This window comes from Diplotaxodon limnothrissa, linkage group LG1 (genome assembly GCF_057381915.1).
Source record: "Diplotaxodon limnothrissa isolate DT_005_m linkage group LG1, D_limnothrissa_male_GT1.1, whole genome shotgun sequence".
NCBI lineage: Eukaryota > Metazoa > Chordata > Actinopteri > Cichliformes > Cichlidae > Diplotaxodon > Diplotaxodon limnothrissa.
This window is the reverse complement of record NC_140596.1, coordinates 30,613,221-30,685,004: the sequence shown is the minus strand read 5'-3', so window position 1 is coordinate 30,685,004 and position 71,784 is coordinate 30,613,221. Positions and strand designations below refer to the sequence as shown.

At 42.7% G+C, this 71,784-nt stretch overlaps 3 protein-coding genes and 1 pseudogene across 3 annotated transcripts; 1 reads left to right on the top strand and 3 right to left on the bottom strand.

Moving 5' to 3' along the window:
• Positions 1 to 19,363: 19,363 nt before the first annotated feature.
• Positions 19,364 to 21,716, bottom strand: LOC146640016 (serine/threonine-protein kinase pim-2-like). Its single transcript, XM_085357102.1, has 9 exons — positions 21,656 to 21,716; positions 21,030 to 21,266; positions 20,779 to 20,904; positions 20,561 to 20,655; positions 20,375 to 20,422; positions 20,072 to 20,290; positions 19,802 to 19,982; positions 19,545 to 19,715; positions 19,364 to 19,471 (listed from the first exon to the last, which is right to left on the bottom strand). The coding sequence occupies exons 1-9, from the start codon at positions 21,714 to 21,716 to the stop codon at positions 19,380 to 19,382; spliced, it is 1,230 nt and encodes a 409-aa protein (XP_085213228.1). The 3' UTR covers positions 19,364 to 19,379.
• A 4,805-nt stretch (positions 21,717 to 26,521) lies between these two features.
• Positions 26,522 to 31,627, top strand: LOC146640015 (uncharacterized; annotated as a pseudogene).
• A 2,056-nt stretch (positions 31,628 to 33,683) lies between these two features.
• LOC146640014 (serine/threonine-protein kinase pim-2-like) lies at positions 33,684 to 36,042 on the bottom strand. The gene is made up of 9 exons (XM_085357113.1): positions 35,982 to 36,042; positions 35,356 to 35,592; positions 35,105 to 35,230; positions 34,887 to 34,981; positions 34,701 to 34,748; positions 34,398 to 34,616; positions 34,128 to 34,308; positions 33,871 to 34,041; positions 33,684 to 33,797 (listed from the first exon to the last, which is right to left on the bottom strand). The coding sequence occupies exons 1-9, from the start codon at positions 36,040 to 36,042 to the stop codon at positions 33,706 to 33,708; spliced, it is 1,230 nt and encodes a 409-aa protein (XP_085213239.1). The 3' UTR covers positions 33,684 to 33,705.
• Positions 36,043 to 44,658: 8,616 nt separating this feature from the next.
• On the bottom strand, positions 44,659 to 47,015 carry LOC146640013 (serine/threonine-protein kinase pim-2-like). The gene is made up of 9 exons (XM_085357110.1): positions 46,955 to 47,015; positions 46,329 to 46,565; positions 46,078 to 46,203; positions 45,860 to 45,954; positions 45,674 to 45,721; positions 45,371 to 45,589; positions 45,101 to 45,281; positions 44,844 to 45,014; positions 44,659 to 44,770 (listed from the first exon to the last, which is right to left on the bottom strand). The coding sequence occupies exons 1-9, from the start codon at positions 47,013 to 47,015 to the stop codon at positions 44,679 to 44,681; spliced, it is 1,230 nt and encodes a 409-aa protein (XP_085213236.1). The 3' UTR covers positions 44,659 to 44,678.
• Between the last annotated feature and the right edge of the window lie 24,769 nt (positions 47,016 to 71,784).

The window sequence follows — 71,784 nt, the reverse complement described above, 5'->3', positions numbered from 1 at the left end:
TGGAAGATAGTGCCAAAAGATGAAACCACCTCAGTGTCAGCATTTTAATTTGATCTGCCATGTGCACATATGTCTTTAAAGTCTGCGGGGAGTCTCTCAGCCATTGATGTGCTTCGCCAATGGTCTGCAGTCGCACAGGTTAGCACTGCAGGCTAATCTGTAGTGAGTCTGTCCCAAAAGCCTGCGCCAAGTTGATGGCAGGATGAGTGATCTCCTCTCCTCTGATCCCCGGCCCTCGGATGCCCAATGTGTGCCAACTATTCAGCTCCTTTGTAGTTGGTGCCAACATGCCCAGACGGGTAGAGGAGGAGCGCAGAGACCCAAGCAGGATTTGAAAAGCAGTAGTGCTCTACTCCTAGATATTAGGAAGTGGGCACAGCGATCTCAGCAGAGCCAAATGTTTTGGGGCAGCAGCCATCCTGTGTATTGGTCTAACACTAGCACACTGGCAGATCATCTGAACATTCAGAAGTTTCAGAAATGAGTGTGATGTTGCACTGCCTCGTTGATGGAGACAAAATTGAGTGCAACGTGACCACCCCTGTACCCTTAATGACGAGTTTGGACTAGAGATGGCACGATACCACTTTTTTATGTCCGATACCGATACCGATATCATAAATTTGGATATCTGCCGATACCGATATGAATCCGATATAATGTTTTTTAATCAACAAAACTGTTTTTTAAATATCTTGCTGCATTTTGTATAAGTTCATACTCAAGTTTAAAACAACAACTACACTAAAGCTATTCTGTTATACCTGTATGCAAAAAAAAATATTTCATAGTTCAGCAATACTGATCAATCTAATAAACTTAAACCTGCACCATCCTCCCTATTCTGGTATTTTAAAGAGTACTTAGCATAAATATTAAGCAACCTAACTAATAGGGTTCCAACTCCCAGCAACAACAAAAATAAATAAATAAAAAATAGGGAACCACCCCTCACGCTCCACCTCATGATGCTTAATCGACGTAATCAACCTTAATTTGATGCAGTGTGAAAAAAAATGCACAGAAATCAATTATTTTTCAAGAAATATTAAATAGATTCAACATCTTTCTTCAACAAAATTGCAGACTGCACAGATGGTACCTTCCCAAAGGAAAAAGTACTATAGCTTACTAGGGTATATATATTAGACGTAATAGTTACTATATACAGTAATTGACTTCTATTCATTTTACATCAAATTAAAACTTTGGGTGTCAGATAATTATTTATTAAAAGCTAGACATTTTAAATGAGAATAAGAAAGAAAAGTATGTCTTTGTGCCCCCTTTTCCCTGTTAATGCCCTATCGGCCCCCCTGGCTAAACTTTGCTAGATCCGCCCCTGCACAGCTACCAGCGTCAGCTACGTAGAAAAAGATCCTCGAGTAGAAAGTAATATTAAATACATTCTAACAACAGCTGATCAAGCTTAAACGTGCTGCTGTTGTTCAGCCGCTGGTTTCCTCTTTCTGGTGCAAAGTGGGCCAAAAGCAAACTAGAGACACGGACTCGCGACAGAAAAGCCGATCAGCTGATCGTTAAGCAGTTTCATGATTGAAGTAGCAGCAGGAGAGGCAGTCGCTTGTTAAGCTTAACGCAGGAATGCTTTACAAACATTCAGAGATGGACTTACACACTTGCTTTACTTCTCTCGGGGATAACTTTGTCGGAGATGAAATGCCGGGTTGCTAGCGAAGCTCCAAATGCTATCCAGACCACCTACAGGTCCCGCATGCCACAGCCGCTCTATCACGTGATGCATACTGCTCCGACGTGCTAACGTTCTGAGGTGAGTTACGGCGTGTTGCACGTTTTGTGAGGTGCTTTCGTGATATTTAATGGATCGGATTACATTTTTTATTTTTCTCCGATATCCGATCCAGTAATTTAGGTCAGTATCGGACCGATACCGATACGTAATATCGGATCGGTCCATCTCTAGTTTGGACACCTCAGTATCCTTCAATAAAGATCTGGTTTGATGACCATTAGAATAGTTTCTGTGTTTTTCCAGGGGTAGCTGCACAGGCAGAGACCATCCTCACTAACTTCTGTTGCAAACCCATTTTTTGTATATACAGGCAGAAATATGACAGAAACAACTCAGTGCTGAAAAGAGCTTCAAGGTTAACTCATCATACACTTTCGAGGGGCAGAGTTAAATGAATTCAACAGAGACCTTGTCGTCCTTGTATTTCTTCTCATAGCAACAAATGAAATCACACTGTAGAGAAAGAGCAATTCCATACAAGTCATCCAGATCAGTCAGTATTTGCGAAAACAGATGAAAAGCTGAACTGCAGTTATAGGTAATAGTATTCTTGCATATACAATGACTGTAGTTGAACAATCGCCAGAAGAAATCTGGGTCAGATCGGAGTTTCTGTTTCCGACTGAGGTGCAGATGCATAGATGTTCACTGGAGTTCTGCATCTCACCTGGTTTGTTGTCGTTATTTTTTGATTCAGCAGCCAACCAAATGGGCTCTGATTTAAAGGACCCTTATGGGCACGCATCAATACCCGACTGGCGACCGACCTGCTGTCATGAGGAAAATTGTCTATTTTCTTTCCTGTGAAAACATTTCTATAAAAACCTCTGCACAGAAATGAACCTAACTACATTTTTTAGAGTGAGTCACGGCCATGAAACACAACATCTCAAACATCCATTCAGTGTCAGAACAATTCCACCATTAGAGCCCCGTGAAGAGCCCTTGAAAGCGCTACACCGACGATGGAGTTCTCGCTCCTCCTTTCCTCTCCACTCTCCACAGCCTGCCCACATTAACTCTCCAGCCCATTCAGCTGTGATTAGAAAAGCCTCTCAGCTTCTAGAGTTTGCAATCATTTGACCATAATGAATTCCAATCACTCCCTCCTCCTACCCTCTGCTCCCACTTGTACTCGAGAAGTTATAAAAAGGAGAGTGCCGAATGGAGAGACAAAGAGGCCGTGCAGTCCAAGGGATAGCAAAAGAATCACACGCAGAGAATTGAGCCTGAAAAAAATGTCTGAAAGTAAAATTCAAAAATAGCTCTAACAAAAATATTCTATGGATTTCATGGATAGTAATGGGGAACAAAAAATACGACTCAAAATAACTGTAATGACAAGCCAGTCTACAGCTATTTATTGGTAAAAATATAGTACTTAAGAGATGAACCACATGTATGTGTGTGTGTGTGTGTGTGTATATATATATATATATATATATATATATATATATATATATATATATCTTAACTCAAAAGCACAGTTTTTAAATTTAATGTTGCTGAAACAACAAAGTAATAAAATAATTAATCTATCTGATCGAGAAATCACTCATCTTTGGAAAAGAGAGTTTATTACAGAGAAATGGCTCTTTCCAAAATAAAAGCTGTACTATACGCTTCTTCTGGGCTATATTCTCAGCAGCATATTAAACATATCAGGTCCCCATAAGGAGAATCATGTGCTAACGGCTGTCTAAATGACTCGGGTAAAGTTTGTACCATGCGTGCTTGTTGTTTTTGTCTGCTTCCACTTGTCTTTGCACTAGGATGATGTCGGAGTAAATGTGCAGTCATATTCGTTGTGTTCCCACTAGTGCTGTCAGCGTTAATCTCGTTGAAATGACGTTAACGCCACAACGCGGCAAATCTCCGTTAACGAGCGACCCCGGATCGCCCCGGGCGTAGAGCTGGACGGTCAACACGTTAACGAGCTAACTGCGCTAACACACTAGTTCCCACCAATGTAATTGAGCATTGCGTGGCACATCCAACATACTGTTTTACTTTAGTCCATGACGCGCTTACCTTCAGGGTAGAGCTGGGCGATATGAGATTTTTTCATATCACGATATGTTTTTTTCATTTCAGGCGATAACGATATCTATCACGATATAAGCCAAATAACTATATTTGTAAGATTTAAATGTGCCGTTGCTCACAAGTAAAATGTGAAATAATCAGCAGCTTGTTTTTATTTAAATATTTATTTCCCATAATAAGTTCAACAGGGTAGATGTACTTAAGGAACATGAGACTTTTTCAGATAAATAAAGGCAAATATTGCAAACTACACAAAACGCAGCCGCTAAAGCGTTTAAGTTTCAAAATAGAACAAATGAAACAGACTAAATTGTCAATTCCACTTAGAAACAAAATATTAATTCTAAAAAAAAATCTTAGTTTGTTTTACAGAAGAACAGACAAAACTGACTAACTTTTGTCAATATCAAATAAACTGAGAACTAAAAGGAAATTCTCAATCTCTCCTTGTTGTATAGCTGAGCTTTTCAAACAGTTTTAACAGTTACTTTAGTCTGACAAAAGCCGAATGACGAATTAGCGCTTCCAGTCAGAGACTGAGGCTACGTCCACACGTACACGGGTATTTTTGAAAACGGAGATTTTCCGTTTTCGTTTTAAAAAATAATCCCGTCCACACATAAAGGCAGAAATGAAGGAAAACGCTGCTATGAACATGCCAAAGCAGCAGGTGGCGCTAGATTCCTAACCGTGCAGAAATGTTGGCCAATCAGAAGTCTAGAAGCCTCGGTGGGAAAAAGTAAACAAAGCTGGGGCATAGAAGCAGAACAGAGTCGTATGTGTGGACGGACAGTAACTGTGTGTATATGTAAGCATTTAAACACTGCAGAGAGTAGAATTAACAGTAACAGTATTGTAGAAATTCATTTCACCGAAACAATAACGTGGCGCACAGTGTGACGCATGCACCAGTTTATTGTATTTCCAGACTTGCTTTCGGCATAATTTACAGTGCACGCTACTCTGTTTTTTGTCAGACTTGAAATAGCCGAAATACCTTCACACTACGGAACTTCTTTGGCTCTTCCGTTCGACAATCTCTCCGGCATTGGAACCATCATCTGTTTTCTCTTCGGTCACGCTCGGTTGATTTTTCTAGTCGGCACACTCATTTCCTCCATTACCCGCTGGCTGCTTCCCAAACAAACACACGTGCGGCTTGGCACTTGTGCTGTACGTAACAAGTCACGCGACGTGACGCTGCGGCTGTGATTGGTTCGGCTCTGCGCTACTGAATTTGGATTGGCTGACTTTTTTTTTTTTTTTTTTTAAGAGGACAAGAGCGGCGAGGTCTATCGCGATAGCTTAATTTCTCTATCGAGTAAAAGTTATATCGCGATACATATCGTTATCGTTCTATCGCCCAGCTCTACTTCAGGGTCATACGTCACATGAAAACCAAAATAGTTCCAAACGCCAGATCTGAATGAGGGTGGGGGAGGTTCAATTTGCCATGTTGCAATGACAGCTTAACTTCTGTCTCGCTAGCTTGCCCTGCGCTCAGTGAATCTGCGTTCGACTACTCCGCCTAGGCTGCACTGTCGAGCGCAGATCCACTGAGCGCTCAACACAGACAGCATTGTCAGAAGGAAAGCTGATAAAATAAATTAAAAATGTTGTATTGTTCGATACATATGCGTACCGAACCGAAAGCACTGATACGAGTATCGTTGCACCCCTAATATATATATATATATATATATATATATATATATATATATATATATATATATGCATGTAGAAATCTGGAGGAGGCGGGATTACTCTGTCGTAGCTTCGAATATCAACATTTCCTGTCCTTGTCATTGTTTAAATTCTACACACATTTTAATAAGACAATAAAAAGCTCCATTGTTGTCAGACATTAGCCAATGGTTTTTAGGTTGTACTTTGCAAAGGCGTTCCTGCTTTTGCTCCTCACATGTGCTGTTTACACGCATGTAACTAAAGCCTGCTTAAATGTGATTAGTCACCATGAATCGGAGTACCAACGTCAAACAGAAAGCTTTTACTGCCAGAAATCTTCTCATATGTGTGTTTATAGAGTTTACTGCCCCAGTAATGGAGCAACATTACTTTCAAATGAGGCTGAAAGTTATTTGGAATGATAATATCGAGAAGCCTCGCTCAATTCTTTATTAATGAGGTAATGCTTCACCCTTAGAGGGACAAAAAATAAATATATAGCTGAAGCATGTAGCGGTTTTAGATGCAAGTCATGTGAGGACTTAGAGCAGATCCTTGCTTGGATAATAATTGCTTTAAAGCCATTTAATAAGCTGTAGGATATATTGTTTTAACTCAGCAGTGTTTTATGTTTTATTGGCTTTGTAACAATCTGAGAAAAACATTTTTCATTTTTAAATAACCCTTACTTTTATTTAGCAAAGACCTTTTTCCCAAAAAGGGGAGGTGTGAATGTGTTGGAGTCTCCTTGTTGTTCTCTTTGGCTCTTTTGTCACAGTGTCACAGTGATGATGCTGACAGTGCTGTGGTAATGACCTTTCACCATTGCCATGCCAACTTTCCCAGGTCCCTCTGGCCAGCAGTGTCCCTGTCACCTATAATCAGCACCACAGTCTGGCCACCGAGCTGACTTGCGAGTACGACCAGTGGAGACACAGAAACAAGCCTAGAGACTCGTGCAATTTGTCCCTGAATAGAGGTGAGCGGGCCGTGAGCACCACTTCATTCAGTGGATTAATGCTGGCTAATGGAAATTAGGCATGTAATAATATTCACACTATTACACGATTAAATGTGGCATTGGCTCCCCCTTTTTTTGGTCAATTAAGATGACAGCCATTTCAGCTGGACCAAACAGGCCGGGAATAAACAAGAGACCAAGACATTACAAAGGATGGGAACGGATGATCTGTCGGTAATTACATTAATAACTGTATGAGGGCTCATTCTGATTAGCCTGTGTACATGAAGGTTTGATACCGTCCAGTACTGTTGTGGTTTAAGTGAAAGGAACAACAAAGGCCTGTAAGCGTACCAGACGTCACTGGAATATATAAATCAGAGTGTTGGTAATGTAGCGTTGGCAATCTCACATAGTGACAATAAGACAAACCACAGTCGGCCTGAGTGTCTGTGATAGTGAGGGTGATGGGGAGAGGACTAGGTCAGTCACTTACTAACCCAGTCACTGTTACTGTGGGGAGCTTTCTGGCTCAGCCATAACCGGCACTGCTTGTGAACTCTATGAGGCCCAGCTTTGAGGACGATTGACTTCTAACTCTCACGCTCGCTTTCATGGAGAGCCCAGTCCAGGTTCACTCTGGTGGAAGATGATGGAGGTATTGAGCCATGTATATGTCTGCCTGATATCTTAAGAGAAGATGACACACATCAAAAACTGTGTGTGTGTGTGTGTGTGTGTGTGATGTCTGACTGAGGCTGACAGTTAAACCCATGTCCTCAGGGGGGGTGGCTTGTTGATGACGATTGCTGACATGTAAACACAGCAGCCAAAAACAAACACATTGGTTCAGTGTTGCAGAAATGCACAACATGCATTTGTGCAGGCAGAGCTAGAAGTGAGCAGGGCTGAGTTCAAGCAAGGATAGAGTAATGTGATTGATGTTTGAGTAATTAGATTGCAACCTTGCATGATGTGCTTCCTAAAGTTAAAATGTGCATTTGTTTCGTCACTGCTTTGGATGCGCATACAACAGTTGAATATGTGAACATTCGTCTTGTGCTGTGTACTTTACGTTAACAGAAGCAGTGCCTCAGATTCGTAGGCAGAGCTTGAGGGAATTCCTTTAAGCGTTTGTTCGGCTGAAAAATCAGCTGTCCTGGATTTGAGCTGATCAGATTGTATTATTTAAAGCTTCAGCTAGTGACCAGTGACAGCAGCAGGAGGAATTCACTTCAGTTTTGTGATGATAGATTTCTTTTGCCTCACATTGGGCAGAATCACAAGCCCAAACTCTGGCAGCCAATCCACGTGGGTGTGATTTACTCATTTTTCAGATTTTTGTGACATGAGGCACAAATACATTCCTGGCAGCTGAACTTAAATAGTGGCTAGAGCAGGAGGAATACATTATATTGCATTTGGCAAATTAAGTGTAAGCTTGTTGAGTAGGGTTGACTTTGAATATTGATCAGACGCATCATTTACACTTAAGTGAGTTTATATCATAGTGTTTCACTGTACATTAGCTGCTTTTTCAGTCCAGTCCTTGGACCTGAACATTTTTAGATGAGTATTTTTTGTTTGCTAAGCTGCTTAACACATACATAGTATTCTTTAGATCAGGGGTGGCCAACTCCAGGCCTCGAGAACCGGTGTCCTGCAGGTTCTAGATGTGTCCTTGATCCAACACAGCTCATTTAAATGGCTAAATTACCTCCTCAACATTTCTTGAAGTTCTCCAGAGGCCTGGTAATGAACTAATCATTTGATTCAGGTGTGTTGACCCAGGGTGATGTCTAAAACCTACAGGATATTGGCTCTCAAGGCTTGGAGTGGGCCACCCCTGCTTTAGCTGAATATACAAGAATGCCGAAGGTAACACAGTTTGACAGGTATTAGATAGAATTTCTGCACCAGCAAAGTGATTACTAAAGAGCTATTAGCTGAAAAATTGGCATATCTCAGTATGGTGTCCAATGAGGACAATAGGACTAAAAACTGCAGCAAATGACAGTATCTGAAAGTCATGTCCTTAAGAAATATGGAAGCAATCGACCTGACACAGGACCTGAGAGATGCATCTGATCCTTCAATTGATCCATCTACTGTTCGCTGAGGCCTTGTCCATTGTCTCAGTGCAAGGGTGGCTGTCAAGAAGCCATTCTTCAGGGAGGGAAATGGCGTGACAAGGATGCCAAGTTCTACAAGAACTGGACTGAAAATCAGTGGCAGCAGGTATTATGGAGTGATGAAATTTGTATTCATATATTTGTTAATACATATGGAGGACGTCAGGAGAGAGGTACAACAGTGATCATTGGAGAACTATTCCTGGAGAGTACTTAAAGAAATGACAAAAAAGCTGTCTGAAAGAGTCCAACCTGTGCTGAAGAATAAAGATGGTCATACCAAATACTGACTTTCAAGCTACAAGAGTTGAACACTTGTATATTGCTTTTCTATTGGTTTTGCACATGTTTAAGAAATTACTATGGCGATGTCCCAATTTCTAAACAAAATATGAAGAAATCAGGGGTGACTCAAAAATCTTGAATGAATTACAAAACACTTCACAAACAGCTCAAAACAGCTCTTTAGTGTGGTAACTGAAAAACAAATCATTAGATGGCGTGTTGGTAAAATCTAGATAAGTGCGCCCCAGGAGTAAAATGATTGGAATTATCCTTTAAGGCATATTTCTGTCTGAGATAAATGGATCTTTGAAGAACACATCAAGTGGAGTAAAACCTACAGCATATGGCAAAAGCCGAGCAGCCTGGGAAAAATATAAGAGAACGATGGATCTGAGTAAACATGGAAACAATCTGTTACTCCTGCTCGTATGATGCACTGTGTGCATCCTCTCTTTTCTGCATAAACATTGTGTAATTGGGAAGATGGTCTGATAATGGCTGAGTAGCAGGGACACGTCTCAGGTACTTGAGAGATTTCCATTTTGTTAGTGTGTTTATTTTGTATAGTCTGTGCATGTGCTGTGTGTGTGTGCGAGTGAGTCATTGGTTGCTTGGCAGCACTGGTGCTGGGTTCATTACCCTCCTAACGACAGACTGATAGAGGTGCCTTAAGAGGCTGTCCTTTCTCTCGCTCTCCTTCTGTTTCTCTTCTCCCTGCTTTCATCTTCGAGACACATCTCCTGCTGATTGCCATCTCTGTGACTTCGCAATACCAATATTGAGAGAGAAAGAGGAGCGAGACGCTGCTGGCCACCTATGCTTGATTCAGCCTCACCTTATTTTTCATTCCTGCTCTGGCCGCCTGTTTATGCTCAGAAAATTCATGTTTCCACAGGGAAGCCGCACGTTCTCCATCAAACCTGAAACTAGTCTCATCCTAAACACTGCGCGCAAACACATTTAAATAGCGCTGCACTAACAAAGCAATACACATTCCTATCCGCATTCGGTGTGTGCACTTTAATGCGTGCCACATTGCACGTGCATGCACACAAAAAGTGTGTCAATACCCGTGTCAAAATCCAGTTCAGACCAAGAGCTCTGTCTGTTTTGTGTCTTCTGTCATTTTACATGAAAAGAAGTGGTACGGGAACAAAAGGGCCTGGCAAGCCACCCCGCGCTGCTACTCACAGATAACATTCACTTATTAATTTGTTCCCATTATAAAAACAGCCAGATTGTACATTTAAAGCCCATGGCAGCCCATGTCAGATGCTTCTATTCATTTTACAGAGAAATGAGGGGGCTGAAATGCCCACCGCTTGGAGAATTTACCAGAGAATTAACCGTGATGGTGGTGGAGAAAGGCAAAATGAGGAAAAGAAACAGGCATTTCTTCAGTGTGCACTCAGAGCTTTTTATTTCTAATTAACCATCTGCCCATATTTCTCAGACTACAGTCCAGAATTGTTTATAACAGGAATAAAGACAACGATTAAGAGAAGGCAGTTACCATTTGCTACTTCATGCCTTCAGCATTTTTTCCTTCTATTCTATACGATCTTTTGTTTAACTCCGGTGTGGTTGGCACCAGGAATGGAAACGTCCGCCATGAACAAAATAAGCACATCTTTTAAACATATTTGGCAAAAGTCCTAACCATCTAAACCGAGCTGGATCGATTTAATGTCCGAAGCTGAGACTACTCAACAACATCAAACTCGTGTGTGAATGTTGTGTCCAAGTGTTAGCGCTCGAGTGCCTGTGCTGTGACTTGTGTGCTCCTTGGAAATAATCTGCTCTGCCCTCCCCAGCATTGCTAGTTATGCCTTTGGCATAATATTTCTGGAGCTACTTGTAATGATGTTTCATTGGAGGCCTTCTGGCTCTGCTCCATTTGTTTCAGCCCATTTTGCTCTCACATGAACACACACTCACGCACACAAACAGAATGCATTGTCTTTGTAACCATTCACGCACACTCATATGTGTGATATCCTTTCTTCCCCTCCCTCGCTCTTGCTATCTGCCTTTTCTCATTCCATTAGTAAGGGATTTTCAAGGCCCTGGCAGCGAAAGCCCATTTTCTCCATTTTCCCCCGGTGGCCTCATCATCAGAATTCAGCCGTACAGCCTCAAGCTAATGTTTTTAATTCAATCCCAGCAATCCATATCCAAGCACCCATTCCTTTTCCTTCCTACTCTTTTCCAGTGGGGAGGAGGGAGGCTTGAGAAAGGGCATGTACATGTTTTTATGTATCCGTGTGCACGTGTGTGCGTGCACGCGCATAAATGGGACCCCTCTTTGACCTCAGGGCTCACATCTGGCAACCCTCGATAAGAACAGTCAAGTGCACACACATGCCCCAAAGAAATGAATCAAATGTGCGTGTACGCGCACTCGCAGACAGACTTTTTCTCTTTTCTGCAAATGCACAAAACGAAAAATGTTTGCGAGAAAAATAAAAAATACAGAAAATCAGCAAAACAGAAAGATCCATGACCCGTGGCGAAGAGCGCTGGACAACCGAGGCAAAAACGAAGTATTTACATCAGCTTGCTTTCTCTCCCTTTGTGCTAGAGGCGAGTCAATGTGCCAACTATTTGTACATAACAGAACACAAATGGCTGTAGCCTTCACTTTATGCCTGCTGAAGTAGGGAACTGTCTGGCGGAGGTAGCCGGCGAGAAGAGGGGTGAGGGAAGGCAAGGTAATAGGGTGCATAAACAAGGAAAAAGTGCGCGAGCATGTGTGCATGCAGGGGATTGAATCATGCTCCGGTGCCTATGGAACCCAATCGTGTGTGGAGTGTGTTGTTTATGAATTAATAAAGGCAACGTTTCAAGCAAAGCAGAGATGATGGTGGTAGAAAGAGAGAGAGGATACCGGAGAAGCAAGATGGGATGAGAGGAATAAAAAGAGAATGTTAACAAAAATGAGATGAGGGGAGGACAAACAGAGGAAAGGGCGAACAAGAGACACTGTTGTGTTTTCGCCAGCAAATAAATTGGCAAGCTAGCAGTCAAAGAGAAACCTAGCCTACACAGCACCTGTACCACACACGCGCGCACAAGCACACACATGCACATATATATACACTACATATACGCACCCTGTCGGTCCAGATGACTATCATTACCCAGGTAAATACATCTGGCCTTGGGTGGTGGGCGCACTCTCATCGTTTCTCTCTCTGGTGATGTGATTTTTCTCCCTAACCTTTTTCATGCTCCACCTCCTGCCCATTACTTTGCTCCCCCACCCCGTATGAGGCGCACACTTTGCAGGAATACATGGCAGAGCGAGATGGAGAGAAAGATGGAGGTGCAGAGATTCACCTGCCTCATCAAGTAACCAATTATTTAGACATGATTGCGTTTGCATTGTGCTGTACCAAAAGGCACTTAGAAAGGTCAGTGCTTCTGGATGTGTTTCTGTTTTATGGTCTTTAATACACAGACACACACGCACACACATACTACATGCATATCCACTAAGATGACCTACACTTCCCCTCCGCCTGTCCTCCTGTCCCCTCAGTTGTCTTTTTGTTTATTTAAACTGTGGATTTTTTCTCTCTCGTCTTTCTTCTTTGACAGCCGCTCTCTCACTCAAGCTCTCTCCCAGGGGTCTGTTTCACAGATGAGTCCCCTAGTTACAGCATCACTCATTGATTTAAGAACTGCCAAGGGCATTGATCTGAAACATGCTCCAAGGTGCAGAAAAAGTCATTTCTGCTTGCTAGACTGCTAATGACATGATGAAATGCGCCCTGCCGTCCCAGCACATACACAGAGACACCCCATGAATCACTTGCTAACGTGCTTACTAAATGTTTACAGACTGAATGAGTTTTGTCACACTTAATAAACAACAGGGATTTTCCTTATATCCTTATTTCTGTAGTTACTGACTGAACATGCAGTGTGTAACATGTGTTTACATGTTAAATTTAAAGAGACAGTTTAAATAAAATCACAAGCTTGTAATGACCCAAATACAGTAAGCACTCACAGGGTTGTAGTTTGACAGTATATACAGTGGGGCAAAAAAGTATTTAGTCAGCCACCGATTGTGCAAGTTCCCCCACTTAAAATGATGACAGAGGTCAGTAATTTGCACCAGAGGTACACTTCAACTGTGAGAGACAGAATGTGGAAAAAAAATCCATGAATCCACATGGTAGGATTTGTAAAGAATTTATTCGTAAATCAGGGTGGAAAATAAGTATTTGGTCACCTCAAACAAGGAAAATCTCTGGCTCTCACAGACCTGTAACGTCTTCTGTAAGAAGCTTTTCTGTCCCCCACTCGTTACCTGTATGAATGGCACCTGTTTGAACTCATCATCTGTATAAAAGACACCTGTCCACAGCCTCAAACAGTCAGACTCCAAACTCCGCCATGGCCAAGACCAAAGAGCTTTGGAAGGACACCAGGAAAAGTATTGTAGACCTGCACCAGACTGGGAAGAGTGAATCTACAATAGGCAAGCAGCTTGGTGTGAAAAAATCAACTGTGGGAGCAATCATCAGAAAATGGAAGACATACAAGACCACTGATAATCTCCCTCGATCTGGGGCTCCACGCAAGATCTCATCCCGTGGGGTCAAAATGATCATGAGAACGGTGAGCAAAGATCCCAGAACCACACGGGGGGACCTGGTGAATGACCTGCAGAGAGCTGGGACCAAAGTGACAAAGGTCACCATCAGTAACACACTACAACGGCAGGGAATCAAATCCCGCAGTGCCAGACGTGTTCCGCTGCTGAAGCCAGTGCATGTCCAGGCCCGTCTGAAGTTTGCCAGAGAGCACATGGATGATACAGCAGAGGATTGGGAGAATGTCATGTGGTCAGATGAAACCAAAGTAGAACTTTTTGGTATAAACTCAACTCGTCGTGTTTGGAGGAAGAAGAATACTGAGTTGCATCCCAAGAACACCATACCTACTGTGAAGCATGGGGGTGGAAACATCATGCTATGGGGCTGTTTTTCTGCCAAGGGGACAGGACGACTGATCCGTGTTAAGGACAGAATGAATGGGGCCATGTATCGTGAGATTTTGAGCCAAAACCTCCTTCCATCAGTGAGAACTTTGAAGATGAAACGAGGCTGGGTCTTCCAACATGACAATGATCCAAAACACACCGCCCGGGCAACAAAGGAGTGGCTCCGTAAGAAGCATTTGAAAGTCCTGGAGTGGCCTAGCCAGTCTCCAGACCTCAACCCCATAGAAAATCTGTGGCGGGAGTTGAAAGTCCGTGTTGCTCGGCGACAGCCCCAAAACATCACTGCTCTCGAGAAGATCTGCATGGAGGAATGGGCCAAAATACCAGCTACTGTGTGTGCAAACCTGGTAAAGACCTATAGTAAACGTTTGACCTCTGTTATTGCCAACAAAGGTTGTGTTACAAAGTATTGAGTTGTATTTTTGTTATTGACCAAATACTTATTTACGAATAAATTCTTTACAAATCCTACCATGTGGATTCATGGATTTTTTTTTCACATTCTGTCTCTCACAGTTGAAGTGTACCTCTGGTGCAAATTACTGACCTCTGTCATCATTTTAGGTGGGGGAACTTGCACAATCGGTGGCTGACTAAATACTTTTTTGCCCCACTGTAGTTTGAAATTATTTCATTGTGCCATTTTTATCAAATTGATTAGTTTTAATTATGTGTGTTGGGAAAACATCTTGAGCCACCTTCAATTTCTTTATATTTTGCTTGAGAAATGTTGCAGCTATTTACTGAAATACAAACATACATGAAAATACAGTACATAAGGAAAAAATACCAATCCAGTGCTTTCCACATAGTTTTCCATGGTGGATCAAAATCTGACTGTACTTTTTTGTGTTAATATTTTCATCATTTGCAACACCATCTGCATTTTATAAATGGCTGTAGACACTTGCTACAGTAATTTCAACCAATAATGCAAAACGTTTGGATTCCTTACTCCATCAGGCCTGTTTTCACTGATTCTTTCAGTGACAGTTCTTGTGTAATTTGGGCAACTTCGGCCTTTTCTTAATTTTTGCCTCCCTGAAGAATCCACTGACACCATTTCTGATGAGGCTTCAGTGAACAGTAGATGGATCAACTGAAGGGGCCAGATCACAGGTCCTGTGTCAGGTCTGTGCTGGATTTTTTTCACCATATTTCTTAATATGGAGATCCAGGCTCGGCTGGAGGAGGAGAGGGCCAGACTGGAGCTTGAGCGGTAACAATGGATTTCTAACTCTTATTATGGCCCTTTATTATTTTATTTGTGATGGAGATCTGATATATCCATGAGAAGTATTAACATTTTCAGTTGCTTCTTCCCTTTTTCCCCTCCTTCAGGTTGCTGCAGGCTGAAGATGAAAAGAGGAAACATTTCCAGCTCCTCCAGGAGCAGCAACGTACAGTGGGGCAAAAAAGTATGCCTCATCATAAGAGGCATAACTGATCTCACCGTAGTCCCATGAAGACTCAAGATGAGTGTTTTCATGACTGCCATCTTGGTGTTTTGAAATCAGGCATGATGAATGAAGGGAAGAACTGTCTGTTAAGGTTCTTGAAGAGCGTTTCACCTCTCATTCAAGAAGCTTCTTCAGTTCTCTGAAGAAATTGTGAACTGAAGAAGCTTCTCAGATGAGAGGTGAAACATCTTCAAGAAACTTAAAGAAGTCCAGATGCTTTTCTTTCCAAGCTCCTTAGACTGTAGTTAAACTTCACACACTGGACTTGTCAGTCACACATCCTTCGCCAGTAGGCATTCCCAGAATGATCTTTCCCCCTCTGACGCTTAGAATGACCAAATATGTGCAAAATGGACAATTCAACATGCCACCATGTCGGTCTTTTATTAAATATGACATGGAACAAATGACTGAGCCATTAAATTTGTCACAAAGGTGTTCACCTAATTCCAGGCAAATGGAATAGACTTCTATGGGACCATAAGTCTTTTTGCACTTTGACATTTGTTTTACTTTTCAGATCTGTAACCTATAACTTTTATACTGTATGTGCTTTGATCATAGGAGTCTACGGGGACTTACTTACTTTTAGCACGTTTAGCAGTTGATGTTGGCTTCTTTTTTCAGTACTGGAGCTTCCTGCTCATTGAAGACTTTTCTAAAAGGAAATGCTTAATGCAAAATGGCGTTTTAAGGGCTTGGATTAATGTCAATTCCAGCAAATATTCTTTCTTATATTAAAAGAACATGGATCTCTGTCAGTGATAACTTCTGACTTTATAACTCAAATTTTAAGAGAGAGCTTCACTGCTAAGCTCTCATCTGTGTGGGTGTCACGGTTCGCTTGAGGACTCACAAGCAGGACTCAGAGGCACAGTCAGTATTTATTACAGTTCCACCAGGTGTATATACAAACAGTGCAGGGGATAGTGCTATATACAAAGCGGTGACAGGGAAAAGGCTCCGGGGAAATCCAGGTAGGGAAAAGCCACTTGCTCCTCTTCTGACTCTCTCTCCAAACACTCACACAAAAAGGGAATCCGCTCGGGGAATGCAGAGTCGGGTCCAGGGGATCTATGTACAGAAGGAAACACATGTTAGAGGTTTTGCACAGGGAAGCAAAAGAGAACTTGCTGCACTGGCACGAGTCACACACAACGGTCCAGCGATGAGTAGAAGCCACTCCCTGGCTTAAATGCTGGCTGCACTGATGAGGCCCAGGTGTTTCCTCTTCAGAGGGGCGTGGGCCGAGGGCGTGAACCCACCATGAGTTCCGCCCTGGCGAGAGAGCGAGAGACAGAGAGCAAGAGAGAGAGAGAACACTACTAGTCAGCGGCCTGCTGATCCCCTGGCCGTGACAGTGGGGTTCAAATCCCTTATTCAGATTAAGATTTTATGTGACATTACATTGGCAAAAATTAAATTTACTTGAATAATGTGAGTATTGGAGTAAGTACTTGAGTAATTTTTGAATAACTTTAATTTTGTAATGTGCATATTTTATGAAAAATGATGTTTCAATACTTTAATCTACTGAATAAGTAAGAATTAGACTTAATAATCTTTTTACTTCAAAAAGGGAAATTGTGTACAATCTTTTATTCTCCAAAATGCACATAATAAAAATGTTTTGGGGAATGTATATGCTTTTTAAGAACCAATTGCTTCTTACCTGATGCATGCTATAACTTGCAGCAAAACTGAACTAAAATTTGTTAACAAGCTTACCAAATAAGAAATGTTTTGTGAATTTTCTTTGCAGAGCGACTATCAAAGCCCACATGCCCTAAAAAGGAGGGCGCGCTGGCCAGTAATGAGTTCATCACTAAGTTTAAGATAAGAGTTGATCAGAATAGAGGCGATGATGAAAGTCTGGAGCATCAGTTGGAGGCTGCCAACCTGTCTGATGAATCGTTCGAGGCCCAGACAGAAGTCAACGGACAAACATGATCACAGACATTTTAAAAACACGAGTTGAGAGTTAAGGGGGAAAAATATTGTAATAAGTATATATTTGAATTGCACACTAAGATATAAAGTGATGGCAGCGAGCACAGTGTTGCAGGATTGAATTAAAAACACATCTGACTAAGACCAACTGAAATTTAGAGTTGTGTATAATAAAGTTTATTCATGATTAATAAAACACATCTGTAATATTTTTCTTTCGCTTTTGTCCATTTGAATCTCGCTACAGCTTAAATAAAAGAAAAGAATATGTTTTGAATAAATTAAACTCTATTCTCTTTTTTTTCTTTCTTTTTTTCTTGGTGGGTTTTATTTTGCAATCAAACGCAACATTACACAATTATATAGTATAGTAAGAAATATCCTTTAACTTAATTTAGTATTTGTTTTTTAATTTTTGTTTTTATTGTTTCCCCTTCAGTTTTGTGCTTAAAACATGTTCTAATCTGACATATTATGCAGTAAATTATTTTTGCAATAACTTAACAGGCCATTGTGGGAGCCAACATTCACTTATCAAAGACATATTTGTATATTCTGTGGGCTGCTTTATGGTTGTGTCATTTAGAAACATAAGCCACAACAGACTTCCACCGGAGAGTACTTAAAAATGTATTTTTATGTAAAGATATTTTAATTAACTACTATATTAAGAGAGAACCTATTGTTACATGGATTAATTGTACAAACTGTAGAGAAATAAGTTTAAGCGTGCAACTTTTTATTCATTTTTAACTGTATTAATGTTTTTATGTTGATACAGCCGCCTCATATCTGTTTCCTGAGTGTTTTTTAAACCATGTACTCCATCTATGAGTAAGAACGTGAATGAATTCCTTTCCAAATTTGTAGTTCTTTTTTCCAACTGTTTTTAGTATATATGTAACATTTCTTTACACACAAGTGCTGGTATTCTTTTGCACCAAGACGTTAAAGAAATGCTAAGAAAAAATGAAAATACTACGTTGCAACCTGTGTGTGTGTGTGTGTATATATATCTGTATCTATATAGGTATAGATATATATGTGTATTCGTACCCTTTTTTCATCATCTAGTTTCCTGTGCCAGATCTTCTACTGATCCACTGAGGCAGACATGTAAAAAAACATGAACTAAAGCATATTTCTGTATATAAACAGGACTTTAAATCTTTATCAACAGCTACTTTAGAGGAAATTCTTCAATAAACTGCAACCAAAGGCTCAACTCAGAGGACAAAACCCAACCTGTTATAAATAGTGTGACAGCAAACTTTCTCTTGTGTAAAGTTACAAATAGGAGTAATTATCCACAGGAGCTTTTATACATAATGAAGTTATAATTTGTCCTGTAGAAATTGTACATTTAAGCTATATAGTTCCCTCTGTGATAACTCTGTTTTGAATGCCTCTTATTAACTTTTATGCTTTTACAACCCACTATGAGCAAACACTCAGCAACAGTGGGAAGGAAAAACTCCCTTCTTGAAGGAAAAAACCTCTGGTAGAACCAGGAAATCTGTCTAAACTAGTTGGGGGTTAGAGCAACAGATGCAAGTCTTCAGATCATTTGCAGTGTGACTGTCTTTGTGCACACTTTGACCTGATTCAGTTTTCTTATTTGTCAAAATGCACCATGGGTAATAAAAAACAAAACAAAAACAAAACAAAATAGTAACGAAGGAGAATCCTCAGCAAAGATGAATTAAACAAGTTTTATTTTGATCAAATTTTTCTTTAAGTAAAACACATCTTTATTTGATGACATTAAAGTCATCAAATAAAGACAGTTTTGATGGAGCTCCTGACCCAGCCCAAGCTCTCTATGAAGACGAGGAAAAACTCCCCAGGGGGCCAGATCGATGGGAAGAAACCTCGGGAAAGCCCATTCAAAGATAGATCCCCTTTCCTGGGATGGCTGGGGGGGTTACAGGAGCTCCAAAAAAGCTAAATTTTTATTTATTTATTTTTTAAGATTGACCCATCCTATCTATTCCTGTCCAACAGAAAAAAGAAAGGAAGTTACCACAATGTATCACACTTGCATGATAAGGTGTGAATTGTGTGTTTGTGTGTGTTATCTTAGCCAGGGGTGAAGCTGGAGCTCCTCCAGTGTTGGGCGCTTCTCCGGGACTGTAGTTAAACATGCCTCCAAGAAATTCCGGCATCCTTGAAAGAAAGAAAAGATCAAAAAGATGAAGATGATAGTTCTAGTGAATCTGGAAGTGTGAAGTTTTCTTACCTGCGGACAGACGCTTTTTGATGCTCAGTTTCTTTGCGAGGAACCTCTCGGTACTAAAGTCCCGTGCATGAAGCACTTCATACAACACCACTCCCATTTGCCACACCGTGGTGGGTCCACACCTGTAGCAGCTCCTCCTGTACCACTCGGGAGGGGTGTGAAGAGGCGTGCCTAACAAACAGACACAATTACAATTTCTTCTAAAACAAAAGACACAAATTGTTACATCTGTGAAAAGCAGGAGCAGAATATGTTACCATAGAAGATGCGATACAGAGATCGCTGTTTAACAAAGCAGCTCAGTCCAAAGTCGATGATGCGAACTCGAGGCACATCTGAGCCGGTCTCAATCAGAATGTTTTCTCCCTTGATGTCCCGATGAAAGATGTGTTTATCCTCAAGTTCCTTTACAGCATCAACTAGTTGCTTCAGAATGACCTGGAAAAGATGAAAAACACAATAATGAGTTAATGCTTTTCTGCCTTGATTGAACGCTGTACAGTCCAAGGCTCTCCCAGTCAACCTACCTTGGCCTTGTCCTCTGGTAAAGTTCTTCCTTTTTCTGCTTTGTATTTTTGCAGGTCCACAGCAGGGACAGGTCTCTCCAGCACCAGGATCAGCTCTTTGCCAATGTCGAACCACTCCAGCAAGGACACAGGTGCTGATATTCCCACTGACCCTTCTGCTTCACCTGCAAGTTTAAGCATAATGGCCACTTCCACCGAGAGCTTCTTCCCGCTTTCATCCTGAAATGTTACAACAAAGTGGATGATGAGGAACGCCGCATTCAATCCAGTAATGTAAAACTGATTCAAGTGTTGGATGCTTACCGCCACTTTGCAGTAGACTTTATTTTTGGGAATGTGTTTGATGGCAACCTAAAAGACACAGAGCATTGGTGAGCATTTCCTCAGTATGACATAATGAAAGGTGGAAACACAGCAGACGTTTCAGTTTACGATATTATCCATTATCTGCGTTACTGCCTGTCTTACTACCATCATCTGAACACTTACTGGAAAACGATCTTCTATCCGGTAGCCCGCAAACACTGCTCCACAGCCTCCTTCTCCGAGCTGGTGCTCCTCCACATATCTGGCTTGGAATTCACCTGAACAGACAAAACAGCAAATCTTGTTTTATTACAGCTGTGACACAAATTACTCTCCTCTGTAGCCTAAATGTTCCTTTTGCCCTTCCCCTGAATATAAAACCCAAGCTGCTTGCTACTTACGTTTTTGGTCTGCCACTGATTTTTTGCCCTGGTCCACATTCCTTCTTTTTTTCTTGGGTGACTCTCTGTTGTCTCCCGTGGCCTTTCTTTTGCCATTTTTTGCGCACACCTGTTTGTTGTTCAAGTCTGGAGATGTGGAAAACACCAAAAGCACATCAGCTCACTGGATGATAGACACAAACACTAAACACCAATATCTTAAACCTAGCAACCACACTTTATCTACCCCCTTATTCAACTAATTAGCCTACCTTTACCAGAGTCCAACGAGGAGGATGCTTGCTCCTTGTCACCGCTCATATGATCAAGCAGTTTAGCCCTCTTTGCTTTCTTTGTTGTGCCCTCTTCATCTTGCACAACCTTGCGTTTCACTCCTTTGACCACATCTGAGCTGGTGGAAGGACCAGCCTGGTCAGCGACCCTCCTCCTTTTTATTGGGGTCTTCTTTTCAGGACTGGCCTTTCTTTTAGCAGTCCTGCTCTTACAATCTATAAACGACAACAACACAGTGGTGAAAAAGAGTCCCCGACATCAGGACTGGAAGTAGTTTGATGGCAAAGAATTTGAAATTGCTTTTGCTTAAATTATCACAAGTTTATTCTTGGGATAAAAAAAACTGACCAGTGCGAATTGATACTAGGTTCACTAAGTCTTAGATCTTGATGACACTTGTTGGTCTGTTTTTACTGTTGAGTCCAAGAATAAACTTATTACCTTATTTTACCAAAAGACCGGTAACCTTTCTTTGATTAGACATCTTGTATTAAAGCTATTTTCAATCAAACATATGATTCAATTGCTCTAAAAATGATTCACACAGTGTCAACAGTTCTAGGATTTGTATTTTACCAGGATTTTATTTTATTATTTTACTTACCTTGATCTCCTGAATCTTTCTTATCGCCTGGAGTGGTCATTTTTCTTGTTTCCTCTTTCATTGTAATTTCGGAGACCCTTTAAAATCGAAAATGTAAACCGTAATGAGTTAATACTGACTTAATATTCCTTCAAATGTGCACCTTTCAAATGCTTGACTTTTCTAACTGAATTCTGTAAGTGAGCTTTATAAGTAAACTGGAAACTACGGCAACACAACATAGAATCTTGCCTTTCAGTGACTTCACTGACTGCCAGCAGTTCAAAGTAGTTTACAGAAAAACACTGGCAGACAAAGCCATAATATTTCATATGATTCAATCATTTCATATCAATTAAACAGTTTCTTTCATTTTCTTTCATCATTTGTATAAAGACCTCATGTATGGATGACAGTATGAAGATTTGTGGTTGACCACACACTAATAAACACAGTGTCAGCTACATTGTCATCTGATTTAAAGTATTTATTATGTACATTTAACTGTCATGGTACTGAGTCTGTGACCCAGTGTTTTGTGTTTGTTCATTTATATTCATTGATTATTCTTATGTATGTTTTTGGTTCTCTTTATTGTTTTCTTCTTGTGTTACATTCTTAGGCTTTAGGTTTCTGTTACTTTGCCTTGCCCCTGTGTCCCACGTGTCATGTCTAGTCACTCTTAATGCCAGTAGGCATTCCCAGAATGATCTTTCCCCCTCTGACGCTTAGAATGACCAAATATGTGCAAAATGGACAATTCAACATGCCACCATGTCGGTCTTTTATTAAATATGACATGAAACAAATGACTGAGCCATTAAATTTGTCACAAAGGTGTTCACCTAATTCCAGGCAAATGGAATAGACTTCTATGGGACCATAAGTCTTTTTGCACTTTGACATTTGTTTTACTTTTCAGATCTGTAACCTATAACTTTTATACTGTATGTGCTTTGATCATAGGAGTCTACGGGGACTTACTTACTTTTAGCACGTTTAGCAGTTGATGTTGGCTTCTTTTTCAGTACAAATTCAAATTCAAATTTTATTTGTCACGTACACAGTCATACACAGTACGATATGTAGTGAAATGCTTGGACAACTGCTCGTGACCTAAAGAAAACAAAAAAGGAAAAGGCTATGAAAAAGATAGGAAATAAATATGAAAAATTAAAAAGGGTAAATTTAAATAGGAAGGAATAAAATATAAATTAAGGTTAAAAATGAAATAACTGTACAACACAAATTAGAATGAAGGGTAAATTTAACTGGGACACACGCTCCTGCACACCAAATCTGGAACTTCTGTCCATCATGTGTCGTCCTTTTTATCTACCTCGGGAATTTACATCGGTCATTGTAAGTGCCGTTTATATTCCACCACAAGCGGACACGGTCACCGCCTTATGCGAGCTGCATGAGGCACTCACACAGCACCAGACACAACACCGGGACGCTGCGCTTATTGTGACGGGGGACTTTAATAGCGCCAACCTCAAACGCGCAGCGCCGAAGTTTTATCAACACATCACCTGCCCCACCAGGGGTGAAAGGACACTGGACCACTGCTACACTACGGTCAAGGACGGCTACAAGGCACAATCCCGCCCCCCGTTTGGCAAATCTGATCACGCCGCCATCTTCCTCATGCCAAAATACAAACAAAGGCTGAAACAGGAAGTTCCGGTTCAGAGGAAGGTCGCGCGCTGGACGGATCAATCGGTGGCCGCGTTACAGGACGCACTCGATGACGCAGACTGGGGCATGTTCAGAAACAGCTCCGACGATGACGTCAACGTGTTTACGGAAGCGGTTGTGGGATTCATCGGGAAACTAGCGGATGATACCGTGGAGACAAAGACTATCACAACGTTTCCCAACCAGAAGCCGTGGGTGGATAAAACCATCCGCGACGCTCTGAGATCCCGCACCGCTGCCTACAACACGGGACTCATGACGGGGGACATGGACCCGTACAAAGCCGCGTCATATAACGTGCGGAGGGCGGTGAAAGAGGCGAAGCAGCGCTACGGGAGGAAACTAGAGTCACAACTCCAACAGAGTGACTCTAGGAGCCTGTGGCGGGGACTAAGGACAATAACGGACTATAAAGCACCAACAACCGGTATGACGAACGCGGCCGTGACTCTGGCAGACGAGCTGAACACTTTCTATGCTCGCTTCGAGGCTGCAGCTAAGGTCTCCAACAATGCTAGTGTTAGCGGCGCTAACGGCTGCAGACAGGAAGATACTGCCAGCACCGGAAACGTGCTCGTCATCTCCGAGCATGAAGTAAGGAGAGCCTTCAAGAGAGTGAACACCAGGAAAGCAGCAGGACCAGACGGCATCCCAGGTCGTATCCTAAGAGACTGCGCATACCAGCTAGCTCCTGTGTTCACTGAGATATTCAACATCTCTTTATCTCAGTCGGTGATCCCCACATGCTTCAAAGAGTCCATCATTGTTCCTGTCCCGAAGAAACCCCACCCTGCTTCTCTCAATGACTATCGCCCTGTAGCCCTCACCTCAGTAGTGATGAAGTGCTTTGAACGCCTGGTCAGAGACTTCATCATTTCTTCACTACCAGACACACTGGACCCACTACAGTTCGCTTACCGTCCAAATCGTTCCACAGACGATGCCATCTCTCATCTCCTCCACACATCACTCACTCACTTGGACACTAGAAGGGGGAATTATGTTAAAATGCTCTTCATAGACTACAGCTCTGCATTTAACACCATAATTCCCTCCACACTCACCACCAAGCTGGAGCATCTGGGACTCAGCTCATCTATGTGTCAGTGGATCTCCAACTTCCTAACTGGCAGACCACAGGCAGTAAGGATGGGCGGACATGTCTCAGCCTCCACCACTCTCAGCACTGGAGCCCCCCAGGGGTGTGTTCTGAGCCCCCTGCTGTACTCTTTGTACACATATGACTGTGTGGCCACTACCAGCTCCACCACCATCATCAAGTTTGCTGACGACACCGTCGTGATGGGCCTGATCTCTGATAACAACGAGACGGCCTACCTGAAGGAGATTAGGAATCTGGAGAACTGGTGCCAGAGGAACAACCTCCTTCTAAACGTCAGTAAGACTTCAGCACTAAGCAGGAGAGGAACTACCAGACCCCCGTCATCAACGAGTGCCCAGTGGAGAGAGTGGACAGCTTCAAATACCTCGGAGTTCACATCACGCAGGACCTGTCATGGTCCTGTCACATCAACACCGTGGTGAAAAAGGCCCGACAGCGTCTCTACCACCTCAGACGCTTGAGAGACTTCCAACTGCCCTCCAAGGTGCTCAGGAACTTTTACTCGTGCACCATAGAGAGCATCCTGGCGGGAAACATCTTAACCTGGTTCGGGAACAGCACCATGCAGGACAGACGAGCTCTACAGAGGGTTGTGCGGTCAGCTGAGCGCACCATCCGCTCCGAGCTCCCTGACCTGCACTCAATCTACAGCAGGCGGTGCTGGACCAAGGCCAGGAAGATCGTGAAGGACCTCAGCCATCCCAACAACAGACTGTTCTCTCTGTTGAGGTCAGGAAAGCGATTCCGCTCCCTGAAGACCAACACAGAGAGACTGAGGAGGAGCTTCTTCCCGCAGGCGATACGGTCTCTCAATCACACCACCACACAGTACTGACCCACACATATAGTTCTTACACACACACTGGACTTTCTGGACTTTGGTTTTGCACAACACTGGTCACTATATTCTTCATTTCCGGTTAATACTTGTACAGCTGCTGTTATTGTGTATATATTTATTTATATTTAGATTTCTTCATACATTCTTATATAGTTCTATATTGTGTATTGTGTATTTTGTTGTACAGTTATTTTATTTTCAACTTTAATTTATATATTTATCTTTATCTTATTCTTCCCAGTTAAATTTACCCTTCATTCTAATTTGTGTTGCACAGTTATTTCATTTTTAACCTTAATTTATATTCTATTCCTTCCTAGTTAAATTTACCCTTTTTAATTTTTCATATTTATTTCCTATCTTATTCATAGCCTTTTCCTTTTTTGTTCTCTAGGTCACGAGCAGTTGTCCAAGCATTTCACTACATATCGTACTGTGTATGACTGTGTACGTGACAAATAAAATTTGAATTTGAATTTGAATTTGAATTTGGGAAAGAATAAGATAAAATATATAAATTAAAGTTGAAAATAAAATAACTGTACAACAAAATACACAATATTGTCAGGGTCCTGGGCGACCCAGGATCCCTGGGCAGTCATGGACCTGTGTATTATTATTATTATGTATTTTTGGTGTCGTTTCTCCTTCTCTGTGCGTGTACATATGTGTGTTTCTCTGTGCTGTGTTAGTCTGTGTCCCACTCATATGTTTAGGCGAGGTATGGGTGTGTATGTCTGCGGGTGTGCCTGGAGGATGGAGCTCGGCCACCTGCAGGCCTGAGGGGTGTGGCCCTGCGGAGGGACTGGCCACACCCGAAGCCACACACCTGCCGCTGATCAGGGCTCGTCGGGGGAGCTACTTAAGAGAGTCTTGGAGCTCCCACCGACGTGGGATCATTGCATGAGACTCCACGTTAGTCACCCTGTCTAAGTTTAGTCAGAAAGTGTATGCCTGCCATTTCTGAGTGTCCTGACAGCTGCGCTATTGTTTCCCGCAGGAAGAGCGTGGAAGGCACGGAGAGCAGCGAGCACCGGGGGGTGCTGACACGGGAGCAGAGAGCACACGGACTATTCACGGGAGACACGACACGGGAGTCTGGGAGAACACGGGGATTTATTGTTACGTTGTTTTCACTCTGTAAATAAACACTGTTTGTACATAGAGCACCGCGCCTGGGTCCTCCTTCCCCACATCCCCACGGTCTGCCCCAGATCGTGACAGAATGATCCCGCCTCTAATGGACCCAGTGGTCTCCGAGGAGAGGCTCAGGAGGGAAGTTATGGACGAAGTGTACCACCTATGTGAGGTGTGGTGGGAGAAGCCAGCGGAAGGTTTGCGTCGCGCCGTGGAGAGGCGGCTGCAGGAGATGCTTTTTAAATTCCCCTGGCTGGTGGACTCCCTTAATGCGGTGGTCCTGGACTTCCTACTTTCCACCCTCCACCTCCACTCTCCTCCTCAGGCTGCCCACCAGCTCGGACAGCTGGTGGATTCACTGCCTGAGACGCCGGCCCCAACGCCGACACGGAAACGACGTTCGCGCCGCCAGCGTTCCTCACCGCAGCCACATCCACGGTCATCTCAAGAGCCGGCTGTGGTGAGTAGTACGGACAATTTTCCATTTCCCTCACCATCTGTGTTTGTGTCTGCAGTGGACGAGCTGACAGCGCAGGTAACATCACCTCGGTCAGAGGTCTTCACACCACTCGCTGCTTCACCATCTGCGGTTGTGGCGCTGTCGTCATCTCATCCGCATGCAGTCATCCCTCAGCCATCTTCTCCACCAGCGGCAGCCTCCATTCCACTACCCACTCCAGCAGCCCTGTCCGGAGGGGGCGACCTCACACGCGTCCAACGCCTGATGGACTGGGTAACTCACACCACCAACGCAAGGGCAAGAGTGGTGGGGTTAAATGCCATCGAGGCAATCCTGGAGGGAGACCCCTAACTCGGCCAGCTCAAGGGAGTTTCCGCCTGCCTTTGCACCCTGCGTAAAGCCCGGGGGGTAGTGCAAGCTCGGGAAACCTCAGACTTCGTCCAGCTGCAGCAGGAGCTCAGCATGCCCGAGCAGGAGCTCAGTGAGCCGGAGGAGCCCGCACCGCCAGCTGAGGAGCTCAGCGAGCCGGAGGAGCTCGGCATGCCCGAGCAGGAGCTCAGTGAGCCGGAGGAGCCCGCATCGCCAGCTGTGGAGCTCAGCATGCCCGAGCAGGAGCTCAGCGAGCCGGAGGAGCCCGCACCGCCAGCTGAGGAGCTCAGCGAGCCGGAGGAGCTCGGCATGCCCGAGCAGGAGCTCAGCGAGCCGGAGGAGCCCGCACCGCCAGCTGAGCAGCTCAGCGAGCCGGAGGAGCTCAGCGAGCCGGAGGAGCTCAGCATGCCCGAGCAGGAGCTCAGCGAGCCGGAGGAGCTCAGCGAGCCGGAGGAGCTCAGCGAGCCGGAGGAGCTCAGCATGCCCGAGCAGGAGCTCAGCATGCCCGAGCAGCTCAGCGAGCAGGAGCAGCTCAGCGAGCAGGAGCAGCTCAGCGAACCACCAGCAGAGGAGCTCGGCGAGCGGAAGGAACAACCGGCGCTGCCAGCAGCCGAGGAGGAGCTCTCGCTGCCAGCAGCCGAGGAGGGACCCGCTCAGCCGGAGCCGGAGATCAGCGGACTGGAGGGACCTCCACGTCTAGCGCGGCCTCCTCGCCATCTACGTCCGGTGCGTCCACGTCAGCGATCGGCGCGTCATGGACCTGGTGCCACGCCTCGCTGTTGCTCACCGGAGCAGCGCCGCCGCCACCGGACCCGTGGCAGGCCACCAGAACCGTTCCGCCGCCACCGGACCCGTGGCAGGCCGCCGGAGGAGCAGCGCCGCCGCCACCGGACCCGTGGCAGGCCGCCAGAACCGTTCCGCCGCCACCGGACCCGTGGCAGGCCCCCTGAACTGTTTTGCTGCTGCTGCCGGACCCGGGGCCGTCCGCCGGAGCTGCTACGTCGCCGCCGTTGGGCTCGAGGTAGGCCCCCTGAACTCTTTTGTTATGTTGATGGGCCGCCTGAGACTGTTTTGTGGCGTTTTTTCTTTTTGTTGCTCCGCTGCGAGATGCGCGGTCGGACTCTGGGACTGTGACCTTGGGGGGGTTGTTTTCTTTGGGGGTTTTTGCTTGTTTTGGTTCTGCCCTCCGTCCTGGACCTCCCGCCGCCCGCCCTGGGTTGGTTGTACTGTTTTTGGTTTGTGTTTTTGGGTCGTCGGGAGCCGACCCTTAGAGGGGGGGTACTGTCAGGGTCCTGGGACTGGGCGACCCAGGATCCCTGGGCAGTCATGGACCTGTGTATTATTATTATTATGTATTTTTGGTGTCGTTTCTCCTTCTCTGTGCGTGTACATATGTGTGTTTCTCTGTGCTGTGTTAGTCTGTGTCCCACTCATATGTTTAGGCGAGGTATGGGTGTGTATGTCTGCGGGTGTGCCTGGAGGATGGAGCTCGGCCACCTGCAGGCCTGAGGGGTGTGGCCCTGCGGAGGGACTGGCCACACCCGAAGCCACACACCTGCCGCTGATCAGGGCTCGTCGGGGGAGCTACTTAAGAGAGTCTTGGAGCTCCCACCGACGCGGGATCATTGCATGAGACTCCACGTTAGTCACCCTGTCTAAGTTTAGTCAGAAAGTGTATGCCTGCCATTTCTGAGTGTCCTGACAGCTGCGCTATTGTTTCCCGCAGGAAGAGCGTGGAAGGCACAGAGAGCAGCGAGCACCGGGGGGTGCTGACACGGGAGCAGAGAGCACACGGACTATTCACGGGAGACACGACACGGGAGTCTGGGAGAACACGGGGATTTATTGTTACGTTGTTTTCACTCTGTAAATAAACACTGTTTGTACATAGAGCACCGCGCCTGGGTCCTCCTTCCCCACATCCCCACGGTCTGCCCCAGATCGTGACAAATATAGAACTATATAAGAATGTATGAAGAAATATAAATAAATAAATAAATATATATATATATACACACAATAACAGCAGCTGTACAAGTATTAACCGGAAATGAAGAATGTAGTGACCAGTGACCAGGAAGATGGCGGCGTGATCAGATTTGCCAAACGGGGGGCGGGATTGTGCCTTGTAGCCGTCCTTGACCGTAGTGTAGCAGTGGTCCAGTGTCCTTTCACCCCTGGTGGGGCAGGTGATGTGTTGATAAAACTTCGGCGCTGCGCGTTTGAGGTTGGCGCTATTAAAGTCCCCCGTCACAATAAGCGCAGCGTCCCGGTGTTGTGTCTGGTGCTGTGTGAGTGCCTCATGCAGCTCGCATAAGGCGGTGACCGTGTCCGCTTGTGGTGGAATATAAACGGCACTTACAATGACCGATGTAAATTCCCGAGGTAGATAAAAAGGACGACACATGATGGACAGAAGTTCCAGATTTGGTGTGCAGGAGCGTGTGAGAGGAACAACGTTCGCACTGTTGCACCAGTTGTTGTTCACCATTAAACACACGCCGCCTCCCCTTGACTTCCCCGAGTCCCGTGTCCTGTCCATGCGGTGAACCGAGAAGAACTCTGCCGGCTGGATGGCGTGGTCCGGCACCGCTGGGTTCAGCCATGTCTCGGTGAAGCAGAGGAGATTGCAGTCCCGAATGTCTCTCTGGAACTTTACCCTGGCCCTGAGGTCGTCAAGCTTGTTCTCCAGTGACTGGACGTTGGCGAGCAGGATGCTAGGCAGAGGTGTGCGGTGTGCACGAGCTCTCAGCCTGTTCCTGACGCCGGCTCGCTTCCCTCTAGGCCGCCGCCGCTTCCCTTTGTTCTCCCTCAAGATCTCACTCGGCCAGCTCGGATCCGGAGTTAAAAACTTCGAATTGTGAGTACATTGTATACCAATAGAAACAAGAGTGTCACTGTCATACCTAATGTACCCAATGGTGATGATTTTGCCGATTTAGAAACGCTGAAAACTAACTTAAAAAACAAAGACAAAGAAAAAGTGGTCGGAGCAGTCGTGACGGCAGCCGACCTCACCGGCGCCAGTACTGGAGCTTCCTGCTCATTGAAGACTTTTCTAAAAGGAAATGCTTAATCCAAAATGGCGTTTTAAGGGCTTGGATTAATGTCAATTCCAGCAAATATTCTTTCTTATGTTAAAAGAACATGGATCTCTGTCCGTGATAACTTCTGACTTTATAACTCAAATTTTAAGAGAGAGCTTCACTGCTAAGCTCTCATCTGTGTGGGTGTCACGGTTCGCTTGAGGACTCACAAGCAGGACTCAGAGGCACAGTCAGTATTTATTACAGTTCCACCAGGTGTATATACAAACAGTGCAGGGGATAGTGCTATATACAAAGCGGTGACAGGGAAACGGCTCCGGGGAAATCCAGGTAGGGAAAAGCCACTTGCTCCTCTTCTGACTCTCTCTCCAAACACTCACACAAAAAGGGAATCCGCTCGGGGAATGCAGAGTCGGGTCCAGGGGATCTATGTACAGAAGGAAACACACGTTAGAGGTTTTGCACAGGGAAGCAAAAGAGAACTTGCTCAGAGCCGGGCTGCACTGGCACGAGTCACACACAACGGTCCAGCGATGAGTAGAAGCCACTCCCTGGCTTAAATGCTGGCTGCACTGATGAGGCCCAGGTGTTTCCTCTTCAGAGGGGCGTGGGCCGAGGGCGTGAACCCACCATGAGTTCCGCCCTGGCGAGAGAGCGAGAGACAGAGAGCAAGAGAGAGAGAGAACACTACTAGTCAGCGGCCTGCTGATCCCCTGGCCGTGACAGTGGGGTTCAAATCCCTTATTCAGATTAAGATTTTATGTGACATTACATTGGCAAAAATTAAATTTACTTGAATAATGTGAGTATTGGAGTAAGTACTTGAGTAATTTTTGAATAACTTTAATTTTGTAATGTGCATATTTTATGAATAATGATGTTTCAATACTTTAATCTACTGAATAAGTAAGAATTAGACTTAATAATCTTTTTACTTCAAAAAGGGAAATTGTGTACAATCTTTTATTCTCCAAAATGCACATAATAAAAATGTTTTGGGGAATGTATATGCTTTTTAAGAACCAATTGCTTCTTACCTGATGCATGCTATAACTTGCAGCAAAACTGAACTAAAATTTGTTAACAAGCTTACCAAATAAGAAATGTTTTGTGAATTTTCTTTGCAGAGCGACTATCAAAGCCCACATGCCCTAAAAAGGAGGGCGCGCTGGCCAGTAATGAGTTCATCACTAAGTTTAAGATAAGAGTTGATCAGAATAGAGGCGATGATGAAAGTCTGGAGCATCAGTTGGAGGCTGCCAACCTGTCTGATGAATCGTTCGAGGCCCAGACAGAAGTCAACGGACAAACATGATCACAGACATTTTAAAAACACGAGTTGAGAGTTAAGGGGGAAAAATATTGTAATAAGTATATATTTGAATTGCACACTAAGATATAAAGTGATGGCAGCGAGCACAGTGTTGCAGGATTGAATTAAAAACACATCTGACTAAGACCAACTGAAATTTAGAGTTGTGTATAATAAAGTTTATTCTTGATTAATAAAACAAATCTGTAATATTTTTCTTTCTCTTTTGTCCATTTGAATCTCGCTACAGCTTAAATAAAAGAAAAGAATATGTTTTGAATAAATTAAACTCTATTCTCTTTTTTTTCTTTCTTTTTTTCTTGGTGGGTTTTCTTTTGCAATCAAACGCAACATTACACAATTATATAGTATAGTAAGAAATATCCTTTAACTTAATTTAGTATTTGTTTTTTAATTTTTGTTTTTATTGTTTCCCCTTCAGTTTTGTGCTTAAAACATGTTCTAATCTGACATATTATGCAGTAAATTATTTTTGCAATAACTTAACAGGCCATTGTGGGAGCCAACATTCACTTATCAAAGACATATTTGTATATTCTGTGGGCTGCTTTATGGTTGTGTCATTTAGAAACATAAGCCACAACAGACTTCCACCGGAGAGTACTTAAAAATGTATTTTTATGTAAAGATATTTTAATTAACTACTATATTAAGAGAGAACCTATTGTTACATGGATTAATTGTACAAACTGTAGAGAAATAAGTTTAAGCGTGCAACTTTTTATTCATTTTTAACTGTATTAATGTTTTTATGTTGATACAGCCGCCTCATATCTGTTTCCTGAGTGTTTTTTAAACCATGTACTCCATCTATGAGTAAGAACGTGAATGAATTCCTTTCCAAATTTGTAGTTCTTTTTTCCAACTGTTTTTAGTATATATGTAACATTTCTTTACACACAAATGCTGGTATTCTTTTGCACCAAGACGTTAAAGAAATGCTAAGAAAAAATGAAAATACTACGTTGCAACCTGTGTGTGTGTGTGTGTATATATCTGTATCTATATAGGTATAGATATATATGTGTATTCGTACCCTTTTTTCATCATCTAGTTTCCTGTGCCAGATCTTCTACTGATCCACTGAGGCAGACATGTAAAAAAACATGAACTAAAGCATATTTCTGTATATAAACAGGACTTTAAATCTTTATCAACAGCTACTTTAGAGGAAATTCTTCAATAAACTGCAACCAAAGGCTCAACTCAGAGGACAAAACCCAACCTGTTATAAATAGTGTGACAGCAAACTTTCTCTTGTGTAAAGTTACAAATAGGAGTAATTATCCACAGGAGCTTTTATACATAATGAAGTTATAATTCGTCCTGTAGAAATTGTACATTTAAGCTATATAGTTCCCTCTGTGATAACTCTGTTTTGAATGCCTCTTATTAACTTTTATGCTTTTACAACCCACTATGAGCAAACACTCAGCAACAGTGGGAAGGAAAAACTCCCTTCTTGAAGGAAAAAACCTCTGGTAGAACCAGGAAATCTGTCTAAACTAGTTGGGGGTTAGAGCAACAGATGCAAGTCTTCAGATCATTTGCAGTGTGACTGTCTTTGTGCACACTTTGACCTGATTCAGTTTTCTTATTTGTCAAAATGCACCATGGGTAATAAAAAACAAAACAAAAACAAAAACAAAACAAAATAGTAACGAAGGAGAATCCTCAGCAAAGATGAATTAAACAAGTTTTATTTTGATCAAATTTTTCTTTAAGTAAAACACATCTTTATTTGATGACATTAAAGTCATCAAATAAAGACAGTTTTGATGGAGCTCCTGACCCAGCCCAAGCTCTCTATGAAGACGAGGAAAAACTCCCCAGGGGGCCAGATCGATGGGAAGAAACCTCGGGAAAGCCCATTCAAAGAGAGATCCCCTTTCCTGGGATGGCTGGGGGGGTTACAGGAGCTCCAAAAAAGCTCAATTTTTATTTATTTATTTTTTAAGATTGACCCATCCTATCTATTCCTGTCCAACAGAAAAAAGAAAGGAAGTTACCACAATGTATCACACTTGCATGATAAGGTGTGAATTGTGTGTTTGTGTGTGTTATCTTAGCCAGGGGTGAAGCTGGAGCTCCTCCAGTGTTGGGCGCTTCTCCGGGACTGTAGTTAAACATGCCTCCAAGAAATTCCGGCATCCTTGAAAGAAAGAAAAGATCAAAAAGATGAAGATGATAGTTCTAGTGAATCTGGAAGTGTGAAGTTTTCTTACCTGCGGACAGACGCTTTTTGATGCTCAGTTTCTTTGCGAGGAACCTCTCGGTACTAAAGTCCCGTGCATGAAGCGCTTCATACAACACCACTCCCATTTGCCACACCGTGGTGGGTCCACACCTGTAGCAGCTCCTCCTGTACCACTCGGGAGGGGTGTGAAGAGGCGTGCCTAACAAACAGACACAATTACAATTTCTTCTAAAACAAAAGACACAAATTGTTACATCTGTGAAAAGCAGGAGCAGAATATGTTACCATAGAAGATGCGATACAGAGATCGCTGTTTAACAAAGCAGCTCAGTCCAAAGTCGATGATGCGAACTCGAGGCACATCTGAGCCGGTCTCAATCAGAATGTTTTCTCCCTTGATGTCCCGATGAAAGATGTGTTTATCCTCAAGTTCCTTTACAGCATCAACTAGTTGCTTCAGAATGACCTGGAAAAGATGAAAAACACAATAATGAGTTAATGCTTTTCTGCCTTGATTGAACGCTGTACAGTCCAAGGCTCTCCCAGTCAACCTACCTTGGCCTTGTGCTCTGGTAAAGTTCTTCCTTTTTCTGCTTTGTATTTTTGCAGGTCCACAGCAGGGACAGGTCTCTCCAGCACCAGGATCAGCTCTTTGCCAATGTCGAACCACTCCAGCAAGGACACAGGTGCTGATATTCCCACTGACCCTTCTGCTTCACCTGCAAGTTTAAGCATAATGGCCACTTCCACCGAGAGCTTCTTCCCGCTTTCATCCTGAAATGTTACAACAAAGTGGATGATGAGGAACGCCGCATTCAATCCAGTAATGTAAAACTGATTCAAGTGTTGGATGCTTACCGCCACTTTGCAGTAGACTTTATTTTTGGGAATGTGTTTGATGGCAACCTAAAAGACACAGAGCATTGGTGAGCATTTCCTCAGTATGACATAATGAAAGGTGGAAACACAGCAGACGTTTCAGTTTACGATATTATCCATTATCTGCGTTACTGCCTGTCTTACTACCATCATCTGAACACTTACTGGAAAACGATCTTCTATCCGGTAGCCCGCAAACACTGCTCCACAGCCTCCTTCTCCGAGCTGGTGCTCCTCCACATATCTGGCTTGGAATTCACCTGAACAGACAAAACAGCAAATCTTGTTTTATTACAGCTGTGACACAAATTACTCTCCTCTGTAGCCTAAATGTTCCTTTTGCCCTTCCCCTGAATATAAAACCCAAGCTGCTTGCTACTTACGTTTTTGGTCTGCCACTGATTTTTTGCCCTGGTCCACATTCCTTCTTTTTTTCTTGGGTGACTCTCTGTTGTCTCCCGTGGCCTTTCTTTTGCCATTTTTTGCGCACACCTGTTTGTTGTTCAAGTCTGGAGATGTGGAAAACACCAAAAGCACATCAGCTCACTGGATGATAGACACAAACACTAAACACCAATATCTTAAACCTAGCAACCACACTTAATCTACCCCCTTATTCAACTAATTAGCCTACCTTTACCAGAGTCCAACGAGGAGGATGCTTGCTCCTTGTCACCGCTCATATGATCAAGCAGTTTAGCCCTCTTTGCTTTCTTTGTTGTGCCCTCTTCATCTTGCACAACCTTGCGTTTCACTCCTTTGACCACATCTGAGCTGGTGGAAGGACCAGCCTGGTCAGCGACCCTCCTCCTTTTTATTGGGGTCTTCTTTTCAGGACTGGCCTTTCTTTTAGCAGTCCTGCTCTTACAATCTATAAACGACAACAACACAGTGGTGAAAAAGAGTCCCCGACATCAGGACTGGAAGTAGTTTGATGGCAAAGAATTTGAAATTGCTTTTGCTTAAATTATCACAAGTTTATTCTTGGGATAAAAAAAACTGACCAGTGCGAATTGATACTAGGTTCACTAAGTCTTAGATCTTGATGACACTTGTTGGTCTGTTTTTACTGTTGAGTCCAAGAATAAACTTATTACCTTATTTTACCAAAAGACCGGTAACCTTTCTTTGATTAGACATCTTGTATTAAAGCTATTTTCAATCAAACATATGATTCAATTGCTCTAAAAATGATTCACACAGTGTCAACAGTTCTAGGATTTGTATTTTACCAGGATTTTATTTTATTATTTTACTTACCTTGATCTCCTGAATCTTTCTTATCGCCTGGAGTGGTCATTTTTCTTGTTTCCTCTTTCATTGTAATTTCGGAGACCCTTTAAAATCGAAAATGTAAACCGTAATGAGTTAATACTGACTTAATATTCCTTCAAATGTGCACCTTTCAAATGCTTGACTTTTCTAACTGAATTCTGTAAGTGAGCTTTATAAGTAAACTGGAAACTACGGCAACACAACATAGAATCTTGCCTTTCAGTGACTTCACTGACTGCCAGCAGTTCAAAGTAGTTTACAGAAAAACACTGGCAGACAAAGCCATAATATTTCATATGATTCAATCATTTCATATCAATTAAACAGTTTCTTTCATTTTCTTTCATCATTTGTATAAAGACCTCATGTATGGATGACAGTATGAAGATTTGTGGTTGACCACACACTAATAAACACAGTGTCAGCTACATTGTCATCTGATTTAAAGTATTTATTATGTACATTTAACTGTCATGGTACTGAGTCTGTGACCCAGTGTTTTGTGTTTGTTCATTTATATTCATTGATTATTCTTATGTATGTTTTTGGTTCTCTTTATTGTTTTCTTCTTGTGTTACATTCTTAGGCTTTAGGTTTCTGTTACTTTGCCTTGCCCCTGTGTCCCACGTGTCATGTCTAGTCACTCTTAATGCCAGTAGGCATTCCCAGAATGATCTTTCCCCCTCTGACGCTTAGAATGACCAAATATGTGCAAAATGGACAATTCAACATGCCACCATGTTGGTCTTTTATTAAATATGACATGAAACAAATGACTGAGCCATTAAATTTGTCACAAAGGTGTTCACCTAATTCCCGGCAAATGGAATAGACTTCTATGGGACCATAAGTCTTTTTGCACTTTGACATTTGTTTTACTTTTCAGATCTGTAACCTATAACTTTTATACTGTATGTGCTTTGATCATAGGAGTCTACGGGGACTTACTTACTTTTAGCACGTTTAGCAGTTGATGTTGGCTTCTTTTTCAGTACAAATTCAAATTCAAATTTTATTTGTCACGTACACAGTCATACACAGTACGATATGTAGTGAAATGCTTGGACAACTGCTCGTGACCTAAAGAAAACAAAAAAGGAAAAGGCTATGAAAAAGATAGGAAATAAATATGAAAAATTAAAAAGGGTAAATTTAACTAGGAAGGAATAAAATATAAATTAAGGTTAAAAATGAAATAACTGTACAACACAAATTAGAATGAAGGGTAAATTTAACTGGGACACACGCTCCTGCACACCAAATCTGGAACTACTGTCCATCATGTGTCGTCCTTTTTATCTACCTCGGGAATTAACATCGGTCATTGTAAGTGCCGTTTATATTCCACCACAAGCGGACACGGTCACCGCCTTATGCGAGCTGCATGAGGCACTCACACAGCACCAGACACAACACCGGGACGCTGCGCTTATTGTGACGGGGGACTTTAATAGCGCCAACCTCAAACGCGCAGCGCCGAAGTTTTATCAACACATCACCTGCCCCACCAGGGGTGAAAGGAAACTGGACCACTGCTACACTACGGTCAAGGACGGCTACAAGGCACAATCCCGCCCCCCGTTTGGCAAATCTGATCACGCCGCCATCTTCCTCATGCCAAAATACAAACAAAGGCTGAAACAGGAAGTTCCGGTTCAGAGGAAGGTCGCGCGCTGGACGGATCAATCGGTGGCCGCGTTACAGGACGCACTCGATGACGCAGACTGGGGCATGTTCAGAAACAGCTCCGACGATGACGTCAACGTGTTTACGGAAGCGGTTGTGGGATTCATCGGGAAACTAGCGGATGATACCGTGGAGACAAAGACTATCACAACGTTTCCCAACCAGAAGCCGTGGGTGGATAAAACCATCCGCAACGCTCTGAGATCCCGCACCGCTGCCTACAACACGGGACTCATGACGGGGGACATGGACCCGTACAAAGCCGCGTCATATAACGTGCGGAGGGCGGTGAAAGAGGCGAAGCAGCGCTACGGGAGGAAACTAGAGTCACAACTCCAACAGAGTGACTCTAGGAGCCTGTGGCGGGGACTAAGGACAATAACGGACTATAAAGCACCAACAACCGGTATGACGAACGCGGCCGTGACTCTGGCAGACGAGCTGAACACTTTCTATGCTCGCTTCGAGGCTGCAGCTAAGGTCTCCAACAATGCTAGTGTTAGCGGCGCTAACGGCTGCAGACAGGAAGATACTGCCAGCACCGGAAACGTGCTCGTCATCTCCGAGCATGAAGTAAGGAGAGCCTTCAAGAGAGTGAACACCAGGAAAGCAGCAGGACCAGACGGCATCCCAGGTCGTATCCTAAGAGACTGCGCATACCAGCTAGCTCCTGTGTTCACTGAGATATTCAACATCTCTTTATCTCAGTCGGTGATCCCCACATGCTTCAAAGAGTCCATCATTGTTCCTGTCCCGAAGAAACCCCACCCTGCTTCTCTCAACGACTATCGCCCTGTAGCCCTCACCTCAGTAGTGATGAAGTGCTTTGAACGCCTGGTCAGAGACTTCATCATTTCTTCACTACCAGACACACTGGACCCACTACAGTTCGCTTACCGTCCAAATCGTTCCACAGACGATGCCATCTCTCATCTCCTCCACACATCACTCACTCACTTGGACACTAGAAGGGGGAATTATGTTAAAATGCTCTTCATAGACTACAGCTCTGCATTTAACACCATAATTCCCTCCACACTCACCACCAAGCTGGAGCATCTGGGACTCAGCTCATCTATGTGTCAGTGGATCTCCAACTTCCTAACTGGCAGACCACAGGCAGTAAGGATGGGCGGACATGTCTCAGCCTCCACCACTCTCAGCACTGGAGCCCCCCAGGGGTGTGTTCTGAGCCCCCTGCTGTACTCTTTGTACACATATGACTGTGTGGCCACTACCAGCTCCACCACCATCATCAAGTTTGCTGACGACACCGTCGTGGTGGGCCTGATCTCTGATAACAACGAGACGGCCTACCTGAAGGAGATTAGGAATCTGGAGAACTGGTGCCAGAGGAACAACCTCCTTCTAAACGTCAGTAAGACAAAGGAGCTGATAGTGGACTTCAGCACTAAGCAGGAGAGGAACTACCAGACCCCCGTCATCAACGAGTGCCCAGTGGAGAGAGTGGACAGCTTCAAATACCTCGGAGTTCACATCACGCAGGACCTGTCATGGTCCTGTCACATCAACACCGTGGTGAAAAAGGCCCGACAGCGTCTCTACCACCTCAGACGCTTGAGAGACTTCCAACTGCCCTCCAAGGTGCTCAGGAACTTTTACTCGTGCACCATAGAGAGCATCCTGGCGGGAAACATCTTAACCTGGTTCAGGAACAGCACCATGCAGGACAGACGAGCTCTACAGAGGGTTGTGCGGTCAGCTGAGCGCACCATCCGCTCCGAGCTCCCTGACCTGCACTCAATCTACAGCAGGCGGTGCTGGACCAAGGCCAGGAAGATCGTGAAGGACCTCAGCCATCCCAACAACAGACTGTTCTCTCTGTTGAGGTCAGGAAAGCGATTCCGCTCCCTGAAGACCAACACAGAGAGACTGAGGAGGAGCTTCTTCCCGCAGGCGATACGGTCTCTCAATCACACCACCACACAGTACTGACCCACACATATGGTTCTTACACACACACTGGACTTTCTGGACATTGTTTTTGCACAACACTGGTCACTATATTCTTCATTTCCGGTTAATACTTGTACAGCTGCTGTTATTGTGTATATATTTATTTATATTTAGATTTCTTCATACATTCTTATATAGTTCTATATTGTGTATTGTGTATTTTGTTGTACAGTTATTTTATTTTCAACTTTAATTTATATATTTATCTTTATCTTATTCTTCCCAGTTAAATTTACCCTTCATTCTAATTTGTGTTGTACAGTTATTTCATTTTTAACCTTAATTTATATTTTATTCCTTCCTAGTTAAATTTACCCTTTTTAATTTTTCATATTTATTTCCTTTCTTATTCATAGCCTTTTCCTTTTTTGTTCTCTTTAGGTCACGAGCAGTTGTCCAAGCATTTCACTACATATCGTACTGTGTATGACTGTGTACGTGACAAATAAAATTTGAATTTGAATTTGAATTTGGGAAAGAATAAGATAAAATATATAAATTAAAGTTGAAAATAAAATAACTGTACAACAAAATACACAATATAGAACTATATAAGAATGTATGAAGAAATATAAATAAATAAATATATATATATACACACAATAACAGCAGCTGTACAAGTATTAACCGGAAATGAAGAATGTAGTGACCAGTGACCAGGAAGATGGCGGCGTGATCAGATTTGCCAAACGGAGGGCGGGATTGTGCCTTGTAGCCGTCCTTGACCGTAGTGTAGCAGTGGTCCAGTGTCCTTTCACCCCTGGTGGGGCAGGTGATGTGTTGATAAAACTTCGGCGCTGCGCGTTTGAGGTTGGCGCTATTAAAGTCCCCCGTCACAATAAGCGCAGCGTCCCGGTGTTGTGTCTGGTGCTGTGTGAGTGCCTCATGCAGCTCGCATAAGGCGGTGACCGTGTCCGCTTGTGGTGGAATATAAACGGCACTTACAATGACCGATGTAAATTCCCGAGGTAGATAAAAAGGACGACACATGATGGACAGAAGTTCCAGATTTGGTGTGCAGGAGCGTGTGAGAGGAACAACGTTCGCACTGTTGCACCAGTTGTTGTTCACCATTAAACACACGCCGCCTCCCCTTGACTTCCCCGAGTCCCGTGTCCTGTCCATGCGGTGAACCGAGAAGAACTCTGCCGGCTGGATGGCGTGGTCCGGCACCGCTGGGTTCAGCCATGTCTCGGTGAAGCAGAGGAGATTGCAGTCCCGAATGTCTCTCTGGAACTTTACCCTGGCCCTGAGGTCGTCAAGCTTGTTCTCCAGTGACTGGACGTTGGCGAGCAGGATGCTAGGCAGAGGTGTGCGGTGTGCACGAGCTCTCAGCCTGTTCCTGACGCCGGCTCGCTTCCCTCTAGGCCGCCGCCGCTTCCCTTTGTTCTCCCTCAAGATCTCACTCGGCCAGCTCGGATCCGGAGTTAAAAACTTCGAATTGTGAGTACATTGTATACCAATAGAAACAAGAGTGTCACTGTCATACCTAATGTACCCAATGGTGATGATTTTGCCGATTTAGAAACGCTGAAAACTAACTTAAAAAACAAAGACAAAGAAAAAGTGGTCGGAGCAGTCGTGACGGCAGCCGACCTCACCGGCGCCAGTACTGGAGCTTCCTGCTCATTGAAGACTTTTCTAAGAGGAAATGCTTAATCCAAAATGGCGTTTTAAGGGCTTGGATTAATGTCAATTCCAGCAAATATTCTTTCTTATGTTAAAAGAACATGGATCTCTGTCCGTGATAACTTCTGACTTTATAACTCAAATTTTAAGAGAGAGCTTCACTGCTAAGCTCTCATCTGTGTGGGTGTCACGGTTCGCTTGAGGACTCACAAGCAGGACTCAGAGGCACAGTCAGTATTTATTACAGTTCCACCAGGTGTATATACAAACAGTGCAGGGGATAGTGCTATATACAAAGCGGTGACAGGGAAAAGGCTCCGGGGAAATCCAGGTAGGGAAAAGCCACTTGCTCCTCTTCTGACTCTCTCTCCAAACACTCACACAAAAAGGGAATCCGCTCGGGGAATGCAGAGTCGGGTCCAGGGGATCTATGTACAGAAGGAAACACATGTTAGAGGTTTTGCACAGGGAAGCAAAAGAGAACTTGCTCAGAGCCGGGCTGCACTGGCACGAGTCACACACAACGGTCCAGCGATGAGTAGAAGCCACTCCCTGGCTTAAATGCTGGCTGCACTGATGAGGCCCAGGTGTTTCCTCTTCAGAGGGGCGTGGGCCGAGGGCGTGAACCCACCATGAGTTCCGCCCTGGCGAGAGAGCGAGAGACAGAGAGCAAGAGAGAGAGAGAACACTACTAGTCAGCGGCCTGCTGATCCCCTGGCCGTGACAGTGGGGTTCAAATCCCTTATTCAGATTAAGATTTTATGTGACATTACATTGGCAAAAATTAAATTTACTTGAATAATGTGAGTATTGGAGTAAGTACTTGAGTAATTTTTGAATAACTTTAATTTTGTAATGTGCATATTTTATGAATAATGATGTTTCAATACTTTAATCTACTGAATAAGTAAGAATTAGACTTAATAATCTTTTTACTTCAAAAAGGGAAATTGTGTACAATCTTTTATTCTCCAAAATGCACATAATAAAAATGTTTTGGGGAATGTATATGCTTTTTAAGAACCAATTGCTTCTTACCTGATGCATGCTATAACTTGCAGCAAAACTGAACTAAAATTTGTTAACAAGCTTACCAAATAAGAAATGTTTTGTGAATTTTCTTTGCAGAGCGACTATCAAAGCCCACATGCCCTAAAAAGGAGGGCGCGCTGGCCAGTAATGAGTTCATCACTAAGTTTAAGATAAGAGTTGATCAGAATAGAGGCGATGATGAAAGTCTGGAGCATCAGTTGGAGGCTGCCAACCTGTCTGATGAATCGTTCGAGGCCCAGACAGAAGTCAACGGACAAACATGATCACAGACATTTTAAAAACGCGAGTTGAGAGTTAAGGGGGAAAAATATTGTAATAAGTATATATTTGAATTGCACACTAAGATATAAAGTGATGGCAGCGAGCACAGTGTTGCAGGATTGAATTAAAAACACATCTGACTAAGACCAACTGAAATTTAGAGTTGTGTATAATAAAGTTTATTCTTGATTAATAAAACAAATCTGTAATATTTTTCTTTCGCTTTTGTCCATTTGAATCTCGCTACAGCTTAAATAAAAGAAAAGAATATGTTTTGAATAAATTAAACTCTATTCTCTTTTTTTTCTTTCTTTTTTTCTTGGTGGGTTTTATTTTGCAATCAAACGCAACATTACACAATTATATAGTATAGTAAGAAATATCCTTTAACTTAATTTAGTATTTGTTTTTTAATTTTTGTTTTTATTGTTTCCCCTTCAGTTTTGTGCTTAAAACATGTTCTAATCTGACATATTATGCAGTAAATTATTTTTGCAATAACTTAACAGGCCATTGTGGGAGCCAACATTCACTTATCAAAGACATATTTGTATATTGTGTGGGCTGCTTTATGGTTGTGTCATTTAGAAACATAAGCCACAACAGACTTCCACCGGAGAGTACTTAAAAATGTATTTTTATGTAAAGATATTTTAATTAACTACTATATTAAGAGAGAACCTATTGTTACATGGATTAATTGTACAAACTGTAGAGAAATAAGTTTAAGCGTGCAACTTTTTATTCATTTTTAACTGTATTAATGTTTTTATGTTGATACAGCCGCCTCATATCTGTTTCCTGAGTGTTTTTTAAACCATGTACTCCATCTATGAGTAAGAACATGAATGAATTCCTTTCCAAATTTGTAGTTCTTTTTTCCAACAGTTTTTAGTATATATGTAACATTTCTTTACACACAAGTGCTGGTATTCTTTTGCACCAAGACGTTAAAGAAATGCTAAGAAAAAATGAAAATACTACGTTGCAACCTGTGTGTGTGTGTGTGTATATATATCTGTATCTATATAGGTATAGATATATATGTGTATTCGTACCCTTTTTTCATCATCTAGTTTCCTGTGCCAGATCTTCTACTGATCCACTGAGGCAGACATGTAAAAAAACATGAACTAAAGCATATTTCTGTATATAAACAGGACTTTAAATCTTTATCAACAGCTACTTTAGAGGAAATTCTTCAATAAACTGCAACCAAAGGCTGAACTCAGAGGACAAAACCCAACCTGTTATAAATAGTGTGACAGCAAACTTTCTCTTGTGTAAAGTTACAAATAGGAGTAATTATCCACAGGAGCTTTTATACATAATGAAGTTATAATTTGTCCTGTAGAAATTGTACATTTAAGCTATATAGTTCCCTCTGTGATAACTCTGTTTTGAATGCCTCTTATTAACTTTTATGCTTTTACAACCCACTATGAGCAAACACTCAGCAACAGTGGGAAGGAAAAACTCCCTTCTTGAAGGAAAAAACCTCTGGTAGAACCAGGAAATCTGTCTAAACTAGTTGGGGGTTAGAGCAACAGATGCAAGTCTTCAGATCATTTGCAGTGTGACTGTCTTTGTGCACACTTTGACCTGATTCAGTTTTCTTATTTGTCAAAATGCACCATGGGTAATAAAAAACAAAACAAAAACAAAACAAAATAGTAACGAAGGAGAATCCTCAGCAAAGATGAATTAAACAAGTTTTATTTTGATCAAATTTTTCTTTAAGTAAAACACATCTTTATTTGATGACATTAAAGTCATCAAATAAAGACAGTTTTGATGGAGTTCCTGACCCAGCCCAAGCTCTCTATGAAGACGAGGAAAAACTCCCCAGGGGGCCAGATCGATGGGAAGAAACCTCGGGAAAGCCCATTCAAAGAGAGATCCCCTTTCCTGGGATGGCTGGGGGGGTTACAGGAGCTCCAAAAAAGCTCAATTTTTATTTATTTATTTTTTAAGATTGACCCATCCTATCTATTCCTGTCCAACAGAAAAAAGAAAGGAAGTTACCACAATGTATCACACTTGCATGATAAGGTGTGAATTGTGTGTTTGTGTGTGTTATCTTAGCCAGGGGTGAAGCTGGAGCTCCTCCAGTGTTGGGCGCTTCTCCGGGACTGTAGTTAAACATGCCTCCAAGAAATTCCGGCATCCTTGAAAGAAAGAAAAGATCAAAAAGATGAAGATGATAGTTCTAGTGAATCTGGAAGTGTGAAGTTTTCTTACCTGCGGACAGACGCTTTTTGATGCTCAGTTTCTTTGCGAGGAACCTCTCGGTACTAAAGTCCCGTGCATGAAGCGCTTCATACAACACCACTCCCATTTGCCACACCGTGGTGGGTCCACACCTGTAGCAGCTCCTCCTGTACCACTCGGGAGGGGTGTGAAGAGGCGTGCCTAACAAACAGACACAATTACAATTTCTTCTAAAACAAAAGACACAAATTGTTACATCTGTGAAAAGCAGGAGCAGAATATGTTACCATAGAAGATGCGATACAGAGATCGCTGTTTAACAAAGCAGCTCAGTCCAAAGTCGATGATGCGAACTCGAGGCACATCTGAGCCGGTCTCAATCAGAATGTTTTCTCCCTTGATGTCCCGATGAAAGATGTGTTTATCCTCAAGTTCCTTTACAGCATCAACTAGTTGCTTCAGAATGACCTGGAAAAGATGAAAAACACAATAATGAGTTAATGCTTTTCTGCCTTGATTGAATGCTGTACAGTCCAAGGCTCTCCCAGTCAACCTACCTTGGCCTTGTGCTCTGGTAAAGTTCTTCCTTTTTCTGCTTTGTATTTTTGCAGGTCCACAGCGGGGACAGGTCTCTCCAGCACCAGGATCAGCTCTTTTCCAATGTCGAACCACTCCAGCAAGGACACAGGTGCTGATATTCCCACTGACCCTTCTGCTTCACCTGCAAGTTTAAGCATAATGGCCACTTCCACCGAGAGCTTCTTCCCGCTTTCATCCTGAAATGTTACAACAAAGTGGATGATGAGGAACGCCGCATTCAATCCAGTAATGTAAAACTGATTCAAGTGTTGGATGCTTACCGCCACTTTGCAGTAGACTTTATTTTTGGGAATGTGTTTGATGGCAACCTAAAAGACACAGAGCATTGGTGAGCATTTCCTCAGTATGACATAATGAAAGGTGGAAACACAGCAGACGTTTCAGTTTACGATATTATCCATTATCTGTGTTACTGCCTGTCTTACTACCATCATCTGAACACTTACTGGAAAACGATCTTCTATCCGGTAGCCCGCAAACACTGCTCCGCAGCCTCCTTCTCCGAGCTGGTGCTCCTCCACATATCTGGCTTGGAATTCACCTGAACAGACAAAACAGCAAATCTTGTTTTATTACAGCTGTGACACAAATTACTCTCCTCTGTAGCCTAAATGTTCCTTTTGCCCTTCCCCTGAATATAAAACCCAAGCTGCTTGCTACTTACGTTTTTGGTCTGCCACTGATTTTTTGCCCTGGTCCACATTCCTTCTTTTTTTCTTGGGTGACTCTCTGTTGTCTCCCGTGGCCTTTCTTTTGCCATTTTTTGCGCACACCTGTTTGTTGTTCAAGTCTGGAGATGTGGAAAACACCAAAAGCACATCAGCTCACTGGATGATAGACACAAACACTAAACACCAATATCTTAAACCTAGCAACCACACTTTATCTACCCCCTTATTCAACTAATTAGCCTACCTTTACCAGAGTCCAACGAGGAGGATGCTTGCTCCTTGTCACCGCTCATATGATCAAGCAGTTTAGCCCTCTTTGCTTTCTTTGTTGTGCCCTCTTCATCTTGCACAACCTTGCGTTTCACTCCTTTGACCACATCTGAGCTGGTGGAAGGACCAGCCTGGTCAGCGACCCTCCTCCTTTTTATTGGGGTCTTCTTTTCAGGACTGGCCTTTCTTTTAGCAGTCCTGCTCTTACAATCTATAAACGACAACAACACAGTGGTGAAAAAGAGTCCCCGACATCAGGACTGGAAGTAGTTTGATGGCAAAGAATTTGAAATTGCTTTTGCTTAAATTATCACAAGTTTATTCTTGGGATAAAAAAAACTGACCAGTGCGAATTGATACTAGGTTCACTAAGTCTTAGATCTTGATGACACTTGTTGGTCTGTTTTTACTGTTGAGTCCAAGAATAAACTTATTACCTTATTTTCCCAAAAGACCGGTAACCTTTCTTTGATTAGACATCTTGTATTAAAGCTATTTTCAATCAAACATATGATTCAATTGCTCTAAAAATGATTCACACAGTGTCAACAGTTCTAGGATTTGTATTTTACCAGGATTTTATTTTATTATTTTACTTACCTTGATCTCCTGAATCTTTCTTATCGCCTGGAGTGGTCATTTTTCTTGTTTCCTCTTTCATTGTAATTTCGGAGACCCTTTAAAATCGAAAATGTAAACCGTAATGAGTTAATACTGACTTAATATTCCTTCAAATGTGCACCTTTCAAATGCTTGACTTTTCTAACTGAATTCTGTAAGTGAGCTTTATAAGTAAACTGGAAACTACGGCAACACAACATAGAATCTTGCCTTTCAGTGACTTCACTGACTGCCAGCAGTTCAAAGTAGTTTACAGAAAAACACTGGCAGACAAAGCCATAATATTTCATATGATTCAATCATTTCATATCAATTAAACAGTTTCTTTCATTTTCTTTCATCATTTGTATAAAGACCTCATGTATGGATGACAGTATGAAGATTTGTGGTTGACCACACACTAATAAACACAGTGTCAGCTACATTGTCATCTGATTTAAAGTATTTATTATGTACATTTAACTGTCATGGTACTGAGTCTGTGACCCAGTGTTTTGTGTTTGTTCATTTATATTCATTGATTATTCTTATGTATGTTTTTGGTTCTCTTTATTGTTTTCTTCTTGTGTCATATTCTTAGGCTTTAGGTTTCTGTTACTTTGCCTTGCCCCTGTGTCCCACTTGTCATGTCTAGTCACTCTTGTTTCCATGTTCCCCAATTTCTCCCCAGTCAGTCATGTCTCTGTGTCAACTCTGTGTCTTTGTAAAAGTCTCTTGTTTGCTGTTTTACTTTGATAGTCATGTGTGCTATGTTAGTTTTTTCATGTCTGTGAAGGTTTTCAGTCATCTAGGTCATCGTAGTCTAAGGAGTTTGGAAAGAAAGCGTCTGGACTTGAAGTTGCTTGAAGATGAGAAAGAACTTAAACTTTGCTTGAACGTCTTCAAGCAACTTAAAGAAGACCAGATGTTTTCTTTCTAAGCTCCTTAGACTATGTTAGTGTTTTCAGTTTTCCTTCCCCATGGTCTTGTTGTTTGTGATTTCTCGCAGCTGTGCTCTCATCCTGTGTCTTATTCCCTCATTTATCCCTCTGTGTATTTCAGCCCATTGTTTTCCTCTGTTTGCTGTTGGGTTGTCTGTGTATCATCCATGACAATTAAATTAAATAGCAAATGCAACTACAATTTCAATGAGATTCATTCCTGGCATACTGCGGTGGCTGAAAGTAGACACCAAGCATTATCACTGTAACTGATGTAAATATTGGACTTGGAGGGGATTCATCTGATAGACTGATGCAAACATTACGGTGAGGAAAATTTTGAATCTCCCAATTTTCTTTTTTTCTGAAAGAAAGAAAGTTGGTTACTGTATCACATTTGTATGGCAAGATGTGAATTCAGTATGCGTGTGTGTGTTTGTGTCAGAGAGGAGTTTATCTGAGCCAGGGGTAAAGCAGGAGGTCCTCCAGCTTTGGGCACTTCTCCAGGACTTTGTTAAAACTTGTTTTCAAGACGTCTGAAATGAAAGAAGGACAAGAGATATCCAGATGATAATTCCAGTGATCCAAGCGATCACATTGATTTTCTGCAAAATTTTCTTTTTGAGAGTCATTCGGCTGGGCATGGGGTATAACACATCTGCAATGCAGCAACATCTGCCTACTGGGCCTGTGTGAGAGTGTTATCTCAATGGCGGGAATGAGGACGTTGGAATTTGGCATCTCAGGCACCAACTCATCTCTTTCCTTAACCGGGCTCACCAGAGACTGGTTTCAGCCTCTCTCCATGCTTTAAGGAGGTTGAGTTGATAAATCTGACTGGCCCCTCCCCTGTCTGACCCTATCTCTTCATAGTCAACACCAATGTTCTCACCGTGTGACCATGAACGGTCCTTACCACTTGGCAAGTAATTTCGAGCTAGATGAAGGGAGTAAGACAAGCACTTTATGTCCCCGTTAAAATACAATTACATTTTATCAAATATCACTAAGCAGTCCTTACCTTTAAATACAGCCTGGTTTCTTTCTCTTTCTTTCTATATCTCTGAGTGAAGTTAGCTCTCATTCTTTCTCTTCCTGTGAAATACAGCAAGTGGAGCTTTAGCTAGCAACACACTGTGACACAGTTAGTGTTTGTTGAGGTGATAGAAATGCTGCATTTGAAATTACCTGACACAACATTTTACTCCCTTTTATGTTCACTCCTTTTTTTCTGAAGTACCGCAAATTATGGGCACGTGGGGTTGTTCTGGTGTTGTGCTAAAAATAAATAAATCAAAACTACGGTACATGGTTTGCTCTTTCATCTCTTTTTATGCGACATCCTCTACTGATTAAAACACGACTGCCTTTCACTGTTTAGGCTCAAATCTCATTGTTTGAAGGCCTGCAGTGACGTGAAATATTAAGAACGTGACTTTCAGATACCGTTCATCTGCTCTAGACAGTTTTTAGGCCTGCAACTTCTTGTCCTCCACTTGTCAAATTTCCTCAAATTTTTTAAGGACTCACTGCACAGATCGCAGATATATTCCAAGTTTTGAGCTAATTGGGAATCACTTTGCTGGTGCAAAATTCCTACAGACTTGAGGCTTGTCAAACTGTTATTTTTTGGCATTTGTTTGCAGATTGGTTCTTTTCCAAGTTGTGTGTTTTGTGTAGACACAATACTGGTTCCTTGACTTTGGTGGATTTCTTATGCTAGAATGATTCGTGGGTCATTGTTAAGTAGCTTAAGGAACAAAAAACACTCAAATCTTCAGTTGCTGTATTTGAAATGAGTGAAAAAACAGCCAAAAGGCAAAGCCCGGAGAACTCGAGACTTTTTCACAGTACTGTAATTGTGTTTGTTTTTGTTTGTTGGGCTTTTGAAGGCCACAAATCAAGTATGAAATCATTAGTGGATCATTAGCAGTAATAAACCATTGTTTCAAACCCTTAGTGGGCTAAGATGTTTACTTTATAGTTGTGGCTTCTTGGTTTCAAATTCAACCTCTAATCTTACATCACAGCAATGCAAACATTCTTTTATGCCCTGTTTTGTAAACTGTATAGTTTACAGCTAAAATGAAGAGTGAAGATCCGCTCTGGGAGCTCTACCTAAAATCATTTGCATGTACTATGAGTTGTGGAGTCACAGGAGGCTCTCTTTGTAGTTGATGCCCAAATTAGAATAGATGTCCATAAGTTGGGTGAATGCATTTCTTCTTTGCACACACACACACACACACACACACACACACACACACACACACACACACACACACACAGACAGAGTCCTATACTTTAATGGTATAGAGAGAGAAACACTTCTCACACACACATTCAACTATAGACATATGCAATCTTCGAAGTCCATCGGGCTGGGCAATACAGAAGCAGAAGCCCCACGAGAGGCAGTGGATGACAGGAATGAGGAACATGGAGAAGAGAGTCTGTTTGGAGGTGCGGGGGGGATTGGGGGTAAATAATGAATTATGCATGATGGCTAGCTCGGCCTGGCCTTCTCAGATGGATTCATTATGGGGGGCTGGCCAGGTAATATAAGGACTGTCAAGAAAAACACTAGCAAAACAGTGGAAATGGTACCAAATGAAAGGTGTGTATGTGTGTGTGCGTGTGTGTGTGTGTGTGTGTGTGTGTGTGTGTGTGTGTGTGTGTGTGTGTGTGTGTGTGTGTTGTGCGCTCCACCTGCTCCTGCCCTAGAGCAGTAGTGGAGAGGTGACCCTGCTATGGTAATAATGTGCTGGGGATTACAATTTGATGGAACCAAGCCACAAGGGTTCCTTCCTGCCCACTCTAATGACAGCTTGTTGCTGCTGGGACCGCTATACAAGGCCCTCTTGACACACACATACACACAGACGTGCACATGTGCACACAAACGCACACAATCTTCCTCACCGTTTTCCTCCCGCCACGGCTGGTTGAAGTGATACAAAGCAAAGCGTAAAGAGATGGTTATGAGAGATTTGAGAGAAAGGCGAGGAAGAGATGAGACAGATGTGTGAGATTTGTGTAGCTTGAAGACACGTTTAAAGAAAATAGCTGTGATAGGTGGACATCTGAGAAGCTGATCACGGGAGCGGGAAAGGAGGAGTGTTTGAGAAGGAGTTTGAAAGTGGTTGTCCAGGCAGATAAATGTCAGGAGAGTGCCGCTGACAACAGAGGTACCTGCTCCTTGCCTTGTCCGCCTGTCTGACTGCATTGATTCACTGCTTCACTGAGCCAACAGCGGCTGACTGACTGAGTTCTGCTGTCTCGCTAAAGGTATTTTCTTTCTTCCCATACTAAGGATTTGACAGACCAGACGCTTTAAGCAATTGTTCTGTTTCCCTCATGTCTGTCTTCAAAAGAACTGCTAAAGAGCTAAAAAATATATATATATAAACCCAAAAAAGAACACAGTCACTTTACTGCATGTGAACATCACAAGTTTCACCTCTCCTTTTCTCACACTGAGAACAATTACAGCTCTATTTATCTGACTAGCAGCCTCGGCCTTAAACTCGCTTTTCTTGTCACCGCTAACTACCTGCTCTTGTAGCAAACACATCTAATTAATTAGACAAATGTGATTCTGTTGTCGAGGATAATTGTTTGCCAACGCATCGGGAAGCTGAACATAAGCCAGCCAACCAATTAGATGGAGACTCAGACACAGACAAACTGTCAATCAGCAATTACTCAGTCAGTCAGGTGGTACACAAACTGCTGCTGGTGAAGAGAGATGTGACAGCGCCTCTGAAAGACCCAAGCACAAATGTCTTCTTTCATTAGATCCACCTCAGTCTCCTCATCCATCAGCCTGCGTGCGTACAGTATTCACAGTACATTTTCTAAAAAAGGAGGTCACCATCATCTTTCACTAATATTGCTCGTCCATCCTGAAGTTGTCTGAATTGAAAACAGTCTGGACAGAAAGTCTCTGCATTTTCAAGAAAAGACAGCGTTTAAAAACAAGAGCAGCAGAGACATGGAGACAAATTATGGAATTTAGCCAGTTCACTAAAGCTGTCAGCACTGTTTCTCAAGCCTGAGCTGGTGCTTAGGATTTAGTGGCTTGTCGTTACATAGGGGGGATTAGGCCCTTGACAAAGTGCCTATTGATTTACCTACCTGTTGTGTGTTGAATTAGACCAAATATATTAAATACCCCCACCCCCCTCGTAATAAGTAATATGGGCTGATGGAGGGTTTTGAAGAAATCGTGATTGTGTCTAGAGATGGCACGATACCACTTTTTTATGTCCGATACCGATACCGATATCATAAATTTGGATATCTGCCGATACCGATATGAATCCGATATAGTGTTTTTTAATCAACAAAACTGTTTTTTAAATATCTTGCTGCATTTTGTATAAGTTCATACTCAAGTTTAAAACAACAACTACACTAAAGCTATTCTGTTATACCTGTATGCAAAAAAAATGTTTCATAGTTCAGCAATACTGATCAATCTAATAAACTTAAACCTACACCATCCTCCCTATTCTGGTATTTTAAAGAGTACTTAGCATAAATATTAAGCAACCTAACTAATAGGGTTCCAACTCCCAGCAACAACAAAAATAAATAAATAAAAAATAGGGAACCACCCCTCACGCTCCACCTCATGATGCTTAATCGACGTAATCAACCTTAATTTGATGCAGTGTGAAAAAAAATGCACAGAAATCAATTATTTTTCAAGAAATATTAAATAGATTCAACATCTTTCTTCAACAAAATTGCAGACCGCACAGATGGTACCTTCCCAAAGGAAAAAGTACTATAGCTTACTAGGGTATATATATTAGACTTAATAGTTACTATATACAATAATGGACTTCTATTCATTTTGCATCAAATTAAAACTTTGGGTGTCAGATAATTATTTATTAAAAGCTAGACATTTTAAATGAGAATAAGAAAGAAAAGTATGTCTTTGTGCCCCCTTTTCCCTGTTAATGCCCTATCGGCCCCCCTGGCTAAACTTTGCTAGATCCGCCCCTGCACAGTTACCAGCGTCAGCTACGTAGAAAAAGATCCTCGAGTAGAAAGTAATATTAAATACATTCTAACAACAGCTGATCAAGCTTAAACGTGCTTCTGTTGTTCAGCCGCTGGTTTCCTCTTTCTGGTGCAAAGTGGGCCAAAAGCAAACTAGAGACACGGACTCACGACAGAAAAGCCGATCAGCTGATCGTTAAGCAGTTTCATGATTGAAGTAGCAGCAAGAAGAGGCAGTCGCTCCATATATCGTTTGGTAAGCTTAACGCAGGAATGCTTTACAAACATTCAGAGATGGACTTACACACTTGCTTTACTTCTCTCGGGGATAACTTTGTCGGAGATGAAATGCCGGGTTGCTAGCGAAGCTCCAAATGCTATCCAGACCACCGACAGGTCCCCATGCCACAGCCGCTCTATCACGTGATGCATACTGCTCCGACGTGCTAACGTTCTGAGGTGAGTTACGGCGTATTGCAAGTTTTGTGAGGTGCTTTCGTGATATTTAATGGATCGGATTACATTTTTTATTTTTCTCCGATATCCGATCCAGTAATTTAGGTCAGTATCGGACCGATACCGATACGTAATATCGGATCGGTCCATCTCTAATTGTGTCAACTGTTGAAAGGCATCAACACAGACTTACAGCCATGTAGACACCATGAAATGTCAATGAAATTCAGTGACGTTCACTGATGAGAGTCCTGAGTAAAACTGAACTTGGTTTTAGCAAATAAAGCATCTGCCAACAAAAGTTCAGTGTAGCCTTCACTTAAATATCAAAGACTGTCAGTCACAAAGTGTCATGGTCCTGGGCCATGTGGGCCCAGTATTCTTAGTTTTCATGTATTTTTGTATTTTGTTCTTTATTTAGGCCATGCTTCCTGGGTTGATCTGTTACGTTGTTCCTTGTGTGTTTTCCCTTCGTGACTCTCACCCCCTGTGTGCCCCTCTGTGTATTTATGAGCCCTCGTCTCTCTTTGTGTTTTATTCTATGTTTTCCCCAGCCCGTTATGTCTGCGTTCTCCCCGTGCTCTCTCCCCTCCTGTTTGAACCTCTGTGTACTTCCTGTTTTACTTTGCCCATCTCCCATCAGTGTTACGTTCACTCCTGCCGTGTCTTGTTATGATTATCAGTGTCACCTGTGTTCCCCGTGTGCATCCACTTCCCCTGATCATCCCTCATGTGTATTTAGTCTCTGTGTTTCATACAGTCTGTGTCGCGTCGTCTGTGTTACCACCTCTGTGTTCCGTATTCCAAGCCATAGCTTTTCCTTAGTTTATTTCCAGTTTAGGTTTTCGTTTGAACGGTTACTCTTATGCTGCCTTCACTCTGTTTTGTTCCTTTTCATCAGCCATAATAAACGGCTCGCTTTTGTTTAAATCCACTCCTGCATCCTCGCCTGTGTTCGCACCTGGGTCCACCACACACGTTTCCGCACGGTCTGCCTCCGCAGACCCTGACAGTACGACGCGACCATGTCGGACCCAGCGACACAGAGGAGGGGGATCGTCCGGACAGTGGAGTCTCTATGCGACAAGTGGCTGCACTGTTCCAGTGAGGAGGAACGAGAGGAGTTCGCCCGCCAAGTAGGGGTGTGCGTATCTGTGTTCCCCTGGTTATGGGAGACGCTGCACCCCCTCGTCAGCGACTTTCTCGTCTCCACCCTCCAACTCCGTCCGCAGGAGCAGCGGCCCGGTGGGCGTGCACCTTCACCAGAGCCATGCCGTTGCGCCGTTTCCCCGCTGTCTCATGAGCCAGTAGCGGTCAGAGTTGGAACGGTGAGGCTCGCCACAGACACACCTTCCGCCCGCACCCCGCCGGCTTCCGCGTCTTCACCGCGGTCTGGCCGCACGGCGTGGCGCACGGAGACAACGGAAGCCATAGACTTTGGCGAGGAAGAGCGGCAGCAGGTGTTACGGGCTTATCGGGAGGACGAGCTCCGGTGGAAACCCTGGCTCATCCCGGAGGAGGACCTCTCACCTGCTGCACAGCCTACCAGCCGCTCGCCGTCTCCGATCCGCTTAGGCTATTTTTCGCCTGTCTCATTTCTGGCAAGGATGGGGGCGGACGACGGGGAACTCACCACTACGTCACCCTCTGTGTTGGCGCCATCAGCGCCCATCGCGCCAGCTTCCTCTGCTCGAAGGAGGCGGCGCGCCCGCCGCCATAAACCGGACAATGCTAAAACTACAAAACATGAAGTGGACGGCGGGTTCATTTTTGATAGAGCTATTTTTGTCGACCCTGAGTCTGCCATTTCTCGGACTGTTTTTTCTGAGCCTACTCCTTTTCCTGCTCGTGTTTCTCCTCCCAGGCCAGCTCAGTTAGCTCCCTCGCAGCCCTTCACAGCTCAGTTAGCTCCCTCGCAACCACCCTCAGTTCAGTTTCCTGTGTCCCCCTCAGTTCAGTTTCCAGTGTCCCCAGTGCCACTTTCAGTTCAGGCCCCAGTAGCTCCTGTGCCGCCTGTAGCGCAGGCCCCAGTAGCTCCAGTGCCGCCTGTAGCGCAGGCCCCAGTAGCTCCAGTGCCGCCGGTCAAGATTACAAAGAAATGCTGTTGTAGTATACCAAAGAAACCTATGAGAAGGGCTCACTGAGCTCATACTGTTAAAGAAATGAAAGAATTCCTTCTGAAAAAGGGGAATCCTATTGTACATAGTAAATAGGAATAACTTTTCTTTCATTAAATCGAATACTAACAATAAAAAATCTAATATTTAGCAGTTAATGCTTTAGCTGGTACTTACTCTAACCAAAATCTCTGAGGTGTGTTTCCATCACCCTGTTGAATCTATGAACACGAAGAGTTAATCCAGTTCGAAGGAAGTTCCGAGTGGGGGGGGTTCCAACCTCGTAGGTTTGATCTACCTAATACGTATCATTGGCAGTGAGTCTGTCCCCAGGAGATTTGGGGGAAGGCCAAAACCTCTTAAGGAAAGACCAAATTTCTGTATACAGAAAGATCCTGGTTTTATATGAACATGTTTGTTGTGAGCAATATGCCGGCTTCATATTCTCAGCATTAGCAAGTATTCAAGGGGCTATAACTCACCATATTTACCAGTCATAACTATCAAATCCATCTACAGAAGGATGCATTGTATGTTAATGCTGGCTATTGCCAAAGTACGTTTCAAGTTGCTTGTTACTATACAAATGGGCACTCAGACTGAATATAACAAGTAGAACCGGTTGATGCTATTTCAACATATCACTTGTTTGAGATTATACACATAAAACCTGAGTGCTTGGCCTTTGCTTTTGCTTCTCTCAATCCAAACCTAAAAGGTTTTGCCACCATTTTACAGTCCTTACCCCTAAAATTAGAACAAGCCGCAATTATTTCCCCAAATCCCTCTTAAATGTTCATAATCTCTTTTGTTACACGAACTGTCTGCAGTGTTTTTTCCTCCCATTTTCATGTGTTGACTCATTCACTGAAAATAAGCTTTAATCCTTCTCTTGTGGCTGGGTTTTCCCTGAAAGCTCAAAGAAATTAGAACATAAGAGTAAGAAAGAGGGCAAAGTACTTCAAAAAACACTTGCTGTTAATGGAACTAAATCACTACTAACAATGTTTCTGTTTGCCAGGCAATGTCTGATCTCCCATTTCTTTTTTATAAGGGAGGAGATTAGAGCTACGTGCTCAATTTCCAAAAAGCAACTTGTAATCACACCAGTCCCATTATGCAAATAGGCAACGAGAAGACAATACCAAAGCCAAGGATGCTTTTTTTTAGATGGGTGGGAGCCGGTTCCCATTTTTGTTCATCATTTCTCTCTCTTTGATTAAAGCCCAAGACAGGTAGGATGGATTTTTTTTCTGATCCCAGCATGAATGGGGATTAACACTCCAATAGCTGATTTTATATTCTATCAAATTATTAATCCCTAGCAATAAAATGTCAAAAATGGTACAGTGCACACCATTGTGTATTTTCTTTCCCCTACAAATGCAACATAACGTGTCACATGGCAAGCAACCACAAGATGAAAATGAAAAACAAAACAAAAGAAAGCAGAAGTCTGGCACAGTACAGGGGTGAGTAAGACCAAGAAATGAATGCAGGAGGACTGCCAAGCAGCAGTGGAGAGAACTGACACCCATGATTGGGTCCATACCAAAGAGGTAAATAAAAGAAGCCCCCTAAGCCCTTGTAATCAGCAGAGGAACAGACAAGGCCGGGCTGGTTTTTCCTCCTTAAGCTCTGGTTGAGTTTGGGGTCCAATGCTAGTCTTTGAGGAGGCCCAGCCAAATGGCACAACACATCAAAGTCTTTAGCTGTTAGCCTTCTTGCCTACTTACGTCAATGTCCCAGGGATTAGCATTAGCATAATTGAGGTTTATGTACAGATGCTTAGTGCAAGGGCTTGATGGATCTCTATTCTGGAATGGGAATGTGTTGTGTAATGTGGATTTTGCATCCATTCTGCTTAAGACTACGAACACCACCCCCGTAGCCCATTACACCATGTAGTGTGTGTGTGCGTTGAGTGTATGTGCATGCACACTTACACGCACAAGAACAATCACACTCTCACTGTAATACTGATCCCATGTGCACACAGCACACACACTTTATTCTGTCTATAGTTAGAGTCAAAGGAAACAACAGTGCAGTTTGTAGCCTTTAGATCATAAACATAACTTGCAATGCAATGCACTGCACACTATTATAGATGACAGACCTCTAAGTTTAATAGCTTCATGGTCCACACTCCTAACTTCACAGCAGGTCACACCAAAAGGATTATCCTTTGCAGTATTACTCTGTAGTTTGGTTTGGTGAGCAGAGGTGCTGGCATCCCATTTTTATTCTGTAATTACAGTGGCCAAAAATATCACTGTGTCAGACAACTATTAGTGATAGAATGTGGTAAAAATTATGTTTAATTTTTATTATATGAAAACTAATCCTAACATTGCTGCATTGTTGAAGTCTGCACTGACCTGAAATGAATAAGAATTGACATACTGTATGCAGAGAACAGTTTCTTTGAAAGTTTAAGATACTATAGCTGACTGGAAAGTAATAGGATTGCTCCTTGGAAGCTCAAGTCAAAGTAGGGCTGTGCGATATGACCAAAATCTCATATCCCGATATAAGACATCTATCATCCCGATAACGATATAAATCACAAAAATTTTACATTTTATGTACATTCTGAGAATCGCAGGCAGCTCGACTTGCATAAAGTGTTTCCAGCTGGGCGTCGTGTAGCTGGAGTCGAGTGTTTTAACCGAAGCATGAAACTATACATTTTTAGACATAAGTTGTTTCCTTTGTGAGTATTTATTACACGGCGTGCTGCGGGGAAAAGCCTGTTCTAACGTTTGAGTCTAAGGTTTATTTTTTAGCACCTGGCAGCTCTCTGGCACTCTGCATACTCTTTTACGTGATTAAGTTTATTTTGAAAAGTCTCAACAGGATCTTGAGCTTTATTGTGAAAGGTGTATGTGGAAGATAAACAAGCAGACACGCGATGGGCTTACTGTCGTTGTTGCTAACAACAACGCATAAAAAAAGTGTGGTTATATTAAATATAAGAGAAAGAGAGAACTTTAAGAAATGAATATAGCCACTACAGTGACCATCAAAAACATATTGTCGTAAACAGTTTATTTTGCGACACGACAAAACAAACGATAGCGTAAAATGAAACGATAGACGTTTTTATATCGTTATCCCATATATATCGTTATATGGAACAGCCCTAAGTCGAAGCATGAGCTGAGATCCCTAATTCGACTGAGCTTTTTTAAATAGTAGACTTTCTTATACACATAGCAATCTGAAGTAGACCGTTACTCTGTGACTGCTACTGTGTAATGTAGTTGCCTTGTTTTGCAAAGTTTATGACATAAGTGAAAAGCAGCTTGCTAACAATGTGATCAAATTACTCTTACAAACCTTTGTTTGGATAGATATGTAGATATTTATAAGCTTCAATTTAAAACCAAAAGTAGTGCATCATTGTTACTGCAATATAAGAAAGGAAATAAAGGTCCTGTTAAGTCAACATTGCAATTTCTCTCTTTCTTTCACTTACTGCTGGAGAGGTGGTCCAAACAGGAAAGATTAGCAGCTATCGAGCCACAATAGAGTGAAACACATGAGCAGCAATTCAATCTTATAAACTAAACCAGCGTCTCGTTCTATGACAACAAACATGGCAAATTACTTGAAATGGGCTGTGAATCTTTCATGCTTTCATTTGTTTATGCATTTGCACTTTGTTTGTTTAAAGTGGGTAGAACAGGATGATTTGAAGACAGAAAGGTATGATATCTGCCTCACGGGTCCAAGAAATACACAAGAGGAAAAAAGGGGACAAATATTCAGATCATTGAGTATTGGATTCAAATGACAACAAATTCAGTTTCACGGGAACCTCTGGATAATATTTCCAAAGCACTGCATGTGACAGATGAATTAGGAGTCTTAAGCATGAAATCACACTTATCCACTGATACATTTTGGTCCACTTTTGAACAAACAGTAGCTGTCAAGGCATTAAGTGTTAATAATAATAATGTGTATGTGTTAGTCCCCATAGGGAAATTGCTCCTCTGCATTTAACCCATTCACCCAGTAAAGCAGTGGGCAGCCACCAATGCAGCGCCTGGGGAGCAGTGTGTAGGGACCTGCTCAGGGGTACCTCAGGGTAACCGTTCAGTGGAGTCGAACCCCCGACCTTCCGATCATGGGGCCACCACTCTACCTACTGAGCTATCCCTGCCCCTCCTGTTAGTTAATATAAAAGTATTAAACAGCAATTGGGCAGACCTTTGTTAAGAATCAACTTTTCACTTTCACCTCCTGTGGAAAATCTTGAAAGTCTTGCAACAGCCCAGGCATGGAAGCGACTTTGGTGTGTTATCACATGATAACAGATATCTTACATACATGTTCAAGAGACCAGTTTGAGACTATTTGAATTCCATGTCATGGTGCATTATCCTGCTGAAAGCAGCCATCAGAAGATGGATACAGAGTGGTCAAATAGGAATGAACATGGTCAGCAATAATACTTGCTTAAAAGCTGTGGGTTTTAAGCAATGGTGCTGGTGCTAAGGGCCCAAAAGGGTGCCAAGGAAATATACCTCACACCATTACACCACTAGCAGCAACATGAACGCTTGATACAAGGCAGCATGGGTCCATGCTTTCATTTGATTATGCAAATTTTGACCCTACTGTTTGAATGTCACAGCAGAAATTGAGACTCACTTGACCAGCCAACGATTTTTCCAATCTTCTCTTGTCTAACTTGGTGAGTCTGTGCATATTGTAGCTTCAGTTCCCTGTTTTTAAGTGATAGGACTAGCACCTGGCTTCTGTAGTCCTCAAGTTTCAACATGTTATGTAATCAGAGATGCTCTTCTGCAATATCTTGATTGTGATGAGTGGTTATATGAGTTCCTGTTGCCTTCCTATCAGCCCTAGTATGGGCTAGCTCCTATCCCGACCATTGTCAACAAGACATTTCCCTCAAATGACTGCTACTATTTTTTCTTTTTTCCATTATTTTGTGTAAATCCTGATTTTCCACTCAGGAGAAACAACCATGCCACACTAAAAGTCACTTAAATTACCTGTCTTGTGATGGTGATGTTTGAGCTTCAGCAGACTGTCTGCATGGCTAAATGCATTGAAATGCTGCTGTGTGATCAGCTGATAAGATGTTTCAGTGAACAGGCAGTTGCAGAGGTGTACCTAATGAAGTGGCTGGCTCATAGCTTGAGCAACTTTTCTAGGGTTCATCTGTATCCGGCATTTGTCCAAACAAGCCCGACCAGCTGACACTTTTTAGACTGCATCAAACGATTCAGCCGTGAACGCACTATAAAGTCCAACTAACTACCACTACTGTTGCACACGCAGTGTGTTCCTATGCAGTGAAACTAGTTTATGTATGTATTAACTAACACCCGCGTTACTGAGTTCTCAACTAACCAGCCACAGCAGTGGCCATGCTGAGTCTGTTTCTGGTCCATGACAGGTGGGGTAATTGAGCTGCGCCCTCTTTTATGGAGGTGCTGCAGAGCCCCCGGGTGATGTCTTTACTTAGACCCTGTTTGTTGGACGGGACTCGGAAGACAAAGAAAATGAAAGATGAGGCTTGTACATTTGCCTATGATGCGATAAGCATGTGTGTACATGTTTGCATCTGTTTGCATAATAACATTTGTATCAGCAAATTTGAATTTTGATTGTGATGCTTCCTTCACGCACCTGGATTAATCTTTTATTACTGGTTGCTATATATTTGCTGGCAAAGAACAGGTGTCAGGAGGACGAGAGGGCTTCTACATCTCGTATTGAGACAATAAAGTTTTGTTTATAAAGAATAAAGTACTTTCATTTTTAGGTAATATTTGAATACAGTGGAGTAGGTTAGTAATTATTTTACAGAGTGGTGACCATGTCGCTGATTTGCATGTCGGTACAGAGTTCGTGATGTGTGTGTGTCTGTGGGTGGAGGGTATTTGCTGTTGAAACGACTGTGCATGCATTAGGAGGAAGGTACTGGGCTGTGCAAATGAGGTGGTCATTCCACCTGTTATATATTTGCATAGGTTTAGGGAAGTTTTCAACAAAAGTTCCCATTGGACTATTAATGGTCATTGACTATAGGCTTGATATCAATAGAGGGGTGAGGTAAGGACAGTCCTCTAAGAAATTCCTTCTTTAGGAGAATGAAAAGGTCAAAGGTAATGACTCGTTATGGTTGATTTGTTTACTATAATGACTTTATAATAAAAAAAAAACCATGAGAGTTAAGGCCTTTACACACCGAGTGCGTTGTGAAAAAACAACATGAAATTCAGAATTTTTTGAACACAAACTTATCACGTTATCGTCTATAGATATATTTTTTGCAGAATATTCGTCCTCATAAAGCGCACTATGAAAACAATGGAGTCAACATTAAACCATGATGAGCTGGTCTTGATGTTTCTAAACAAAAAAACGCAAGAAACAGATCCTGGCTTCATCCAGTTCCCAGGAGAAGGCAGCAGTGATTAGAGTTTGATCCAGGAGTTGAAGCTGTATCACAACAGCGTTCATACATATTTCAGGATGTCAGTTTGAGCACTTGTTGGCAGAGCCGGAACCACATCTGAGAAGGCGGAGGAATATCAATCAGCATCTACCTGCGTGTCACAGGTAAAATAGTATTATTCTTCTATTAACATATTATTGTATATTCAGCAACAGTGCATCATTTTGAGGGCGATCATTGCTAAATGCAGCGGCCTGATTGGTCAGATCTATTAACTCGTATTTCAAAAATTGGAAAAATCCAGCTTTAACGGAAAAATAAATGCCACAAAATCGTTCAAATTCTAAATCACATAAGCCCGATGTCAATAGCTGGCATTAAGAATGGTTGAGTCCACAAAAATAATTTTAATATTATAATAATTTTTCTCTCTTTAATATTTAATATTTCATTTCATGGACATATCATGTTATGGTCACACTGCTGAAGCGTCAATTTGGCAGAAAACAGCCGTTATTCTGATTAGCTTTGGTTCTAAAATTGACTTTTTATTATGATGTAGAAAAAACCTGTTCGCCACTATGTGACAACTAGGACAAGATGTGAAACAAAAGAAAAACAATACAATAGGATGTAGAAGATCAATAAATTACTTTAAAAGCAGAGAATATGTTCTCCAAATTAAAAGCAGTCTGCACTTCTTCTTTTTTTTTTTTACAGCGGCAGGGCTGTAGAAAAAAATTAAATAAACTCTCTTTATCCATCCACTCATCTTCTTCCACTTATCTGGGGCCAGGTCATGGCCCCAGATAAGTGGCATGGCAGCCTAAGCAGAGAAGCCCAGACCTCCCTCTACCCGGCCACCTCCTCCAGCTTGTTTGGTGGAACACCAAGGCGTTCCCAGGTCAGCCGAGAGATTCAATCTCTCCAGCGTGTCCTGGGTCTGCCCCGGGGCCTCCTCCTGGCGGGACATGCCCTGAACACATCGCCTAGGAGGCGCCCAGGAGGCATCCTTATCAGATGTCTGAACCACCTGGCTCCTTTCGATGTGGAGGAGCAACGGCTCTACTCTGAGCCCCTCCCGGATGGCTGAACTTCTCAACCTATCTGTGAGGGAGAGGCCAGCCACCCTTTGGAGGAGGCTAATTTCTGCCACGTTATGCGTGTGTAAAGGGAGGCAATAATATGCTCACAGATTAGTCATAACAACCTGCTTATCCAGTGATATGTGGTGGCAGCTTAGTTTTATACTTTTCTCCTGTTTTCTGGCCAAAACCTGATCAATACAGCTTTAAAAGTCTGAGCTAAGTCAGTGCAGAGAAGTGCTTCAGTGTTGGGTGTGAAGGACTACGTTTTATTTTACGCTTTATCCACAAGGTTTGTCGAAGCCTGGCGGTGTAGGTGTCCATGTGAAGACTGGTGGCTGCTTGCAGTCGATACAGGAAAGTGGTGGGTACAGGATAAATCTCGACAGATATCATTTATATGAGGTCATTTCTTACTTGCTGCACTTGTATTTTAACAAGCCTTGCACTCGTCGTGGACATCTGTCAGTGTGCACATCTATGTAAATCCGTGAACCACGCATCAAGGAAGTGGGAGGGAGAGAGAGACGGGGAAAAACACTAGAGAACGAGGGTGAAAGTGAAGATCAATGTGCTTTGCCTGAACAGCATGTCTGAGCGTGGGAAGTTTAGAAAAACTTCTCCTGGGCCTCACAGCTCAAAGCGATTTGGTGTGTGTGTGTGAGTGAGCTCTTGAACATACTGCCAAGGCATTTGTCAGTCTTATCGCCTCTCTCGCCTCTCTGTGGTGGTGCTGGTGGTGGTGGTGGAGAGTAATTGAGTGCTTAGAGTTATAGATGAACTAATTAGTAGGCGCATTGAAAGCTCAGCTCATTAGTGGGAGGGAGAGAGCCCTGTGTCGCCATGACTCTGAGGACTCTCTTTCATATCCAGTCTCAGCATAGGGAAAATTCTACTCCATACAACTTCATTAAAGAAGCTGCAGGGAGGAGAGGATGAGGAAAAAGGGTGGGTGTTAAAGGTATAGAGAAAAATGCTGCAATTAACTATATTAGTGAATGCGAAACAATACATGCATAATTAGAAGGCCTAAATGTGTATAGACTGGATAGGAAAGCTTTGGAAGTGGGATCAAAATGTAAAAATTCTGCCTTCTATACTAGAATCCACAGCATCTTTCTTCCCTGCTCTGTTGTCTCTGATACTGTTTACTGCAGCTAGTAAGATTTGTTTTAATGGTCTGGCCACAAAATTCCAGAAAATAATGTTTCCTAGAATTGAAGGTGATGACTTTGTGGGAATGTTTTGGCTTCATTATAGCTCAAAAATAAAAGAGAGTTCACCTACACAGGATAAAGTAAGGCAACAATGCTTGCAGCAGAGAAGCTGGGCCCAGTAAATAAAATATGGATTTTTAAGTCCAATGTTACCTGAGAGTATACACAAAATGAGCTTCTCCATCAACCTCCATAGTGAAATCTGGACCGTCTGTTCTCTGATTTGAGCTCCAGAGATTGTGGGGTCAAAGCCACAAAGCGCATTGATGTGAATCCTGCTCCACTCGAGCACACTGGATGAGAGAATCTGATGACAGTGATCATGTGAATCATGTCTACTCACATGTGTAGAGTCGGAATCATACACGACGTGACCCAGACTGAACAGTGTGTGCACAGAGTTTATATTGAACATGACATCATGATTATTTCTTTTTAAAGCATTCTTTCGATGCAGGAGTTGTTTTTTTCGGGGCTTACTCATTGATTGAGCGGAGTGGCTTTTTATCGTGTCCATCAGAAAATGGACTTGGGCTTTTTCGTTTTAGATAAGACTAAAGATTTATTGACTGCAGCTAGGTTGACAAAACACGCAGTGCAGAGTTCAAAGACGGCAATTGCCTGAATTGATTAAGGCCCGTTTCTTCTTTGTTAATTACCAGAATATCGAGGGACAGTAATGCTGACATGATGAGGAATTATAGGTAAATATCCATTTGTATTCCCCTCTGTTTGCAGAGAGCGCACCAGCAATGTCACCAAGAAATGGCTAAAAAGAAGAAATGGAGGGTAATGGAGTGGCCCAGTCAGATTTTAATCACACTGAAATGTGGGGGATTTAAAAGGACATGCACATGCAAAGAGGCCTTGCTTGTAATGAAGCAAAGTGAGGAAATCTGAGATGTTAGAGGACGGTGGAAAAAAACACAATATAAAAAGTTGTTTCTATCAAAGCTGAGAGCACTGCTGAAGCTTTGGATGCCAGATATAGTACTTTGTTATTATAGCTAGTAATAAAGATGGATAAAGCTACCGTGATGTCATCCACTGGTTTGTTGTTCATTGAAATCTTGTTTCGAAGCCGTGAGATTAGCGTTTTCACTGCTACCGTCTTGGTTTAAAGGATGTGACCAGAATAGAAGGACTGACTGTGAAACTGCCTGCTCATTGGCTAATAGCATGCCAATCACACGTCATTGACACATGGTTATGACCAAGATTTACAAAACAGACTAGTTGCTCTAATCCAGAATGCTTTATGATTCCTGTGTTTTTTGAACAGAATTGTAAAGTTTGTTTGTTTTTGTTTCATTTTAGATATTTTTGGGGGTGGGGATTGAAAAAATAATTTTACTCCTTCTTAGTCATTTTGTTCAAGCCACACCCGTCTTCTTCACAGTGCTTCACTACCAACAAAGCGTAGCAGAATATCTTTGGTTTTCCTTTGTTTGTTTTTTTAAATAGAAGTGGCGTTACATTGAACAGCCGGTTATGTTACAATGGCAACTAACTCGCTGTGTACACTGCCCTTTTATTAGCGCAGGTTTGTGCATATAGTATGTAGTACTTGGGACACACCCACCAAACAAGGGAAAACACACTTCAAAGGCCGCTGCACAACACTGCTCACTGTTTCAATGAGATGTGTCGATCAACCCGGAAACCAAAGCTGACTGAACATGCTGTAACCACCGGTTCACGCTTTGCCCATTTCACCTCTGCTTTTTGTTGCATCCGTTCACTTTTACACTTTTCAAAGTGTTAGTTGTCATCTGACGAGGATCACAGATCACCACGCCACATCACGCACGCTGCAACAGATGCCAAGCGGCCAGTCCGAGCCAGGTTACCTCAAAGCATTCTGGCCTGCAGTAGCTAATCTGCCTCTTCCAGCTTGTGTCTGTCTGTGCCACAATACATCACAGTTATGACTCCCCAGTACCACAGTGGGCGGGCACCATTAAGCTGGATGGATGTGGGAGCAGCGCCAGTCAGGGACTGCCATATGAGCCTCTCTTTTCTGCTTCTTCTTCCAGCTTGGTGCCCTTTAATGGGCACTTAATATGGCTGACAAATTTACAAGGCATTTAAAAATGACCCAGTCAGCCAGTCAGCAGAGGGAAGAAGAGGAGGAGGAATGAGAAAGAGGAAAGAGTGTCCAATCTCATTTTCTCCTGCCGACCAGTGCAATAAATGCTAGATATATATCAGAGCAGTGCCATGGGATGGTACGTGTGTGTGCGCGTGTGTGTTTAGTGCGCACACCCTGCCTCCCCACTACAAATAATTCACCCTGAACACCTGTCAACATGAGTCACGACACCAGAGAATTCCTGCAATTGAGCACATCCAACTAATTGGTGGCAACCTGCCAGACAGGCCCCTCTTTCTCTCTTTCTCTCGTTCCCTCTCTTTCTTACAGACACCCTTTCTTTTCACACATATTTATTCCTTACATCTTACTCCTCCTCCACTCCGCCCCTCCTTTCTCTCCCATTTTTCCCCTCATCTATTTTAGCATAACATTTATGGATGAATGGTTTAATACTGGTTATCAAACCCATCATTGTAATCGCATCTCTAATTACGCTTAATTAAAACCGTCTAATGGCTGCTGCTGCTGCTGCTGCTGAGTTGGTTTTTGAAAGCGAATCAGCCGCTCCTTTCTCTCCCTAGAATTCCTCCCCTGACTTAGCATTCTGTATACTCGCTCAACACCTCCGACAACCAATCAACTCCAAATCCTCTACCCGGCTCTTGTCAGGTCGTTAATTAAGCTCCCGAAGTGCCTAATGATTAAGATAACGCAGCAATCTAATGGTGAGCAGGCTCTTTCCTCCCTCTTCTTTTTACAGCTTTCGATTATAGCACCCTTGAGGTGTTACTCAATCTTGATGAAATGCAGACAATTGACAAATCAGTTGCTTTGAGCAAGGGCTTATTACCCTGCTGCATATTCATGAGTTGTTTGGGGAAGAGTGGGGTGATTTTTAATCAAAGTCACAGAAAAGGATGACGTGCACGCGGAGACCCTCCTCTCCCCCAACCCCAAAAAACCCCTCCACCCGCCACCACCGGCAACCCTGCTTCTCCCCACCTTGCTGTAAATAACATGCATCATTCATTGGATTTAGTTCACATTTGCTTGCATGCAGCTGGCAGTGGAAGGTGTGTGTCTTTGTGTGTGTGTGTGCTTGTGTATCAATGTGAGGACTTGATTCAAGGGGCGTTGGACAAATGGAGGTGCCACATGGTCAGACCAGATGTTCTGGTTTCTTATGTGCATAGCTCATCAAAAACAACAACCGGTGCCACTATTGGGCCCCTGCTATCCGGTAAGGCCAGCCAACCCATCTGCTTCCTCCCTGCCAGACCCAGTGCATTCTGGGTCTGGCTATTTCTCTCGTGCATTTTCAGTTTCCAGCCTGTTTTGTATCTGATGAGAGCGGGGGTATCAGCACTTCTGCATTAGCAGTACCTCTTCAGCAGAACTGTGGTAGCTGTGTCACTATGTACAGTGTGTATTACAAGGTAGCACAAAATTTAATGTACGAGCAACCACAGAATGCCGGGGTATCAGCAGCACAGCGGTGCATACTCATTATCGAACACTGAACATTGGACACATATTGCAAAACATACACAAAACATATTGCACTTCATAAAGAAAGGAAATACAAATGCATCCATTATCACAATCTTTCCTTGCCATTTCCCAGAAATTATCCTGTCACACTCTTGTTTAGCACCTTTGCAGATCAGCTGTCAACAAAGCTCATTTAAGTCTTAATTGTTGGCATTTGTGTCTCTGCCATTATTGTGCAATAAGGTCGGTTTTAAAATTCTTTCCAGTTGCTCCGTATAACTTGTGGCTGACGTTGAGAGCAAGAGACAGAAGATGAAGTGATTTTCAATCTGCTGGCGAAAAAAATTGAAGGTGCATTCATGCGTGGGTGTGAGAGATACTTTGACCTTCACACTTCTCTGAACGTATGAAACACAGCAGAATGACTTTTTACTTCCTTGGGCTATTAGAGTCCTTAAAATTCTGTCCAACTGTTCACCCCTTCACTTGCAGCAACAAATAGTTTTGAAGACAAGTGCATAAATCATACTAATATCTTCCAGCACATGTTGTACTAAAGCCTAGTTTCCTGAAATTGCATGTGGCGATCCTGCCCAAGCTTTGTGAGTTTGTTATCCTTTGTTGGCAGACTGTATCTCTTCCTTTAGCCTCCTTTTCTATGTGTGTCATTATGAAGGCAGACTGCGGTCTGTTGTTATGTACACTGTCTTGCTATCATTAGCACTTGGCAAATGTTAGCTTCACTGGGGTAAGCTGATCCATAACCACATTTATTTTTGTTGCCCAGTGAGCTGCAGCGTTATGATGAGTAATTTCAGGGGCCTAATTGTTGTTAGCGTGAGCGACTTGAGTGGCTTGAAATAGCAGGAGGGGATATTTTAATGATGTGCAGTTAATAGATTGAGGATGTGCTGGAAATTGCACCCACATAAAGGGCTGTCATTTTTGGGGGTCTTCATTCACTATTAATGACATTTGATGATAGCTAAAGCAGTCCAAAATAAGCACATGCAGTACTGTGCGAAACTCTTGAGTCACTCCTTACTTGTTTGTATTTTGCTAGGAAAATGGAAAATACATGATACAGTGATTTATTGAAACCTGTACAAACATACAATATACTGGGCAAAAACAGAGATTATATAATTCTAATGAGCTTGAAATTCAATATGTGGTGTGGCTACTTTTACTCTTCAACTGCCCGAACTCTCTTGCAGCTTTCTTGTCATTTCTTTAAGTAGTCTTCAGGACTAGTTCTCCAGGCTTCTAGAAGGACATTCAAAGCTCGTTTTTAGATGTTGGCTGCCTTTTTGCTCTGTTCTCTGATGATTTAAGATGATCCCACACAGCTTCAATAAAGCTGTGTGGGATCTATCAGCCAATCCATGACTGATAGTGTCTGTGAAGGTTCTCAGTCATCTTAATCTAAGAAGCTTGGAAAGAAAAGCATCTGGGCCGTCTGATATCAGGAAATCAAATGATAGGGTGGGGCTAGATTTCACAATAAGTTCACCCAAAATTTTGACTGATTGTGACCTATAGCCGTTTTCACACTCGTGTGCTTAGGTAGAGGATCATTAGGGGGTCCACTGTCCCTCTTGGGGGGAGAACACTCCCAGAGGGCTTAAATCTGGGACTCTCCACCATTTGACCTTAGAACTAAAGAAGCTTCTCAGATGAGAGGTGAAACGTCTTCAAGCAACTTGAAGAGGTCCAGATGCTTTTCTTTCCAAGCTTCTTAGAATGCAATACTCTCTTCTGACAAAGTTGTATTTTTACTCAGTTATATATAGAATTTGTGTTCTATTTTTATCCCATTGTATATTTTATTCTATTTTATTCTACTGTATATAGTATTTTATTTTATTCTATTCTATTCTGTACAGTTGTGTACAGTATATTATTCGTATTGTATTCAAATTTTTGCTATATAACTTTTGCACTGTCCACTTTCTGCTGTGACAAAACAAATTTCCCACGTGTGGGACTAATAAAGGTTATCTTATCTTATCTTCTTAGACCTCGATTGATAGTGTCTGATTGTTTTTTTCTATCCAGGTGTGTTTTTACTTCAATGGCAGCGTCTTTGGGGTCGTTGTCATGCTGAAAAGTGAAGCTGTTGTCAAACAGATGCTTTTCACATAGATTAATATCTGACAGTACTTTTCTGGGTAATCGTATCAGTTTTGACAAGATCCCCAACACCACAGCTTTAAACCATCACAGACCCTCCATATTTTTAGAGATGACTGTAGATACTGACTTTATACCTAATCTCCTCCGTACATAGTGATGATAATTTAGCTAAAAATCTTGAATTTGGATTCATCAGACCATAACAAGTGAACAGCAGATGGATTAGGGGAAGGGTTGGATGAATCTCTCGGACCAGAAAAAGCAGAAAGAAAGAAAGAAAAACTGGAGAGCTAATGCTCAAGACCACAAGATGGTCTTTAGAAGCAAAAAATGAGCGGTGGCTCAAGACTTTTGCACAGCACTTTTGTGGCGGGGCGTGGTCAGCAGTGCCGCTGCAGGGTAGGCGAACGCACCTGCAGGGCATCGGCAATCACGCCTCGCCGGGTTAAAAGATTTAACTGGCTCATGTCAGGTTGTTGTTGGTGGTGGTCTCAGCTGCAGCCATGTCTGTAAAACAGCAACCGTGAATAAATTATGCTGGAAAGCATGAAAATGTGGTCGGGTCTTTATTTCTGATTTTAACTTGTTTATTTAAGTTTTGAATTACATTTTTCTTTACCTTAAAAAGTTCAGACAGAATCCTCTTGACATTCTCATAACATTAGATAATGAAAAAAAATTACTTGAAGTTCTTAATATGTAAAAATACAGTTTATTAATATCATACATTTTACATGCATACAAAAAACAGGCAAGAGTGATGAAAGAAAGTTGTATGACAACAGCACAAGTTAGGAAGCTATTTTGGTGTGGGTCAGGGTGCCAAATGCAGTGTTAGACCCGTGAGCTGTTATTGGCCTGTGGAGGTTATTTTCTTCACTGTGCCAGTTAAGGCTGGTGGGGATGCCAAGTGAGCAACTCACTGCTATCTTGGTGCCAAGTGTTGTTTTGTGTGGTCTGCCACCTGCCTGCTCAGAGGAAGTATATAGTTGCGTTGCATAATGTTTTGGTCAGTTTCTTTCGTAAAGGCACGTGCACATAAACCTATTTGCAATACTCTGTTTTTTAAAATGTGGTTAAAAAGAAACCTGTGAGTTATTCGTTGTTTATAGTTTTGCTAAACATTCCTCGAAATCGCATTCTTACTTTACATTTCTCTTCACATGGATTATTGGTGGTAACCAGTCTCTAACATAATTTTCTTTTATTAAGTGATCTACTGATGTCATGTGTTGCATAAAAACACTACGAGAGGGAAGTCACTGCTGATGATGGAACATTCAAATGAGCTCAGTGAGCTGTGAAACATGACGACTGTTAGTAAAAAAAACATAGTAAGAAGCTAACTGCGTAGGATTACTGGTGATGTGTCTGCGTCCAGTGTGGCAACAGTGCCAGCGAGTCCTCCAGCTACGCTCTGTGAACCGAAATTTAGGCTAATCACCATGTCTAAAGCTAAGAAAACAAAATGTCATTAACATTAGCAGGGCTGGTAGTGGCTTATTATCCATGTGCCTTTACGAAGCGTGGTTGTGCAGCGCTGTGGTCGAGGGGTTTTATGTTAGTTTATTCCGTCACAGCATTCATGCAATGTTAAATTTAATTTCCTGAGATGTCCCCTTCCACTCTGCTCGTTTACAGCTTACATTATGGCTCTTAGCGCAGGGGTAGCAACATAGTGCAAAATCAACTGCACTCCTGGGTAGTACGCCTGGCTAAGTCAACAATAAACAGATCAATAGTTTAAGAAACCAGTATTTCTGGTGGCAGCTACCAAGGGCAACAAGGAGTCATTGTTTAGTCCACGTATCCCTCAATAGCTATAAACACCTACTCCCCC

Coding starts and splice junctions, on each gene's coding strand:
- LOC146640016 (XM_085357102.1), bottom strand. CDS start 21,716: ATGAAAGAGGAAACAAGAAAAATGACCACTCCAGGCGATAAGAAAGAT. Junction 21,267..21,655: donor GAAAGATTCAGGAGATCAAG/GTAAGTAAAATA, acceptor TGTCGTTTATAG/ATTGTAAGAGCAGGACTGCT. Junction 20,423..20,560: donor GGATAGAAGATCGTTTTCCA/GTAAGTGTTCAG, acceptor TGTGTCTTTTAG/GTTGCCATCAAACACATTCC.
- LOC146640014 (XM_085357113.1), bottom strand. CDS start 36,042: ATGAAAGAGGAAACAAGAAAAATGACCACTCCAGGCGATAAGAAAGAT. Junction 34,749..34,886: donor GGATAGAAGATCGTTTTCCA/GTAAGTGTTCAG, acceptor TGTGTCTTTTAG/GTTGCCATCAAACACATTCC. Junction 34,617..34,700: donor AAGTCTACTGCAAAGTGGCG/GTAAGCATCCAA, acceptor GTAACATTTCAG/GATGAAAGCGGGAAGAAGCT.
- LOC146640013 (XM_085357110.1), bottom strand. CDS start 47,015: ATGAAAGAGGAAACAAGAAAAATGACCACTCCAGGCGATAAGAAAGAT. Junction 46,566..46,954: donor GAAAGATTCAGGAGATCAAG/GTAAGTAAAATA, acceptor TGTCGTTTATAG/ATTGTAAGAGCAGGACTGCT. Junction 44,771..44,843: donor CAAAAAGCGTCTGTCCGCAG/GTAAGAAAACTT, acceptor CTTTCTTTCAAG/GATGCCGGAATTTCTTGGAG.